The following is a 72,089-nucleotide window of genomic DNA, read 5'->3' on the forward strand; positions in this document are numbered from 1 at the left end:
CAATAAAGTATAGGTCCTTTTTATTTTTTCAAAAACTATATGGATTTCATTCATATATTTTTACGTCAGACATGCTTGAACCCTCGTGCGCATGCGTGAGTTTTTCCACGCCTGTCGGTGACGCCATTCGCTTGTGAGCACTCCTTGTGGGAGGAGTCGTCCAGCCCCTCGTCGGAATTCCTTTGTCTGAGAAGTTGCTGAGAGACTGGCGCTTTGTTTGATCAAAATTTTTTTCTAAACCTGTGAGACACATCGAAGTGGACACGGTTCGAAAAATTAAGCTGGTTTTCAGTGAAAATTTTAACGGCTGATGAGAGATTTTGAGGTGATACTGTCGCTTTAAGGACTTCCCACGGAGCGAGACGTCGTGCAGCGCTCTCAGGCGCTGTCGTCAGCCTGTTTCAAGCTGAAAACCTTCACATTTCAGGCTGTATTGATCCAGGACGTCGTAAGAGAACAGAGAAGTTTCAGAAGAAGTTGGTTTCAGCATTTTATCCGGATATTCCACTGTTAAAGGAGATTTTTTTTTAATGAAAGACATGCGGACGGATTGCAGCATCAGCTCACAGCCGCCGCGACGCTCCGCCACAGGAAAAACACCTCTGTTGGAAGCCTTAAGGACAAGTTGGAACATGTCCAGTTGTTAAACAATTTCTCATATACTCACTCCACTGAAAGCCATCAAAATCCGCCTGGATTTTACAAATGGTTATCAACACGGAGGTGTTTTTCCTGTGCCGCCGCACTGCGCCGGCTGCGTCCCGACGCGCGGACCCGTCCGCACGTCTTTCATTAAAAAAATCTCCTTTAACAGTGGAATATCCGGATAAAATGCTGAAACCAACTTCTTCTGAAACGTCTCTGTTCTCTCACGACGTCCTGGATCAATAGAGCCTGAAATGTGGAGGTTTTCAGCTTGAAACAGGCTGACGACGGCGCCTGAGAGCGCTGCACGACGTCTCGCTCCGTGGGAAGTCCTTAAAGCGACAGTATCACCTCAAAATCTCTCATCAGCCGTTAAAATTTTCACTGAAAACCAGCTTAATGTTTCGAACCGTGTCCACTTCGATGTGTCTCACAGGTTTAGAAAAAATTTTGATCAAACAAAGCGCCAGTCTCTCAGCAACTTCTCAGACAAAGGAATTCCGACGAGGGGCTGGACGACTCCTCCCACAAGGAGTGCTCACAGGCGAATGACGTCACCGACAGGCGTGGAAAAACTCACGCATGCGCACGAGGGTTCAAGCATGTCTGACGTAAAAACATATGAATGAAATCCATATAGTTTTTGAAAAAAATAAAAAGGACCTTTGACAGCCCTCGTATAATGATGGGCTCAAATATGGCCAGATCTCTCTGACTGTAATTCTGTTACTGTAGAATTCCTCAGGTTGTAGTGGTATTTTTAGTAAGACAGGGAGTATACCTGCCTTCATTTTGGATGCTTTTTTTGCTTTCATCACCTCACAGCTCAGTGGTATGAAGGTGTGATTGGACACCAGACATCAGCAAAGTCAAACTCCATGCAGAATCATTACGCAGGCTCAACACATATCAATCAATTCAATCAATTTTTTTTATATAGCGCCAAATCACAACAAACAGTTGCCCCAAGGCGCTTTATATTGTAAGGCAAGGCCATACAATAATTATGTAAAACCCCAACGGTCAAAACGACCCCCTGTGAGCAAGCACTTGGCTACAGTGGGAAGGAAAAACTCCCTTTTAACAGGAAGAAACCTCCAGCAGAACCAGGCTCAGGGAGGGGCAGTCTTCTGCTGGGACTGGTTGGGGCTGAGGGAGAGAACCAGGAAAAAGACATGCTGTGGAGGGGAGCAGAGATCGATCACTAATGATTAAATGCAGAGTGGTGCATACAGAGCAAAAAGAAAAAGAAACAGTGCATCATGGGAACCCCCCAGCAGTCTACGTCTATAGCAGCATAACTAAGGGATGGTTCAGGGTCACCTGATCCAGCCCTAACTATAAGCTTTAGCAAAAAGGAAAGTTTTAAGCCTAATCTTAAAAGTAGAGAGGGTGTCTGTCTCCCTGATCTGAATTGGGAGCTGGTTCCACAGGAGAGGAGCCTGAAAGCTGAAGGCTCTGCCTCCCATTCTACTCTTACAAACCCTAGGAACTACAAGTAAGCCTGCAGTCTGAGAGCGAAGCGCTCTATTGGGGTAATATGGTACTACGAGGTCCCTAAGATAAGATGGGACCTGATTATTCAAAACCTTATAAGTAAGAAGAAGAATTTTAAATTCTATTCTAGAATTAACAGGAAGCCAATGAAGAGAGGCCAATATGGGTGAGATATGCTCTCTCCTTCTAGTCCCCGTCAGTACTCTAGCTGCAGCATTTTGAATTAACTGAAGGCTTTTTAGGGAACTTTTAGGACAACCTGATAATAATGAATTACAATAGTCCAGCCTAGAGGAAATAAATGCATGAATTAGTTTTTCAGCATCACTCTGAGACAGGACCTTTCTGATTTTAGAGATATTGCGTAAATGCAAAAAAGCAGTCCTACATATTTGTTTAATATGCACTTTGAATGACATATCCTGATCAAAAATGACTCCAAGATTTCTCACAGTATTACTAGAGGTCAGGGTAATGCCATCCAGAGTAAGGATCTGGTTAGACACCATGTTTCTAAGATTTGTGGGGCCAAGTACAATAACTTCAGTTTTATCTGAGTTTAAAAGCAGGAAATTAGAGGTCATCCATGTCTTTATGTCTGTAAGACAATCCTGCAGTTTAGCTAATTGGTGTGTGTCCTCTGGCTTCATGGATAGATAAAGCTGGGTATCATCTGCGTAACAATGAAAATTTAAGCAATACCGTCTAATAATACTGCCTAAGGGAAGCATGTATAAAGTGAATAAAATTGGTCCTAGCACAGAACCTTGTGGAACTCCATAATTAACTTTAGTCTGTGAAGAAGATTCCCCATTTACATGAACAAATTGCAATCTATTAGACAAATATGATTCAAACCACCGCAGCGCAGTGCCTTTAATACCTATGGCATGCTCTAATCTCTGTAATAAAATTTTATGGTCAACAGTATCAAAAGCAGCACTGAGATCTAACAGAACAAGCACAGAGATGAGTCCACTGTCCGAGGCCATAAGAAGATCATTTGTAACCTTCACTAATGCTGTTTCTGTACTATGATGAATTCTAAAACCTGACTGAAACTCTTCAAATAGACCATTCCTCTGCAGATGATCAGTTAGCTGTTTTACAACTACCCTTTCAAGAATTTTTGAGAGAAAAGGAAGGTTGGAGATTGGCCTATAATTAGCTAAGATAGCTGGGTCAAGTGATGGCTTTTTAAGTAATGGTTTAATTACTGCCACCTTAAAAGCCTGTGGTACATAGCCAACTAACAAAGATAGATTGATCATATTTAAGATCGAAGCATTAAATAATGGTAGGGCTTCCTTGAGCAGCCTGGTAGGAATGGGGTCTAATAAACATGTTGATGGTTTGGATGAAGTAACTAATGAGAATAACTCAGACAGAACAATCGGAGAGAAAGAGTCTAACCAAATACCGGCATCACTGAAAGCAGCCAAAGATAACGATACGTCTTTGGGATGGTTATGAGTAATTTTTTCTCTAATAGTTAAAATTTTGTTAGCAAAGAAAGTCATGAAGTCATTACTAGTTAAAGTTAATGGAATACTCAGCTCAATAGAGCTCTGACTCTTTGTCAGCCTGGCTACAGTGCTGAAAAGAAACCTGGGGTTGTTCTTATTTTCTTCAATTAGTGATGAGTAGAAAGATGTCCTAGCTTTACGAAGGGCTTTTTTATAGAGCAACAGACTCTTTTTCCAGGCTAAGTGAAGATCTTCTAAAATTAGTGAGACGCCATTTCCTCTCCAACTTACGGGTTATCTGCTTTAAGCTACGAGTTTGTGAGTTATACCACGGAGTCAGACACTTCTGATTTAAAGCTCTCTTTTTCAGAGGAGCTACAGCATCCAAAGTTGTCTTCAATGAGGATGTAAAACTATTGACGAGATACTCTATCTCCCTTACAGAGTTTAGGTAGCTACTCTGCACTGTGTTGGTATATGGCATTAGAGAACATAAAGAAGGAATCATATCCTTAAACCTAGTTACAGCGCTTTCTGAAAGACTTCTAGTGTAATGAAACTTATTCCCCACTGCTGGGTAGTCCATCAGAGTAAATGTAAATGTTATTAAGAAATGATCAGACAGAAGGGAGTTATCAGGGAATACTGTTAAGTCTTCTATTTCCATACCATAAGTCAGAACAAGATCTAAGATATGATTAAAGTGGTGGGTGGACTCATTTACTTTTTGAGCAAAGCCAATAGAGTCTAATAATAGATTAAATGCAGTGTTGAGGCTGTCATTCTCAGCATCTGTGTGGATGTTAAAATCGCCCACTATAATTATCTTATCTGAGCTAAGCACTAAGTCAGACAAAAGGTCTGAAAATTCACAGAGAAACTCACAGTAACGACCAGGTGGACGATAGATAATAACAAATAAAACTGGTTTTTGGGACTTCCAATTTGGATGGACAAGACTAAGAGACAAGCTTTCAAATGAATTAAAGCTCTGTCTGGGTTTTGGATTAATTAATAAGCTGGAATGGAAGATTGCTGCTAATCCTCCACCCCGGCCCGTGCTACGAGCATTCTGACAGTTAGTGTGACTCGGGGGTGTTGACTCATTTAAACTAACATATTCATCCTGCTGTAACCAGGTTTCTGTTAGGCAGAATAAATCAATATGTTGATCAATTATTATATCATTTACCAACAGGGACTTAGAAGAGAGAGACCTAATGTTTAATAGACCACATTTAACTGTTTTAGTCTGTGGTGCAGTTGAAGGTGCTATATTATTTTTTCTTTTGAATTTTATGCTTAAATAGATTTTTGCTGGTTATTGGTAGTCTGGGAGCAGGCACCGTCTCTACGGGGATGGGGTAATGAGGGGATGGCAGGGGGAGAGAAGCTGCAGAGAGGTGTGTAAGACTACAACTCTGCTTCCTGGTCCCAACCCTGGATAGTCACGGTTTGGAGGATTTAAGAAAATTGGCCAGATTTCTAGAAATGAGAGCTGCTCCATCCAAAGTGGGATGGCTAATCTAATACATGATTGCAGTATGAGTTTGTGTTAAGGTGTTGCATGCTGTCCTCACTGCAGTAGAACTGCTTCTCTGCTCTGCAGACATGTCCACTATCCAGCTACTGCAGCAGTGTGTTTAACACTGAAGTTAATTCTGGATTAATCGCCTATAAGGATTTTTCTTCGTGAGATGTTATGTTTCTCCTTGTTGTGTAACAGGCGGAGGAGAGGACTTTGAAGAGGGTGAGGCGGAAGATCCGCAACAAGCAGTCTGCTCAGGAAAGCCGCAAGAAAAAGAAGGTGTATGTTGACGGACTGGAAAACAGGTAAGACAAGTAAACTGGATTGTCGATTTAAAACTGGTTCAATGGTGCCTCTGGCTTCATGTAAATGTGCCACAGCAGCTTTAAATAATATCTGCTTTTAATTTAATCACGCTTGTTGACGTGCACGCTGTCCTCCCTGACACAGGGTCGCCGTCTGCACCGCGCACAACCTGGAACTGCAGAAGAAAGTCCAAATACTTCAGAAACAGAACATGTAAGAACTGGCACACTGCTGCTCTGTTATTGTTTAATGACACACTGCAAATCGTTTGAAAGAGTACCGTATTTTCCGGACTATAAGTCGCACCGGAGTATAAGTCGCACCAGCCACTTTATCCATTATAAAGAAAAATAAACCATAAATAAGTCGCACCGGAGTATAAGTCGCACCAGCCACTTTATCCATTATAAAGAAAAATAAACCATAAATAAGGTCCACTGGACTATAAGTCCCATGGACATACAGGTATGTTAACATGAAAAGTTCAGATGATAATATTGTGACGGCTACCGTTTTCGGATGCATATTTCACCAGTCGCAACTTGTAATCTGCAGAGTATGATTTTCTTTTTGGTGGCATTTTTTCGGGCCTTCTCCGTTGTCTTGTTATGTTATCAGTAACGTTAAAATTTTTATTTTTCTATGGTAGTCAGAAGTCGCAGGAACAGTCACACAAGCCTCGAGTGCCCTCTCGTGAGCTGCATTTTACCTACAGATATGTTTGTATTTTGCGGACCACATTGCGAGCCGAACCATGCAGCGCCTACCTGCGCAGCTCATGACCACCCAGCGGTGTCGATCCAGCTCCTTCCAAGTGCAGACGCTAATCCTCCGCCGTCGCTCAGTGCTCCCATGCAGCTCTCAGCGTCAACTCTGCTCACACTGATATCCAAGGGTTGAAGCTGTCTTGTTAGCCGTCCCGGAATAAACACCATGTTCGTCTGCTTCAAACGCTTTTCACAATCATCGACGCCAGCTCCTTCCAAGTGCACACGCTAATCCTCCGCCGTCGCTCACCCAATGCTCCCACGCAGCTCTCAGCGTCAACTTAAACACTCTGCTCACATTGATATCCAAGGGTTGAAGCTGTTCTGTTCGCCATGCCGGAATAACAGCAAGCACCGTGTTCGTCAGCTTCACACGCTGTGGGTGAGGTGAGGAATACGCGTCCAACGTTCTGTTCTCTGATTGGTTATCGCGACCAGCGTGAACTATAGGATGGCCGTCATACTACAGTGCCCATGATGCCTTGCATTTCCTTTTCTGGTGGCCATTTTAAAACATAGATCGACTCTGTCACGTAAAATTGTTTTGTTACAGTAAATTAATTGAGATCCTACCGGTATATTTTTCATTTATAAGTCGCACCGGAGTATAGGTCGCACCCCCGGCCAAAACATGTAAAAAAGTGCGACTTATAGTCCGGAAAATACGGTAAATGGCTGTTTGTTTGCTTCGTACAGATCCTTGGTAGAACAACTGAGGAAGCTGCAGGCGATGGTGAAAATGTCAACATTGAAGGCAAGCACAACCAGCACCTGTGTCATGGTGAGGGTCACAACACAATGAGTCCTCCAGTTGCCCAGAGTGTTGACTCACTGACATCAATCAATCAATCAATTTTATTTATATAGCGCCAAATCACAACAAACAGTTGCCCCAAGGTGCTTTATATTGTAAGGCAAGGCCATACAATAATTACGTAAAAACCCCAACGGTCAAAACGACCCCCTGTGAGCAAGCACTTGGCGACAGTGGGAAGGAAAAACTCCTTTTTAACAGGAAGAAACCTCCAGCAGAACCAGGCTCAGGGAGGGGCAGTCTTCTGCTGGGACTGGTTGGGGCTGAGGAGAAAACCAGGAAAAAGACATGCTGTGGAGGGGAGCAGAGATCAGTCACTAATGATTAAATGCAGAGTGGTGCATACAGAGCAAAAAGAGAAAGAAACACTCAGTGCATCATGGGAACCCCCCAGCAGTCTAAGTCTATAGCAGCATAACTAAGGGATGGTTCATGGTCACCTGATCCAGCCCTAACTATAAGCTTTAGCAAAAAGGAAAGTTTTAAGCCTAATCTTAAAAGTAGAGAGGGTGTCTGTCTCCCTGATCTGAATTGGGAGCTGGTTCCACAGGAGAGGAGCCTGAAAGCTGAAGGCTCTGCCTCCCATTCTACTCTTACAAACCCTAGGAACTACAAGTAAGCCTGCAGTCTGAGAGCGAAGCACTCTGTTGGGGTGATATGGTACTATGAGGCCCCTAAGATAAGATGGGACCTGATTATTCAAAACCTTATAAGTAAGAAGAAGAATTTTAAATTCTATTCTAGAATTAACAGGAAGCCAATGAAGAGAGGCCAATATGGGTGAGATATGCTCTGTCCTTCTAGTCCCCGTTAGTACTCTAGCTGCAGCATTTTGAATTAACTGAAGGCTTTTCAGGGAACTTTTAGGACAACCTGATAATAATGAATTGCGATAGTCCAGCCTAGAGGAAATAAATGCATGAAACATGTGAAACATGATTAGTTTCACATGATGATTGTTTTAATCCTGTCATTTCACATAATGTCAGCTTTTCTCTCTCGCCTTTGTTTTGCCCTGTAGGTGTTCCTCCTGTCTTTCTGCCTCATCATTTTCCCTTCAGTCAATCCGTTTGGCAACAACACAGAACAAAAAGAGTTCTACACCCCCTCCTCCAGTAAGTTTTTTGGTGATAGATCAGCATATGTTCATGCCAGCCAAGGAGTTCTGCTTGTTAGCGGGATGAGTCACAAATTAAAGAAACTGTGGAATATTAAAAAATAAAATAAAATTGTGGCCTCAGCTTAGTGTGAATTTCTAATTTGTCTAGTTATATCAGTAGTTATTCTCAAAATGTTGTCATGTAATTGTTACAGAGTCTGACTGAGACATTAGTTGTGTGATGTCAGTATATTGAGGATTTAGCTGTTTTTAATCATATGCTATATACAGTAGTGTTCAGAATAATAGTAGTGCTATGTGACTAAAAAGATTATTCCAGGTTTTGAGTATATTTCTTATTGTTACATGGGAAACAAGGTACCAGTAGATTCTCACAAATCCAACAAGACCAAGCATTCATGATTTGCACACTCTTAAGGCTATGAAATTGGGCTATTAGTAAAAAAAAAAAACGTAGAAAAGGGGGTGTTCACAATAATAGTAGTGTGGCATTCAGTCAGTGACTTTGTCAATTTTGTGGAACAAACAGGTGTGAATCAGGTGTCCCCTATTTAAGGATGAAGCCAGCACCTGTTGAACATGCTATTCTCTTTGAAAGCCTGAGGAAAATGGGACGTTAAAGACATTGTTCAGAAGAACAGTGTAGTTTGATTAAAAAGTTGATTGGAGAGGGGAAAACTTATACACAGGTGCAAAAAAATATAGGCTGTTCATCTACAATGATCTCCAGTGCTTTAAAATGGACACAAAAAACAAAACAAAAAAAAACCAGATGCGTTGGAGTTACCTGTAAGTGCTGTGACGGTTAGAAGACGCCTGTGTGAAGCTAATTTATTTGCAAGAATCCTCCACAAAGTCCCTCTGTTAAATAAAAGACATGTGCAGAAGAGGTTACAATTTGCCAAAGAACACATCAACTGGCCTAAAGAGAAATGGAGGAATATTTTGTGGACTGATGAGAGTAAAATTGTTCTTTTTGGGTCCAATGGCCGCAGACAGTTTGTGAGACAACCCCCAAACTCTGAATTCAAGCCACAGTTCACAGTGTAGGCAATGAAGCATGGTGGTGCAAGCACCATGATATGAGCATGTTTCTCCTACTATGGTGTTGGGCCTATATATCGCATACCAGGTATCACGGATCAGTTTGGATATGTCAAAATACTTGGAAGAGGTCATGTTGCCTTATGCTGAAGAGGACATGCCCTTGAAATGGGTGTTTCAACAAGACAATGACCCCAAGCACACTAGTAAACAAGCAAAATCTTGGTTCTAAACCAACAAAATGAATGCCTCGCAGATGTAAAGAAATCATGAAAAACTGTGGTTATACAACTAAATACTAGTTTAGTGATTCACAGGATTGCTAAAAAAAAGCAGTTTGAACATAATAGTTTTGAGTTTGTCGTGTCAACAGCAGATGCTACTATTATTGTGAACACCCCCTTTTCTACTTTTTTTTCCCTAATAGTCCAATTTCATAGCCTTAAGAGTGTGCATATCATGAATGTTTGGTCTTGTTGGATTTGTGAGAATCTACTGAATCTACTGGTACCTTGTTTCCCATGTAACAATAAGAAATATACTCAAAACCTGGATTAATCTTTTTAGTCACATAGCACTATTATTATTCTGAACACTACTGTATGTGTGGTATTAAAAGCACTCATATCTTTTTGTGTCCATCCATCAATCTGTCCTGAGCTACATGTTAGAAAAAGGGAGTTTACTTGTATAATAATATTAGGTCTGATTTTTGTACTGGACCTTGGCCCTTATGTCCGTCGTATCAAACTAAAGAGATGGCAGTCCTCCTGGGTTTTTTTTGTATTTTTTTTTTGGGGGGTGCGGTAGGAATCACTTTGTTCGTCCATCCATCCATCCATGAGTTGTAAGCACAACTCTTCATAAACTGGCTGGTTGAGTTTACTGAAACGTCACACAATGGTAGCACACACATTTTTGTGTGTGTTTTATGCATCATATTTTTTCAATTGCATGTTTAAACAGAGAAGTTTGGTTCCTAAATACATTAGTTAATTTAGGTACTTAATCATATTAAAAAATCGGTCTGCCCTACCTTCACTGTGCACGCTTCATGAGCCGTGGTTCACCAATTATCACTTCGTTTCTGCTTCAAACTGCACTTCAGTCATCATCTATCGCAATCATGTCCACATAAATTCAGCATTATTTCATCATAAAAGACGGAGGAAAAGATCAGAGCGCTGCAGCTACATGAGCTGTTAGCTGATGTGTTCACTGCATGTCGGTCATTTCAAAACGTCACTGAGGGCCCCTTTATATACAGTGCGAAGTTTTGTCGACGTCAGGTTGATTACGGCGAAACGGTTTGAAATTAGCGCACCACGAAACATCGCGCCGACGGGCAGGTGTGCACGAACCCGGTGCAAGAGTTTGTGCATGTGCCTGTGGGTTTTTTTTTTTTTTGAGCAGAAACGGTGCCAGGTGCAGCACATGGTGCCGCTTATGTGCTGTAAATAAAAACCAGCCGGTACGTGTGGAACCACATCGTGCCGCTTATTTGGAATAATTAAACAAATAAAAAACAGCCGGTACCTGTGGGATCAAATCATGCCGTTTATATGGAATAATAATAATAAAATAAACAGCCCGTACCTGTGGAACCACATCGCGCCACTTATGTGGTATAAATAAAAACATTAAAACCAGCTGGTACCTGTGGAACCACATTGTGCCCCTTTTGTGGTACAAATAAAAACCAACCAGTATGTGTGGAACCACATTGTGCCCCTTTTGTGGTACAAATAAAAACCAACCAGTATGTGTGGAACCACATTGTGCCCCTTTTGTGGTACAAATAAAAACCAACCAGTATGTGTGGAACCACATTGTGCGGCTTATTTGGAATAATAAAAAAAAATAAAAACCAGCCGGTACCTGTGGAACCATATCGCGCTGCTTATGTGGAACAACAACAAAAAAACAGCTGATACCTGTGGAACCACGTCGCGCCGCGTAAAAGAGAGAGAAACACCACTCACTGGACGCAAACTCGTGCCTTTCAAAAGCTCTGATTGCCAGTCAGCGACTTTACCACTGAGTTACAGAGCTGTTCTTTGAAAGCTGCGGGAATCTGCCTCATATCAGGAAGGACATGGAAGTATTACCAAAAAAAAAAAAATTAAATCACACACCATATAAAAACACCCCATTTATCAAGCGAGCAATACAAATGTGATCCGTTCTGTTCTTCTTTAAATGACCAAAAATGTTATTTGTGGAGGGCGAATTGGTAACATCCCAACAATTCTTCTTTTGATGCAGTCATTTCCAGGACCTTACGCTCAGTGCCAGCAGAAAATATAGATGCCCTGAGCTACATCGACCCTGAAGAGGTCTTTGGGCCCCAAGTGGAGGTGGACAACGTTAAAGCCATCTTTGCCAGTGGTCAGAAGAACCACACACCGGACTACGAGAGGGTGGAACAGCCTGACTCGGAAACGGGTGTCAACAGCAACTCTTCTGCTGATTTCCCTAGTCCGGCTCCTGAGATGCAACCAGGGCCAGCCGGCGGGATTGGGCCGTTACAGGAAGGACCCGTCGATAAAGTTGTGGCGTATGACATTTCAGGATCTAAAGACAACTGGATTGACCAGAACCCAACAGCGTCAGTGATCTTACAACAGCACCGCTCTGATGAGATGTAAGAGTGGGATGTGAAGGGAAACCAGCAGAGGGAGCCATATTCCTAAAAAAAATTAGGTATCAGGGGTAGCCTATAATTAGAATACAAAAAAGAATGTCTGTCCCTACTCTTCCCTTCTGTCTGCCTCCTGATGTACTACTGTTACTTTGTTTGCACTTTGTTCCAATTTCCTTATTCTAGTGGTCAGACACAACTGAAGAGAGATTTTCATGCATTGGGGGAAATATTCGGACATTGTATTTATGGCGCTCACATGCAGAATCTTCTGATAAAGTACTGAATTTGTTTTTGCCACCATGATTGAACCTCTATTACTACATAGATACATCATTGTTGTTTTTTTACCACATTAAACAGGAGATTTTTCTCAGACAGTCTCCAACAGGTCCTGATGTTAATGCATCTCGGCCAGGAAAGAATGAAAATAAGTCGTCCATTAAGTCTGCACGGCCAGGAACATGCATAGAAAAGTTATGAAGAGAAAAGGAAAAAAGAAAGAAAAAGGGTTGCTTGATCATCATTAGGGTTGACCAAAGTGGTCATGTGACACCACTGAACATGCTTTAGCCATTGCAGGACATTTGGCCATTTAGACTTGTAAAGTTTCCCTTGTAGCAAGGGTAGCCATGCTTATTTTAATTTTGAAATGTTTTTTTGTTTTGTACAGTTTATCAAGCAAAGCAGATATTGTACCTCTGACTCCTCCCTGTTAGGCAGTCTGCCCTTCTGCAGAGCTTTTTCACCTGCATGGGACAGTTCTTATCTTTTGTGTAAAATGTCAGAATCCCCAGGGCACCTTGGTGCTCAGGGTGAGCGGTCTGATTTATATTTCCACAGTAAGTCATCTTGCAGTATAATATGCTCAGAAATGTAAATGATCTGTCAGTGAGGCATTTTTTTTTTTGTTACTGTCATTTGTAGAAGGAATCTAAGTTTTGTTTTATTATTTGTGTCATATCATGAGATTTTTAAGTGTTGATCATGTTTAAGAATGTGCTCTGACAATTGACAGTGTGGGAATGAAATGTAAATACAACAAATCATTGTAGTTCTTCTGTACATTTAAACTTGTAAGACATGTCTGCCCATCTATAATAAACATTTTTATATATGATCAAAGTGACCTGTAGAGTTTACTTTGGTGTGTGTTCAGTTAAAGCAGCATGGTAGCACAGTAGATCTTGAAGCCCACCAGCACCCACTTTCAGTTTCATATGAGTCTGATTCTTTGAAATGCTCCAGTTTCCCCTCACCTTCAAAAACATGCAAACCCACCCTTCTCCCCAGCAAGATTTAGAGTTGTACCAGGCAGAACACTGGCATGTTAACACCAAATCAATGGGCTTCATGCAGCAACCACTTGTACTAACAGATTTCTTTGTAAATGGTATGAAATTTCAAAGAACTTCCCAATTTTCTCATATCTTGAGATATTTTCATAGGTATGAACAAAATCTGAGTGGTCCAGACCTGTAGTAGTGAAACAATTCATCTGCTGTAATGCAAACATGAATGAATATTTCATTACTTAGAAGCATCTTTGGTTTTCAACTGACATAAATTACACGTCATAAGGTTATTTTGGTGGCTTAGTGGTTAGCAGTGTTGCCTCACAGCAAGGTCATGGGATCGATTCCCACCTGTAGCCTTTCTGTGTGGAGTTTGCATGTTCTCCCTGTGTTTGTGTGGGTTCCCTCTGGGTGCGCCAGTTTCCTCCCACATCCAAACACACGCAGGTTATGTGGATTGGACACTTTAAAAATTGTCCATAGGTGTGCGTGCGGGTGTCTATATGTGGCCCAAGATTGTGACCTGATCTTGGACAAGCGGTTGCATGTGAGTGTGTAAAAGTCTGCAATTTGCAATCCATCCATTTTCCATACACGCTTACTCCAATTAAAGGTCACAGTTACCCCCCACCCCCCAGAGCCTTTCCCAGTAGTCATAGAGCATGAGGCAGGGTACACCCTGGACAGGATGCCAGTCTGTCACAGGGCCACATGTAGACAACCATTCACACACACACACACAATTTAAAGTTTCCAGTTCACCTAGCCTGCATGTCTTTGGATGTGGGAGGAAGCCGGAGCATCCGGAAGGAACCCACATAAACCAGGAAGAACAAACTCCACACAGAAAAGGTGGGAAGCAATCCCATGATCTTCTTGCTGTGAGGCATCAGTGCTAACCACTAAGCCACCATGCCACCATTGCAATTTGCAATGTAGTTATAAACTTATTCACATAGCTTAATGGCATTATGAGGTCTGTTAGAAAAGTATCCGACCTTTTTATTTTTTTCAAAAACCTGATGGATTTGAATCGTGTGCTTGCATGAGCCAACCTTGAACCTTCGTGCGCATGCGTGAATTTTTTCACGCCTGTCGGTTGCGTCATTTGCTTGTAAGCAGCCTTTGTGTGAGGATGAGTGGAGTCTCTCGTCATTTTTTCTTTGCGGAACGTCCACACCTCGTCCACAATTTCTTGGATAGTCACATGACTGAAAAGCCACCGTAAGCCGTCTGAATCTTCCGAATGGTGGAAGAGCTGGGCATGTCACAACATGTCCTGTGAGGCTTCAACTTAGTGGCGCTTCGTGCCGATGAATTTCGCTGCAACTCTTCATGGCAAAATCTTCTGTCACAGTGGAATGTGCCGAAAAAGTGCTGATGTCCACCTCTTCCACAATTTCTTGGATAGTCACACGACGGTCCCACATCACCACAGCATTCACTTTGGAAATGATCTGGTCATTTCAGCATGTTGATGGCCGCCCGGAGCGTGGCTCGCTCTCCACCGTTGTGCGGACGTCTTTAAACCAGTTGTACCGCTCCTTAATCTGTGTGATGCCCATAGGATCGTCACCAAAAGCCGTCTGAATAATCCGAATGGTTTCCACCTGGCTGTCGCCCAGTTTCTGGCAAATTTTGATGCAGTCGTGCTGCTCCAGTCGTTCCGCCATTTTCCTTGCAAAGAAAAAACGACAAGACACTACATCCATCCTCACACAAAGGCTGCTTACAAGCAAATGATGCAACCGACAGGCGTGAAAAAAAATCATGCATGCGCACGAAGGTTCAAGGTTGGCTCATGCAAGCACACGTGATTCAAATCCATCAGGTTTTTGAAAAAATAAAAAGGTCGGATACTTTTCTAACAGACCTCGTAAAATACATTAAGATATAAAGGGGAAGTATGCAGTGCTCAAACTGAGTGTCACTGATCAGTGCAGAAACATTAAACCACACTTAAAACTAAGCCACTTACAGTTTTTGCCAACTGCTTACACCCAAAAAGCGAATGCTTAGACTAAAACTTGAATCCAAAACTTCTTGTAATAACAGCTAAATCACAATGTGACAATACCTTAAAAACATTTTCTGCTTTGCATGTTGCTTGCAAGTCCTCAACTCAGTTGTTGCAGATTATTACATGCAGTTTCCTACATTAGCCACTGAACTCAAAGATAAAATATCATATCACTTTTAATAAAAATGCTAAACACATATGGTTATTGAAAATACTTATGCATACATCTGAAAACACTCACACAGAAAACTCACCACCAATCAGTCTGACCTTTGGCACTACAAATAGAGCTCAGGTGAGATATTTTGTTAAATCTGCAATCATGGAGATGATAAGACCCAGAGAAAGAGGACAAGGAAGACAAAGAGAGATACATGGACAAGGACAATGACAAAGAAGAACAAGAAGGAGAAATGTTTCAGATGAAATATTGACCAACTTTGGTGGACCATGTGAAGAACCACAGCCTCACACTGAGGGAAGCTGGACAAAGGGTTCACCCAAACCTCAGCTGCCACACAGTGGATAGACAGTACTGTCAAGTGCAATGTCATTCTGATATTGGTGTGTGTGTGTCTGTGTGAATGGGTGATACTGATGGAAAAGCGCTGTATAAATGCAGTCCATTTATCATTCTGATGTTACCGTGCCATGTAAGTGTAAAGTACAGTACTGTCAACACGTTTTCATTGTTCTGATTTGTGTTTTGAATTTGAACTGTACAGTACTCTATCTTTCTTTAGGTATTTGTAAGAAATGTCTATTTCTTTGTAAAAACAAAACAAAACAAAAAAAAACAGGGAAATAACACTTTTGTTGCTGAATACTGTAACTTTCAGCTCTTGTTTGAGAAAAAGTAAATAACATTTTTTTGACTTCAGTGTTTTGTGTAAAACACATCAGTGTGTTGCTGTTGATTTGAAAGTGTTTCAAAATGGTGCATGTGTGTATCATTTTGTTGCTAAAATGACATTTTAAAAGGGATTGATAGGTTTGATTGTAGGGTTTCATTTTGACAGAGCTGTGAGGGGTTGGACAAGTGTTGTGTCTTATCTTGCTTGTGTGTCAAGTTTTGACACAGTGAGCCAAATTTTGCAAAATGTGTGTAAGCAATTGGCAAAAACTGTAATATTCTGTTCATCTCTGTAGCGGTGAGATACTGACCATTGACCCTCTCCCATGGCAGACAGCGAAAGCCATAATGTAATGAAATGTTCTGAAATCCATTTTTATGTCGAACCATTACTTATTTATCAGTGACAGAGCCCAGCCCTCATGAGGTGAAACTGCAAAAAAGTGTCATGCTTATTTTTTCCCCCCATTTGATGGTTTAGCAGATCCCTTAATTCCACTTTTTATCCTGTTCACAATTCCAGATTTAAAGTTTATTCTGACAGTGGTACATCATTTTACAGTTACTGAAGTAACTCTTCAGAAATAAAGTATCTGTCTGGTGCTGCTGATCCCGGTGCTCAGATTGGTCACCTCTGATAGCAGGTTCAGCAGGTTTACACGTGTAATTTATGAAATTATCTGGATTTCCGAGTGTTTATGTGAACTGGCATACTGTATATGGCACGCTCATATCAGTCCATTGTACTAAAAACATACAAGACATTTGAGAGGTTCAAGAAAATGTTCTTGCACTGAACCCAACGGTGTATCCACATTGAATCCACTACAGCGAAACTGAAGAAAATACTAAAACAATCAGGAAAACAAACTACTATGACAGAGGTCTCAAACCGGTTCCAGAAAGGGCCGAGAGGGTGCAGGCTTTCTGTGCAGCCACCCACTCCAGCAGGTGATTTCACTGATTAACTGATTTCACCTGTTCAAAGTGATGTTAATCAGTGAAATCACCTGCTGGAGTGGGTGGCTGCACAGAAAGCCTGCACCCTCTCGGCCCTTTCTGGAACCGGTTTGAGACCTCTGTACTATGATTTTATATTTCAGCTCAGACATGTTTTTTCAGGGGGTAGTTGAGTTTATTTCTGCCTAACAGACTTACGATTTCCAAATGTAGTGGCTGCACTCTGCGTTGTGTTGTTATGACTTCGCTCCCCTCAGGACGCGAACTCACGAGCTCCGGCGTGGGAGTCGGACTCTCTAACCAGAAGGCTAAAACCCAGGGCACCTTGTGACCAGAGAATCCTTTTGAGCTGTTGGGAATGAGGTTTACTAACTACATCTGCTCAGCGACACCTGCTGGCCTCCGTTACACAAAGACATCTGGTTGCCCATGAGCAAGCAAACTTCAAATGTGACATCCAATGACATTTTGCAGCACAATAAGGTAATGGTCAGCAGATAGCAGCTGATTTTTAAATGATTTTGAGCTCACTTCCTGATTTTTTTTAAGGTTACTAAGGGAGTTTCTCTTCTTTTTTTTTTGTCTTTTCTTCCCCATCCTGATTTCCCCACTCATCTTGGGATTTCCCTGCACTTTAGACCTCACTGCTTTGAGCTATACTTAGACCTGTGAATGGCACAAAATTTCACTTACATTTATAACACGGCATCAAAATAACAGCTTTTTAAGTGATTGCATAAAAACCCCTCTGCAGGTCACACACACCCGTCTCCATCACAACTTCTGAGAAATACATATTTCATTCTAATAGAGAATTTCACATCATCTCACTCCTAAATGTCTGCTGTTTTGTTGTGATCGTGTTCCAGGTCCGGGCTGTCAGACAGTTTTGTCTGGTTGTAAAGTAGCTGCAGCGGAAAAAACATCACAGAGCTGCTTGGTGACTCACAGTGAGATCATGAGTTTATTCCACATGTTTGGGACTTGTGTGGAGGAAAGGTCACCGACTAGACGAACAGCAGATGGCGATGTGTGCTCACATTCTGACACCAAGCAGCCCTGATCTTGTGCAGCACACTTTTTTATTCCAGCTGGTGAATTATAGCCGCTGAGCGCCGCTGCAGGAATTAATCTGTAGAATTATGCGCACAGGGGACAAGATGGAATGAAAACCTGCAGACTGTTGTAGCCCCCCTCAGAGAAGGTGTTTTTTTTTTTTTTATTAATCCCTGCTGTGAATGCTGCTCTCTCCGTGTACGACACGACGCCTTGATCAACAGCTGCTCCGACATGAATCAAAAGGTCATCCAATTACCAAATGCGCAGTCTCATTTGCATTGGAATAAATGTCAGTGTGGTTCATCGTTTGACTCATCACTCAGAGCTAAAGGTTTTAGAGTACTATCCCAACACCCACGCCCTCCACGATATCTTTGATTTATTTTTTATTTTGTGGTTTTTAGCAGTTATAATACATCTTTCAAACTGTAACATCATTTGCAAACCAAAACACGACCAACCTATCCGTGCGTAATTACGCACAGGTCTTAATGTTTGTCTCAGATGAATTATGCTGAATAAAGACACGAGTCACCTTACGTTAAATTGGCCCTAGGGTACTACTGAAAGGTGCATGTGTGCTCTTTATTTTTTAAGGGTGTGAGTGCATATTTGTGAGGCGTCTGAACGCATAGAGTGATGATAATGATAATTATAATAATAACAACATTGTGTGTGTGTTTGTGGTGTGTGTGTGAGGCGCTGCAGCGTGTGCTCGCCCACGGGGTGGTGGGTCACAGAGTCTCCTTTTGTCCTCTGACACGCGTCGGGGACGCACTGAGTCAAACGCGGCGTGTGCCGGTGTCAGCCGGACCACGACTGCTTTCGGGTCACTTGACCTAAAAGTATCGCTGTGCCGGGTCAGGGCAAAAGCCTGCAGACTCCTAACAGGCAGGGCGTTGGATAACAGTCTAACAGTGACACGCGCGCAGGTGCACCCGCAACAAGCTGTTTATCAAGTGCAACAAACCGAGACTAGAGGGAAATTTTCGATTAGCTAAATATAACACACAAGTGTTTCCGTGAACTGGGAAAGTCCAGCAGTCCTTCCTGATGTTTTACATGACAATGAATTCGCTGCTCTTTTTCACTTAAAGTTCGGTGATTTATTTGTCCCGACATGTTCCATTCGTGCGCAACCGACTGATTGGCGCCCGGCGGCACTTGTTTTTTATGCCATCACTTCAATGCGCATCGCCGTTTATGACAACATCAAAGCACTGTGCTAAATTAAGACGTTCCCTACTTTCTCAAGAACTGGCCGAAATGAGCTTTTGTTTTCCTCTCAGAGTTCTGGACTTTGAGCTTTTCCACACTGTGCTCATGTTGGATGTTTGACAAGGACTCGGTGTAGGGGGCGCAGGTGGGGCGGGGAGCGGGGGGGGATTTCTTGAAAATGTTTTAATCTTAACTCACGTGGGGTTGTCAACATGATCACCGGGGACTTTTGCTTTCCTCTCTCCGGTTTACTCTGAGCCAATAACATGAGGCAGCAGCGGAAAACACCGCCCCTTGCCGAGAAACTACGCTGCCTGCCTTATAAAACCACCCACAGCTTATTCCGAGCTCAGAATAACACGAGACAGCGCTTCGGAACACACTGACACAACCCGGTTCTATTCGCTGCAACGTCACGATCGCCTTTTGGATTACAATTATGACTCTTGAAGAGGTCCAACAACAAGAGAGCCCGATGGAAAACGCAGACAGGTAGGGTGTTTTGCGCACGGACGCAGCGCCGAAGCAGACTGTTTGAAACGATTTGTGCAGATTCCTGACGGTGCGTTTTGTTGTGTGAAGGGTGCTCAGTGCAGGCGCTGCCCTGGAGGAGCTGCTGGTGGCTGCCAAGAAGCAAGAATCCCTGACAGTCGGAGTTTACGAGTCCGCCAAAGTGATGAATGTGTAAGTGTTGCAGGATTTTATTCTTTTCTCTTTTTATACTTAAAGCGCAACTTAAAAAATGTTGGAGTTGTGGATCCTAACGCGGTCCTCGTCGGGTTTCTTCTCCACAGTGACCCGGACAGCGTGGCATTCTGCGTCTTGGCCACGGATGAAGAGTACGAGTGGGACATCGCGCTGCAGATCCACTTCACCCTCATCCAGGCCTTCTGCTTCGACAACGACATCAACGTGTGTGCGCGTCAACGACATCGAACGTCTGGCTGACCTGGTGGGCGCCGACGAGACCGGCGAGCCCAAGGACGCGCACTGCATTCTCGTCACGGTACGTTTCCCACGCGCGCGCTCTCACGAGGAGCCGGCAGCGCGTGGCGTGACTCATGCACGTCGTCACTACCCGCGTGTCTGCGCAACATCTAATCATGTGCCTGCTTCTTTTTGTTGGTTGGTTTTTTTTTTCCAGAGCCCCAGCGCCGACCCGTGGAAGCATCCGGCTCTGGAGCAGCTGGCTCTGTTCTGTGACGAGAGCCGCAGCGTGTGTGACTGGGTTCCTGCCATCACGCTGCCCGAGCGCTGACCTGACGACCTCCTGCAAAACGCTTCACGGTGTTGAAGATGATGAAGAGGAAGGAAAAAAAAGGAGCTGGGCTTCAGGTGGGCGTCAAGGCCTCGTCGGACTCATGTCTGGATTAAGAGGCTGCGGCTGCAGACCCTACGGGTGCATTCAGGGTTCTGGATTACCGTCAGGAAAAGGTGAAGTTCAGAGGTCAAGCGTGGACCTGGGTCAGGTGTTTGTGCACTGAATGACACTGAGGAGGTGGTGCAGCGCCTGCAGGAAAAGGTGGTGACCCTGATGATTGCCCTGGACAAAAAGAAGAAAAAAAAGTTTTGGGGGTACAACCAGGAGGAGAAAGAGACTGTGCAAGAAATGGACTTGTGTGAGTTTGGAGGCTCCTGGGGTCGTGGGAAAGAGACAAAGAAGAGAGACAGCAGGCCCCAGGAAGGAATCCAAGATGAATACACAGACTTTAGTTTTCTTTCCCAAAGCAGCTACACCAGGAGGAATAACCAGAGACTTTTGCTTGCAAATCCTGAGCTGCTTCTTGAAAAGTCTGCATTTTCGCAGATGATGACATATATAAATATATTTTTTACTGTAAAATGTGCAAACAATTCAAATCTCACTTTGAAATGTACATTTTTTTTCTATAGTTGTGAATAAATCTTTGAAACCAAACAGTTCTTGTCCGACAAATTATTTCTCTGTGGTATGCAAGTGGGTTTAGTAAATGCTTATCTAGCCATGGGAAGCAGCAGCAGCAGACTGTAAAGAGACAGAAATACCAGGAAATGCTGCTTCACAGTAATCAGTTGCATATTTTAAAAGCTGCAAGATAAGAAGGAGGTGGCTTACAGAAAGCAAGATAGAGTGACTTGGTGCCTGAGAGCAAGAGAGAGAGAGAGAGAGAGAGCAGAGCAGTTACAGCATAAAAAAGATTACGGCATGCACTCTTTCCGTGCACTGACCTGTTACTGCTCACAGAGCAGCTGATTTACCCCACAGCTTTGCACAATAGCTGCAGACCGAAATCAGGCCTGCAGCAGAGTGCTTACTTTAGATTTCTGTGCAATGGGCTGGTATAGTGTGCACCAATAACCTGTTACATCCCATCTTGCTGCAAGTTGCATGAATGGAGGGTGCACTTTAATAAATTTGGCAATTTGTTTTTTGCAGATAAATACACAATTCCAGGAAAAAACCCTGTGCACATACACACACACATACAAAATAAATAAATAAAAGACTATATGCATGTGTGGATTTGAAGTCCTGTATCTATGTGCATACACAGGTTTAATTTTAATTTGACCACGTTAGTCCCATTGAGATCAAAACCTCTTTTGCAAGGGAGATCTGGACAATTACAAAGTTTTCAGTTCACCAAACTGCATGTCTTTAAATGTGGGACGACGCAAACACACCGAGAACATGCAAGCTCCACACAGAAAGGTCACAAGTGGGAATCAAACCTGTGACCTTCTTGCTGTGAGGCAACAGTGCGAACCAGTAATCCACTGTGCTGCCAAGTTGCCAGGTTGAGCTCATCAAAATCAGATAGGATAGGAAGGATATCAGAGATGAGGTGGAGTTCAAGGAAGGCCTTGTGATTAATGTTGAGTACAACTGACAGTAAGACCAGCCCACATCAAAGGAAGGAGAGTTCAGAGGAACTCGCTTGTTTTTACAGACACCACCGCACTCTCCAGCCAACCGCTGGTCATACTCTGCACTCACCTTTTAGCACACAAGTGCAGGCACGCGCACATAGCACACATGCACGTCACGCATCCCTCTCGGTGAGAAGTAATTCTTCAACTTTCTAAGAACAGAGGAAGCTCTCGTAGACTCATACGACGAGAACGCTTCTGGAAAGGGGATTTCTGTGGAAACCGAGACCTGCTTTGGAAGGTACATGGCAGATTCACAGTTCACTTAAAAAGACATGAAACTCAAACAAACACTCAAAGCTATAGTTGGACTCGCATCAGAAAGTTATGCGAGAAAGTAATACTGTAAAAACTCACTGATACATTAGTGCAGCTCATTAAGTTTCATGTTGTCCTGACAAGGACGTTGACATACAGGAGTAATCTGGTCTTTCCATTTTCTGGATAATATTCTGCACCATTGTCCCCAAGCGTACAACTACTTTGCACAAATGCTTACCCCTTGGTTACATTAGCTACAAGCAACAGAGGCAACGCAAGGAGCTGCCGTTGTCGCGATGCCGCCAGCTAGGTGGGGCCAAACTAGACGACAGATGCATTTTATGCAAATGATGAGTGATGTGAGACAGCGACTGCCAATCCAAGTTAAAGTAGCCTGACCAGCCTCATGTTGGTCACTCACTCAAACAAAATAATCCAAGATGGCAAAATATGAGCCAAAACAGCAGTATTTCTGTATAAACCTGTTAAAGTTAAGATGAAATAAACATTTATACGAGGTCTGTTAGAAAAGTATCGGACCTTTTTATTTTTTTCAAAAACCATATGGATTTGAATCACGTGTGATTGCATCAGCCAAGCTTGAACCTTTGTGCGCATGCGTGAGTTTTTTCACGCCTGTCGTTGCGTCATTCGCCTGTGAGCAGGCTTTGTGTGAGCAGTGGTCCACCCCTCTCGTCGTTTTTTTTTATTGCGAATAATGTCTGAACGATTTGGAGCTTTGCTGCATCAATTTTTTCCAGAAACTGTGAAAGACTTCCAGGTGGACACCGTTCGGAAAATTAATATGGCTTTCAGGGACGATTTTGTGGGGATTACACAGATTAAGGAGTGTTACTGCTGCTTTAAGGACGGCCCACAACTGCTGAGAGCGCGCTCCGAGCGCCGATCGACAGGCTGACACCCCGCTGAAACAACCAGATCATTTCCAACGTGAAGGCTTTGTTGATCCAGGATGTCGTCTGACTTTCACAAAAAGGCAGAGGAGACATGGACATCAGCACTTTTTCGGCACATTCCAATGTTACAGGAGTTTTTTTTCATGGAAAGAAAAGCGGAGGATTGCGCCACCGTGCCGTTCATGGCGCGGGACAAAACCACCTCCGTGTTGGTCTCACAGGACGCTTTCAGATGGCTTCTGGTTGCTTTTCAGTCATGTGATTATCCGAGAAATTGAGCATGAGCTGGACATGCCCCAACATGTCCTGTGAGGCTTCATCATGGCGTTGCTTTACACCATGCGGCTCCACCCTACCCTAACCCTAACCCTAACCCTAACCTCTTATGCAGCTGAATAAACCTAACCATTTTAAAAATGTTAAAAAGCAGCTGGTCCTAAAAAAGCCTGATCCTCTCAGATCTCATCAACTAGCAGAGTGGGTCCTGGTTAGTACTTGGATGGGGGGACCTCTTAGGAAGACCAGGGCTGTGTTTGGGTTCTCCGGTAAAACTGGAGTGGATCAGGAAGGGGATCTGGTTGTAAAACTTGTGCCAAATCCCAGTGCGGTCTGTGTGGGATCTGCACTTTTGTAACACACTAAAAAAAATAAATGAAACATTAACATGCACAAACACAAACATTTCAGTGGAAACTACATTTTGTCAGTTTTCTGAAATTTGAAAGGCTGTCCAGCTTTAACAATTCCTCAATATGTCCATTCTAAATGGATTTGACATTTCAAGGTTGGCGCAAGGTCATAGGTCATGCTAGCAATAGAAATGGGTTTACAATTCAGTATTATAAACCACAGGTGTATCTTTAACCGGTTTCACTGACATAGCTATCCTAGATAGCCACTAAGCATTGGGCTAAAAGCTTGACCTTGTCTTGTAACTTTGACTTCAAATTATTTGATTAAAAATCATAACACTTTATCCTTGGCTGGTCCTCAATTATTGCACCACGTTTGGTCAAAATTGGATCAAAATTCCAGGATTTTTTTTTTATTCATAGGCAGATGGAAGGTTGGACAAACAGGACAACAACCAATATCACCTCGAGCAATAATTCTGTCTGCAAGTGTAATACACATGGAGACAAACAATTCTCAGACGTGGTGTGCAAGGAAAAAAACAAAACAAAAAACAGATAGCATTGGGCAAATTGAGCAATTGGGGTTGCTCAGTTTGTATTTTTGTTCTGTAGAAAAGTACCAAATCTCAGAACTAAGAATATGAGCAGCAAGGTCTGAAGGTGCATCTGTAATCACTTTACCATATGCAGATCTATGATTTTGGACTGGCACTGGTGCAATGGAGCACGGGCAGCTAGTTTTTCAGGAACACAGGAGTACAGACAATACAAGTCACACATTCTGAGTTACTACAGTCTGAATTTACATCCAATTAGAATTCACTGACTGTTTCAGTTTCCATCGTGTTCAAGTAAACATCATCCAAAACATCAATGACTTGCTGAAAAATATGTGAGTATGGGGCAAAATCACAAGACCATACTGAGCTTGACAGCTAATCACTCACACTTCAGACTCACAACAGACCCCCAACAGGAGAGAAGATCTCCCATAGACGCTATTAAATTCTGATGTTCAAACACAAGTAATCTGAATGTCAAATTCTAGTCAACAAATGTATCAGCAATATCACCAGTCAGTGGGTGAATGACTGATGACACAAAACCTGCACGCCAAAGTTCAACTTTGTCGGAAGCCGGTATTGCACATGCAATAACGAAAATACAATCCGGCACGGGGAAATTTCAGTCAGCGACACCACAATCCAATAGGTTACTGGGTCAGTGCCTGACTACAGCTGTGTGTTAAAGTGCAAAATGCTTTTATCAGGACATTTTATTATTAGGGGCATTTAAGTTCACTGTAACTCTAATTAACCAAGTTTGTTTATTGGTCTGCACATTGGCAAAGCTTGTCATAGCAGGATTATTGTTTTCACTGATCTCTCTCTCTCTCTCTCTCTCTCTCCTCTCTCTCTCTCTCATCCTTCTCTCTCTCTCTCTCTCTCTGTGGACCTGGACAAGGTAATTCAAAAGTGGCTGGGATGGATTTCCTTCAAGCTTGGTGGGAATATTACTTGGATAGATAACTAAAAAATGATTTGATTTTGAAGTAGTTTGGTCAAACATAGTCCACTCCCCCTCGCCTGCTTCCTTTTTTATATATCTCAACAACCAACGAGCCAAGATGGATCAACTTGGTGGAAATATTACTTGGGTAGATATTTAGTGGCGAGTAAACTTTGGAGTAGTTTGGTCAAAGATTAATGAAATCATGGTCCAAAAAAGATCTTTTTGTTTTTGTATAGTTCAACAACCGAGAAGCCTATATGGATGATCTAAAACATATATTGACCAGCAATATATTTGTGATTGATTGGTATGAATGACCCCACAGTAAAGTCAGACAGAAGTCATGACAAAGTCATAAACGTTCAGGTCTTCTTTAGAAAATCCTCCTCAATACCACTTCATCATGAAGCTGTATATCTGGTGATGTAATATGCAAACAGTACTACAATACATAATAATAGGATGATAGATGTGTGTGTGTGTGTGAATTCAAGTTTATGTCTTAGACCATGACATCATAATACATACTGTATTTTGCTGTCAAGGCAGCAGAAGGCCTTTCACCGAGAAGTATAGCCAATTTGTTGTTGTCTGCAGTGTCTCCAAACTTTTTTTTTTTTTAATTTAAGGAAGAAAGAACCGTCTCTGCCTGACACTGACCACATATTGTTTGCTCCTTGGCAGCTAGGGTGGTCCACTGGCAGGTTGTGGTCACTGAGCTTGTACTTGGTCAGGATTTGCCCTCTGTGTTGTCTGACAAAGACACAATACTCTGCCAGTTCAGCTTCTCTTTTCAGGTTCGGATAGGTATTCATTCTGCTTTGGTTGGGAAATTGGTTTGTCCAGTGTTTCCAAATAGTCTTCTTTTGCTTGATTGATGGTTTAGTTCGCTCTAATTGGTGTTTGAGAAGCAGAGCTGGACTGAGCTTGGACGTTTTATGACGATTTGTTATTGAGTTAGTGTGCTTGAGTACCAGCTGGCTCAGAGCTTTCAATTTTACAATTTATTTTTCAATTTATTTTCATTTATATAGCGCCAAATCCAACAGAGTTGCCTCAAGGCGCTTCACACAAGTAAGGTCTAACCTTACTAACCCCCAGAGCAACAGTGGTAAGGAAAAACTCCCTCTGAGGAAGAAACCCTCAAGCAGACCAGACTCAAAGGGGTGACCCTCTGCTTGGGCATACTACTGACAAAAACTGCAAAACAATTCACAAAATGAATATACAGAAAGCTGTTGGTGCACAGGACAGAGGATCTCCAGCACAGATACCACACCCATCTCTGGATGGAGCTGCACCTTAAACAGAGAGAAAAAACAGAATCAAGCATCAGAAAGACAACAAATACAGTATAATTTGGCAGCATTAAACAAGAAAACAGGAAATACTAAGGTGATCTCCAGCCACTAGCCCTGAGCTTCATTAAAAGACCCAGAATTTAGGTAAAGTTGAGGCCGCAGCATGTTTTCCAATAAAATGAATTAAAAGAGTGAAAAGCGTAGAACTATACTATGCCAGTATGCTAGCCATATGAAAGGGAAAATAAGTGCATCTTAAGTCTGGACTTGAAAGCCTCCACAGAATCTGACTGTTTTATTGACACAGGGAGATCATTCCACAGAACAGGGGCATGGTAAGAGAAAGCTCTGTGACCCGCAGACTTCTTATTCACCCTAGTAGCAGAACCTTAAAATCTGATCTCACTGGGACAGGAAGCCAGTGAATGGATGCCAAAATGGGTGTAATGTGATCGAACTTTCTGCTTCATGTCAGAAGTCTGGCTGCAGCATTTTGAACCAATTGGAGAGCCCTAATGCTAGACTGAGGTAAACCAGAAAATAAAACATTGCAGTAGTCCAATCTAGAAGAGATAAACGCATGGATCAGGGTCTCAGCATCAGCCATAGACAGGATGGGACGAATCCTCACTATGTTTCGCAAGTGGAAGAAAGCAGTCCTCATAATATTTCTAATGTGGAGGCCAAAGGACAACATAAGATCAAAAATTACCCCAAGGTTTCTCACTTTGTCCGTGTGATGTATGACACAGAAGCCTAGGCTAAGCGTTAACTGGTCAAATTGATGCCGATGTCTCACTGGACCAAGAACCATTTTCAGTCTTGTAAGGTTTTATGTGGATGAGATGACCACAGTTATCGGCATGTATAACTGAGTATCATCAGCATAGCAGTGAAAGGTAATCCCAAAATACCATAATATGTGCCCAAGGGGTACTATATAAAGGGAGAAAAGCAGGGGGCCTAAGACGGACCCCTGTGGAACCTCAAATTTCATGTCACTAAGGTTAGAGGTAGTGTTACTCTACAGAACACAGTGAGAACGACTTAGTGTTACTCTACAGAACACAGTGAGAACGACTGGTCAAGTATGACGTCAACCATGCAAGGGCACTCCCAGTAATCCCAAAATGATTTCCCAGCATATCGAGTAGAATATGATGAACCACAGTATCAAATGCAGCACAAGAACCATAGTGGTGTCCAAATCCATTGCAAGCAGAAGATCATTCACCACTTTAGTGAGAGCCATCTCTGTGGAATGATATTTTCTGAAAGCAGACTGCAGTGACTCAAAGAGATTATTCTCAGTAAGGATAGTCCAAGAGCTGCTGTGAAACCACTTTTTAAAGCAACATTTTAAAGCAAAATGATAGATTTTATATCGGCTGATAGTTTTTCAGTACACTAGGGTCAAGATTAGGTTTCTTAAGTAATGATTTAATCACTGCAGATTTGAAACATTTACGAACAGATCCAGAAGTTAAAGAAAGATTAATAGTTTCCAGCACAGTTGGCCCAAGAGTGGGCCACAGGTCCTTAAACAGTTTTGTTGGTATAGGATCAAATAGACAGGTTGTGCTTTTTGTTGACGTTACGAGTTTCGTCAGCATGCCTAGAGAGATACTCTCAAATTCTATAAATCTATGTAATACCTCAGTAGTGGAGCCCACCTCAATAGTAGGGTGTAGTGGCTGGGTTAAGCCATGCTGGGATATGTTTAACCTAATGTCTTCTATTTTCTTCTCAAAGTAATCCAGGAAATCTTGTGCTGTAAAATGAGAGCGAACTACAGGTGGTTGTCCATGAATAAGTCAAATCAAATCAAATCAAATCAATTTTATTTATATAGCGCCAAATCACAACAAACAGTTGCCCCAAGGCGCTTTATATTGTAAGGCAAGGCCATACAATAATTACGGAAAAACCCCAACGGTCAAAACGACCCCCTGTGAGCAGGCACTTGGCAACAGTGGGAAGGAAAAACTCCTTTTAACAGGAAGAAACCTCCAGCAGAACCAGGCTCAGGGAGGGGCAGTCTTCTGCTGGGACTGGTTGGGGCTGAGGAGAGAACCAGGAAAAGACATGCTGTGGAGGGGAGCAGAGATCAATCACTAATGATTAAATGCAGAGTGGTGCATACAGAGCAAAAAGAGAAAGAAACACTCAGTGCATCATGGGAACCCCCCCCAGCAGTCTAAGTCTATAGCAGCATAACTAAGGGATGGTTCAGGGTCACCTGATCCAGCCCTAACTATAAGCTTTAGCAAAAAGGAAAGTTTTAAGCCTAATCTTAAAAGTAGAGAGGGTGTCTGTCTCCCTGATCTGAATTGGGAGCTGGTTCCACAGGAGAGGAGCCTGAAAGCTGAAGGCTCTGCCTCCCATTCTACTCTTACAAACCCTAGGAACTACAAGTAAGCCTGCAGTCTGAGAGCGAAGCGCTCTATTGGGGTGATATGGTACTATGAGGTCCTTAAGATAAGATGGGACCTGATTATTCAAAACCTTATAAGTAAGAAGAATTTTAAATTCTATTCTAGAATTAACAGGAAGCCATTGAAGAGAGGCCAATATGGGTGAGATATGCCTCTCCTTCTAGTCCCTGTCAGTACTCTAGCTGCAGCATTTTGAATTAACTGAAGGCTTTTCAGGGAACTTTTAGGACAACCTGATAATAATGAATTACAATAGTCCAGCCTAGAGGAAATAAATGCATGAATTAGTTTTTCAGCATCACTCTGAGACAAACCTTTCTAATTTTAGAGATAATGCGCAAATGCAAAAAGCAGTCCTACATATTTGTTTAATATGCACATTGAATGACATATCCTGATCAAAATGACTCCAAGATTTATCACAGTATTACTAGAGGTCAGGGTAATGCCATCCAGAGTAAGGATCTGGTTAGACACCATGTTTATAAGATTTGTGGGGCCAAGTACAATAACTTCAGTTTTATCTGAGTTTAAAAGCAGGAAATTAGAGGTCATCCATGTCTTTATGTCTGACGAGATACTCTATCTCACTTATAGAGTTTAGGTAGCTACTCTGCACTGTGTTGGTATATGGCATTAGAGAACATAAAGAAGGAATCATATCCTTAAACCTAGTTACAGCGCTTTCTGAAAGACTTCTAGTGTAATGAAACTTATTCTCCACTGCTGGTAGTCCATCAAGTAGTAAATGTTATTAAGAAATGATCAGACAGAAGGGAGTTTTCAGGAAATACTGTTAAGTCTTCAATTTCCATACCATAATTCAGAACAAGATCTAAGATATGATTAAAGTGGTGGGGACTCATTTACATTTTGAGCAAAGCCAATTGAGTCTAATATAGATTAAATGCAGTGTTGAGGCTGTCATTCTCAGCATCTGTGTGGATGTTAAAATCGCCCACTATAATTATCTTATCTGAGCTAAGCACTAAGTCAGACAAAAGGTCTGAAAATTCACAGAGAAACTCACAGTAACGACCAGGTGGACGATAGATAATAACAAATAAAACTGGTTTTTGGGACTTCCAATTTGGATGGACAAGACTAAGAGTCAAGCTTTCAAATGAATTAAAGCTCTGTCTGGGTTTTTTATTAATTAATAAGCTGGAATGGAAGATTGCTGCTAATCCTCCACCTCGGCCCGTGCTACGAGCATTCTGGCAGTTAGTGTGACTCGGGGTGTTGAGTCATTTAAACTAACATATTCATCCTGCTGTAACCAGGTTTCTGTAAGGCAGAATACATCAATATGTTGATCAATTATTATATCATTTACTAACAGGGACTTAGAAGAGAGAGACCTAATGTTTAATAGACCACATTTAACTGTTTTAGTCTGTGGTGCAGTTGAAGGTGCTATATTATTTTTTCTTTTTGAATTTTTATGCTTAAATAGATTTTTACTGGTTATTGGTGGTCTGGGAGCAGGCACCGTCTCTACGGGATGGGGTAATGAGGGGATGGCAGGGGAGAGAAGCTGCAGAGAGGTGTGTAAGACTACAACTCTGCTTCCTGGTCCCAACCCTGGATAGTCACGGTTTGGAGGATTTAAGAAAATTGGCCAGATTTCTAGAAATGAAGCTGCTCCATCCACTGGACTATAAGTCCCATGGACATACAGGTATGTTAACATGAAAAGTTCAGATGATAATATTGTGACGGCTACCGTTTTCGGATGCATATTTCACCAGTCGCAACTTGTAATCTGCAGAGTATGATTTTCTTTTTGGTGGCATTTTTTCGGGCCTTCTCCGTTGTCTTGTTATGTTATCAGTAACGTTAAAATTTTTATTTTTATGGTAGTCAGAAGTCGCAGGAACAGTCACACAAGCCTCGAGTGCCCTCTCGTGAGCTGCATTTTACCTACAGATATGTTTGTATTTTGCGGACCACATTGCGAGCCGAACCATGCAGCGCCTACCTGCGCAGCTCATGACCACCCAGCGGTGTCGATCCAGCTCCTTCCAAGTGCAGACGCTAATCCTCCGCCGTCGCTCAGTGCTCCCATGCAGCTCTCAGCGTCAACTCTGCTCACACTGATATCCAAGGGTTGAAGCTGTCTTGTTAGCCGTCCCGGAATAACACCATGTTCGTCTGCTTCAAACGCTTTTCACAATCATCGACGCCGCCAGCTCCTTCCAAGTGCACACGCTAATCCTCCGCCGTCGCTCACCCAATGCTCCCACGCAGCTCTCAGCGTCAACTTAAACACTCTGCTCACATTGATATCCAAGGGTTGAAGCTGTTCTGTTCGCCATGCCGGAATAACAGCAAGCCCGTGTTCGTCAGCTTCACACGCTGTGGGTGAGGTGAGGAATACGCGTCCAACGTTCTGTTCTCTGATTGGTTATCGCGACCAGCGTGAACTATAGGATGGCCGTCATACTACAGTGCCCATGATGCCTTGCATTTCCTTTTCTGGTGGCCATTTTAAAACATAGATCGACTCTGTCACGTAAAATTGTTTTGTTACAGTAAATTAATTGAGATCCTACCGGTATATTTTTCATTTATAAGTCGCACCGGAGTATAGGTCGCACCCCCGGCCAAAACATGTAAAAAGTGCGACTTATAGTCCGGAAAATACGGTAAATGGCTGTTTGTTTGCTTCGTACAGATCCTTGGTAGAACAACTGAGGAAGCTGCAGGCGATGGTGAAAATGTCAACATTGAAGGCAAGCACAACCAGCACCTGTGTCATGGTGAGGGTCACAACACAATGATCCTCCAGTTGCCCAGAGTGTTGACTCACTGACATCAATCAATCAATCAATTTTATTATATAGCGCCAAATCACAACAAACAGTTGCCCCAAGGTGCTTTATATTGTAAGGCAAGGCCATACAATAATTACGTAAAAACCCCAACGGTCAAAACGACCCCCTGTGAGCAAGCACTTGGCGACAGTGGGAAGGAAAAACTCCTTTTTAACAGGAAGAAACCTCCAGCAGAACCAGGCTCAGGGAGGGGCAGTCTTCTGCTGGGACTGGTTGGGGCTGAGGAGAAAACCAGGAAAAAGACATGCTGTGGAGGGGAGCAGAGATCAGTCACTAATGATTAAATGCAGAGTGGTGCATACAGAGCAAAAGAGAAAGAAACACTCAGTGCATCATGGGAACCCCCCAGCATCTAAGTCTATAGCAGCATAACTAAGGGATGGTTCATGGTCACCTGATCCAGCCCTAACTATAAGCTTTAGCAAAAAGGAAAGTTTTAAGCCTAATCTTAAAAGTAGAGAGGGTGTCTGTCTCCCTGATCTGAATTGGGAGCTGGTTCCACAGGAGAGGAGCCTGAAAGCTGAAGGCTCTGCCTCCCATTCTACTCTTACAAACCCTAGGAACTACAAGTAAGCCTGCAGTCTGAGAGCGAAGCACTCTGTTGGGGTGATATGGTACTATGAGGCCCCTAAGATAAGAGGGACCTGATTATTCAAAACCTTATAAGTAGAAGAAGAATTTTAAATTCTATTCTAGAATTAACAGGAAGCCAATGAAGAGGGCCAATATGGGTGAGATATGCTCTGTCCTTCTAGTCCCCGTTAGTACTCTAGCTGCAGCATTTTGAATTAACTGAAGGCTTTTCAGGGAACTTTTAGGACAACCTGATATAATGAATTGCGATAGTCCAGCCTAGAGGAAATAAATGCATGAAATGTGAAACATGATTAGTTTCACATGATGATTGTTTTAATCCTGTCATTTCACATAATGTCAGCTTTTCTCTCTCGCCTTTGTTTTGCCCTGTAGGTGTTCCTCCTGTCTTTCTGCCTCATTTTCCCTTCAGTCAATCCGTTTGGCAACACACAGAACAAAAAGAGTTCTACACCCCCTCCTCCAGTAAGTTTTTTGGTGATAGATCAGCATATGTTCATGCCAGCCAAGGAGTTCTGCTTGTTAGCGGGATGAGTCACAAATTAAAGAACTGTGGAATATTAAAAAAAAATAAAATTGTGGCCTCAGCTTAGTGTGAATTTCTAATTTGTCTAGTTATATCAGTAGTTATTCTCAAAATGTTGTCATGTAATTGTTACAGAGTCTGACTGAGACATTAGTTGTGTGATGTCAGTATATTGAGGATTTAGCTGTTTTTAATCATATGCTATATACAGTAGTGTTCAGAATAATAGTAGTGCTATGTGACTAAAAAATTATTCCAGGTTTTGAGTATATTTCTTATTGTTACATGGGAAACAAGGTACCAGTAGATTCTCACAAATCCAACAAGACCAAGCATTCATGATTTGCACACTCTTAAGGCTATGAAATTGGGCTATTAGTAAAAAAAAAAACGTAGAAAAGGGGTGTTCACAATATAGTAGTGTGGCATTCAGTCAGTGACTTTGTCAATTTTGTGGAACAAACAGGTGTGAATCAGGTGTCCCCTATTTAAGGATGAAGCCAGCACCTGTTGAACATGCTATTCTCTTTGAAAGCCTGAGGAAAATGGGACGTTAAAGACATTGTTCAGAAGAACAGTGTAGTTTGATTAAAAAGTTGATTGGAGAGGGGAAAACTTATACACAGGTGCAAAAAAATATAGGCTGTTCATCTACAATGATCTCCAGTGCTTTAAAATGGACACAAAAAACAAAACAAAAAAAAAACCAGATGCGTTGGAGTTACCTGTAAGTGCTGTGACGGTTAGAAGACGCCTGTGTGAAGCTAATTTATTTGCAAGAATCCTCCACAAAGTCCCTCTGTTAAATAAAAGACATGTGCAGAAGAGGTTACAATTTGCCAAAGAACACATCAACTGGCCTAAAGAGAAATGGAGGAATATTTTGTGGACTGATGAGAGTAAAATTGTTCTTTTTGGGTCCAATGGCCGCAGACAGTTTGTGAGACAACCCCCAAACTCTGAATTCAAGCCACAGTTCACAGTGTAGGCAATGAAGCATGGTGGTGCAAGCACCATGATATGAGCATGTTTCTCCTACTATGGTGTTGGGCCTATATATCGCATACCAGGTATCACGGATCAGTTTGGATATGTCAAAATACTTGGAAGAGGTCATGTTGCCTTATGCTGAAGAGGACATGCCCTTGAAATGGGTGTTTCAACAAGACAATGACCCCAAGCACACTAGTAAACAAGCAAAATCTTGGTTCTAAACCAACAAAATGAATGCCTCGCAGATGTAAAGAAATCATGAAAAACTGTGGTTATACAACTAAATACTAGTTTAGTGATTCACAGGATTGCTAAAAAAAAGCAGTTTGAACATAATAGTTTTGAGTTTGTCGTGTCAACAGCAGATGCTACTATTATTGTGAACACCCCCTTTTCTACTTTTTTTTCCTAATAGTCCAATTTCATAGCCTTAAGAGTGTGCATATCATGAATGTTTGGTCTTGTTGGATTTGTGAGAATCTACTGAATCTACTGGTACCTTGTTTCCCATGTAACAATAAGAAATATACTCAAAACCTGGATTAATCTTTTTAGTCACATAGCACTATTATTATTCTGAACACTACTGTATGTGTGGTATTAAAAGCACTCATATCTTTTTGTGTCCATCCATCAATCTGTCCTGAGCTACATGTTAGAAAAAGGGAGTTTACTTGTATAATAATATTAGGTCTGATTTTTGTACTGGACCTTGCCCTTATGTCCGTCGTATCAAACTAAAGAGATGGCAGTCCTCCTGGGTTTTTTTTGTATTTTTTTTTGGGGGGGTGCGGTAGGAATCACTTTGTTCGTCCATCCATCCATCCATGAGTTGTAAGCACAACTCTTCATAAACTGGCTGGTTGAGTTTACATGAAACGTCACACAATGGTAGCACACACATTTTTGTGTGTGTTTTATGCATCATATTTTTTCAATTGCATGTTTAAACAGAGAAGTTTGGTTCCTAAATACATTAGTTAATTTAGGTACTTAATCATATTAAAAAATCGGTCTGCCCTACCTTCACTGTGCACGCTTCATGAGCCGCGGGTCACCAATTATCACTTCGTTTTCTGCTTCAAACTGCACTTCAGTCATCATCTATCGCAATCATGTCCACATAAATTCAGCATTATTTCATCATAAAAGACGAGGAAAAGATCAGAGCGCTGCAGCTACATGAGCTGTTAGCTGATGTGTTCACTGCATGTCGGTCATTTCCAAAACGTCACTGAGGGCCCCTTTATATACAGTGCGAAGTTTTGTCGACGTCAGGGTTGATTACGGCGAAACGGTTTGAAATTAGCGCACCACGAACCATCGCGCCGACGGGCAGGTGTGCACGAACCCGGTGCAAGAGTTTGTGCATGTGCCCTGTGGGTTTTTTTTTTTTTTTTGAGCAGAAACGGTGCCAGTGCAGCACATGGTGCCGCCTTATGTGCTGTAAATACAAACCAGCCGGTACGTGTGGAACCACATCGTGCCGCTTATTTTGGAATAATTAAACAAATAACAAACAGCCGGTACCTGTGGGATCAAATCATGCCGGTTATATGGAATAATAATAATAAAATAAACAGCCCGTACCTGTGGAACCACATCGCGCCACTTATGTGGTATAAATAAAAACATTAAAACCAGCTGGTACCTGTGGAACCACATTGTGCCCCTTTTGTGGTACAAATAAAAACCAACCAGTATGTGTGGAACCACATTGTGCCCCTTTTGTGGTACAAATAAAAACCAACCAGTATGTGTGGAACCACATTGTGCCCCTTTTGTGGGTACAAATAAAAACCAACCAGTATGTGTGGAACCACATTGTTGCGGCTTATTTGGAATAATAAAAAAAAATAAAAACCAGCCGGTACCTGTGGAACCATATCGCGCTGCTTATGTGGAACAACACAAAAAAACAGCTGATACCTGTGGAACACGTCGCGCCGCGTAAAGAGAGAGAAACACCACTCACTGGACGCAAACTCGTGCCTTTCAAAAGCTCTGATTGCCAGTCAGCGACTTTACCACTGAGTTACAGAGCTGTTCTTTGAAAGCTGCGGGAATCTGCCTCATATCAGGAAGGACATGGAAGTATTACCAAAAAAAAAAAAATTAAATCACACACCATATAAAAACACCCCATTATCAAGCGAGCAATACAAATGTGATCCGTTCTGTTCTTCTTTAAATGACCAAAATGTTATTTGTGGAGGGCGAATTGGTAACATCCCAACAATTCTTCTTTGATGCAGTCATTTCCAGGACCTTACGCTCAGTGCCAGCAGAAAATATAGATGCCCTGAGCTACATCGACCCTGAAGAGGTCTTTGGGCCCAAGTGAGGTGGACAACGTTAAAGCCATCTTTGCCAGTGGTCAGAAGAACCACACACCGGACTACGAGAGGGTGGAACAGCCTGACTCGGAAACGGGTGTCAACAGCAACTCTTCTGCTGATTTCCCTAGTCCGGCTCCTGAGATGCAACCAGGGCCAGCCGGCGGGATTGGGCCGGTACAGGAAGGACCCGTCGATCAAAGTTGTGCGGTATGACATTTCAGGATCTAAAGACAACTGGATTGACCAGAAACCCAACAGCGTCAGTGATCTTACAACAGCACCGCTCTGATGAGATGTAAGAGTGGGATGTGAAGGGAAACCAGCAGAGGGAGCCATATTCCTAAAAAAAATTAGGTATCAGGGGTAGCCTATAATTAGAATACAAAAAAGAATGTCTGTCCCTACTCTTCCCTTCTGTCTGCCTCCTGATGTACTACTGTTACTTTGTTTGCACTTTGTTCCAATTTCCTTATTCTAGTGGTCAGACACAACTGAAGAGAGATTTTCATGCATTGGGGGAAATATTCGGACATTGTATTTATGGCGCTCACATGCAGAATCTTCTGATAAAGTACTGAATTTTGTTTTGCCACATGATTGAACCTCTATTACTACATAGATACATCATTGTTGTTTTTTACCACATTAAACAGGAGATTTTTCTCAGACAGTCTCCAACAGGTCCTGATGTTAATGCATCTCGGCCAGGAAAGAATGAAAATAAGTCGTCCATTAAGTCTGCACGGCCTAGGACATGCATAGAAAAGTTAATGAAGAGAAAAGGAAAAAAGAAAGAAAAAGGGTTGCTTGATCATCATTAGGGTGACCAAAGTGGTCATGTGACACCACTGAACATGCTTTAGCCATTGCAGGACATTTGGCCATTTAGACTTGTAAAGTTTCCCTTGTAGCAAGGGTAGCCATGCTTATTTTAATTTGAAATGTTTTTTTTGTTTTGTACAGTTTATCAAGCAAAGCAGATATTGTACCTCTGACTCCTCCCTGTTAGGCAGTCTGCCCTTCTGCAGAGCTTTTTCACCTGCATGGGACAGTTCTTATCTTTTTGTGTAAAATGTCAGAATCCCCAGGGCACCTTGGTGCTCAGGGTGAGCGGTCTGATTTATATTTCCACAGTAAGTCATCTTGCAGTATAATATGCTCAGAAATGTAAATGATCTGTCAGTGAGGCATTTTTTTTTTGTTACTGTCATTTGTAGAAGGAATCTAAGTTTTGTTTTATTATTTGTGTCATATCATGAGATTTTTAAGTGTTGATCATGTTTAAGAATGTGCTCTGACAATTGACAGTGTGGGAATGAAATGTAAATACAACAAATCATTGTAGTTCTTCTGTACATTTAAACTTGTAAGACATGTCTGCCCATCTATAATAAACATTTTTATATATGATCAAAGTGACCTGTAGAGTTTACTTTGGTGTGTGTTCAGTTAAAGCAGCATTGGTAGCACAGTAGATCTTGAAGCCCACCAGCACCCACTTTCAGTTTCATATGAGTCTGATTCTTTGAAATGCTCCAGTTTCCCTCACCTTCAAAACATGCAAACCCACCCTTCTCCCCAGCAAGATTTAGAGTTGTACCAGGCAGAACACTGGCATGTTAACACCAAATCAATGGGCTTCATGCAGCAACCACTTGTACTAACAGATTTCTTTGTAAATGGTATGAAATTTCAAAGAACTTCCCAATTTTCTCATATCTTGAGATATTTTCATAGGTATGAACAAAATCTGAGTGGTCCAGACCTGTAGTAGTGAAACAATTCATCTGCTGTAATGCAAACATGAATGAATATTTCATTACTTAGAAGCATCTTTGGTTTTCAACTGACATAAATTACACGTATAAGGTTATTTTGGTGGCTTAGTGGTTAGCAGTGTTGCCTCACAGCAAGGTCATGGGATCGATTCCCACCTGTAGCCTTTCTGTGTGGAGTTTGCATGTTCTCCCTGTGTTTGTGTGGGTTCCCTCTGGGTGCGCCAGTTTCCTCCCACATCCAAACACACGCAGGTTATGTGGATTGGACACTTTAAAAATTGTCCATAGGTGTGCGTGCGGGTGTCTATATGTGGCCCAAGATTGTGACCTGATCTTGGACAAGCGGTTGCATGTGAGTGTGTAAAAGTCTGCAATTTGCAATCCATCCATTTTCCATACACGCTTACTCCAATTAAAGGTCACAGTTACCCCCCACCCCCCAGAGCCTTTCCCAGTAGTCATAGAGCATGAGGCAGGGTACACCCTGGACAGGATGCCAGTCTGTCACAGGGCCACATGTAGACAACCATTCACACACACACACACAATTTAAAGTTTCCAGTTCACCTAGCCTGCATGTCTTTGGATGTGGGAGGAAGCCGGAGCATCCGGAAGGAACCCACATAAACCAGGAAGAACAAACTCCACACAGAAAAGGTGGGAAGCAATCCATGATCTTCTTGCTGTGAGGCATCAGTGCTAACCACTAAGCCACCATGCCACCATTGCAATTTGCAATGTAGTTATAAACTTATTCACATAGCTTAATGGCATTATGAGGTCTGTTAGAAAAGTATCCGACCTTTTTATTTTTTTTCAAAAACCTGATGGATTTGAATCGTGTGCTTGCATGAGCCAACCTTGAACCTTCGTGCGCATGCGTGAATTTTTCACGCCTGTCGGTTGCGTCATTTGCTTGTAAGCAGCCTTTGTGTGAGGATGAGTGGAGTCTCTCGTCATTTTTTCTTTGCGGAACGTCCACACCTCGTCCACAATTTCTTGGATAGTCACATGACTGAAAAGCCACCGTAAGCCGTCTGAATCTTCCGAATGGTGGAAGAGCTGGGCATGTCACAACATGTCCTGTGAGGCTTCAACTTAGTGGCGCTTCGTGCCGATGAATTTCGCTGCAACTCTTCATGGCAAATCTTCTGTCACAGTGGAATGTGCCGAAAAAGTGCTGATGTCCACCTCTTCCACAATTTCTTGGATAGTCACACGACGGTCCCACATCACCACAGCATTCACTTTGGAAATGATCTGGTCATTTCAGCATGTTGATGGCCGCCCGGAGCGTGGCTCGCTCTCCACCGTTGTGCGGACGTCTTTTAAACCAGTTGTACCGCTCCTTAATCTGTGTGATGCCCATAGGATCGTCACCAAAAGCCGTCTGAATAATCCGAATGGTTTCCACCTGGCTGTCGCCCAGTTTCTGGCAAATTTTGATGCAGTCGTGCTGCTCCAGTCGTTCCGCCATTTTCCTTGCAAAGAAAAAACGACAAGACACTACATCCATCCTCACACAAAGGCTGCTTACAAGCAAATGATGCAACCGACAGGCGTGAAAAAAAATCATGCATGCGCACGAAGGTTCAAGGTTGGCTCATGCAAGCACACGTGATTCAAATCCATCAGGTTTTTGAAAAAATAAAAAGGTCGGATACTTTTCTAACAGACCTCGTAAAATACATTAAGATATAAAGGGGAAGTATGCAGTGCTCAAACTGAGTGTCACTGATCAGTGCAGAAACATTAAACCACACTTAAAACTAAGCCACTTACAGTTTTTGCCAACTGCTTACACCCAAAAAGCGAATGCTTAGACTAAAACTTGAAATCCAAAACTTCTTGTAATAACAGCTAAATCACAATGTGACAATACCTTAAAAACATTTTCTGCTTTGCATGTTGCTTGCAAGTCCTCAACTCAGTTGTTGCAGATTATTACATGCAGTTTCCTACATTAGCCACTGAACTCAAAGATAAAATATCATATCACTTTTAATAAAAATGCTAAACACATATGGTTATTGAAAATACTTATGCATACATCTGAAAACACTCACACAGAAAACTCACCACCAATCAGTCTGACCTTTGGCACTACAAATAGAGCTCAGGTGAGATATTTTGTTAAATCTGCAATCATGGAGATGATAAGACCCAGAGAAAGAGGACAAGGAAGACAAAGAGAGATACATGGACAAGGACAATGACAAAGAAGAACAAGAAGGAGAAATGTTTCAGATGAAATATTGACCAACTTTGGTGGACCATGTGAAGAACCACAGCCTCACACTGAGGGAAGCTGGACAAAGGGTTCACCCAAACCTCAGCTGCCACACAGTGGATAGACAGTACTGTCAAGTGCAATGTCATTCTGATATTGGTGTGTGTGTGTCTGTGTGAATGGGTGATACTGATGGAAAAGCGCTGTATAAATGCAGTCCATTTATCATTCTGATGTTACCGTGCCATGTAAGTGTAAAGTACAGTACTGTCAACACGTTTTCATTGTTCTGATTTGTGTTTTGAATTTGAACTGTACAGTACTCTATCTTTCTTTAGGTATTTGTAAGAAATGTCTATTTCTTTGTAAAAACAAAACAAAACAAAAAAAACAGGGAAATAACACTTTTGTTGCTGAATACTGTAACTTTCAGCTCTTGTTTGAGAAAAAGTAAATAACATTTTTTTGACTTCAGTGTTTTGTGTAAAACACATCAGTGTGTTGCTGTTGATTTGAAAGTGTTTCAAATGGTGCATGTGTGTATCATTTTGTTGCTAAAATGACATTTTAAAAGGGATTGATAGGTTTGATTGTAGGGTTTCATTTTGACAGAGCTGTGAGGGGTTGGACAAGTGTTGTGTCTTATCTTGCTTGTGTGTCAAGTTTTGACACAGTGAGCCAAATTTTGCAAAATGTGTGTAAGCAATTGGCAAAAACTGTAATATTCTGTTCATCTCTGTAGCGGTGAGATACTGACCATTGACCCTCTCCCATGGCAGACAGCGAAAGCCATAATGTAATGAAATGTTCTGAAATCCATTTTTATGTCGAACCATTACTTATTTATCAGTGACAGAGCCCAGCCCTCATGAGGTGAAACTGCAAAAAAGTGTCATCCTTATTTTTTCCCCCCATTTGATGGTTTAGCAGATCCCTTAATTCCACTTTTTATCCTGTTCACAATTCCAGATTTAAAGTTTATTCTGACAGTGGTACATCATTTTACAGTTACTGAAGTAACTCTTCAGAAATAAAGTATCTGTCTGGTGCTGCTGATCCCGGTGCTCAGATTGGTCACCTCTGATAGCAGGTTCAGCAGGTTTACACGTGTAATTTATGAAATTATCTGGATTTCCGAGTGTTTATGTGAACTGGCATACTGTATATGGCACGCTCATATCAGTCCATTGTACTAAAAACATACAAGACATTTGAGAGGTTCAAGAAAATGTTCTTGCACTGAACCCAACGGTGTATCCACATTGAATCCACTACAGCGAAACTGAAGAAAATACTAAAACAATCAGGAAAACAAACTACTATGACAGAGGTCTCAAACCGGTTCCAGAAAGGGCCGAGAGGGTGCAGGCTTTCTGTGCAGCCACCCACTCCAGCAGGTGATTTCACTGATTAACTGATTTCACCTGTTCAAAGTGATGTTAATCAGTGAAATCACCTGCTGGAGTGGGTGGCTGCACAGAAAGCCTGCACCCTCTCGGCCCTTTCTGGAACCGGTTTGAGACCTCTGTACTATGATTTTATATTTCAGCTCAGACATGTTTTTTCAGGGGGTAGTTGAGTTTATTTCTGCCTAACAGACTTACGATTTCCAAATGTAGTGGCTGCACTCTGCGTTGTGTTGTTATGACTTCGCTCCCCTCAGGACGCGAACTCACGAGCTCCGGCGTGGGAGTCGGACTCTCTAACCAGAAGGCTAAAACCCAGGGCACCTTGTGACCAGAGAATCCTTTTGAGCTGTTGGGAATGAGGTTTACTAACTACATCTGCTCAGCGACACCTGCTGGCCTCCGTTACACAAAGACATCTGGTTGCCCATGAGCAAGCAAACTTCAAATGTGACATCCAATGACATTTTGCAGCACAATAAGGTAATGGTCAGCAGATAGCAGCTGATTTTTAAATGATTTTGAGCTCACTTCCTGATTTTTTTTAAGGTTACTAAGGGAGTTTCTCTTCTTTTTTTTTTGTCTTTTCTTCCCCATCCTGATTTCCCCACTCATCTTGGGATTTCCCTGCACTTTAGGCCTCACTGCTTTGAGCTATACTTAGACCTGTGAATGGCACAAAATTTCACTTACATTTATAACACGGCATCAAAATAACAGCTTTTTAAGTGATTGCATAAAAACCCCTCTGCAGGTCACACACACCCGTCTCCATCACAACTTCTGAGAAATACATATTTCATTCTAATAGAGAATTTCACATCATCTCACTCCTAAATGTCTGCTGTTTTGTTGTGATCGTGTTCCAGGTCCGGGGCTGTCAGACAGTTTTTGTCTGGTTGTAAAAGTAGCTGCAGCGGAAAAACATCACAGAGCCTGCTTGGTGACTCACAGTGAGATCATGAGTTTATTCCACATGTTTGGGACTTGTGTGGAGGAAAGGTCACCGACTAGACGAACAGCAGATGGCGATGTGTGCTCACATTCTGACACCAAGCAGCCCTGATCTTGTGCAGCACACTTTTTTATTCCAGCTGGTGAATTATAGCCGCTGAGCGCCGCTGCAGGAATTAATCTGTAGAATTATGCGCACAGGGGACAAGATGGAATGAAAACCTGCAGACTGTTGTAGCCCCCCTCAGAGAAGGTGTTTTTTTTTTTTTTTTATTAATCCCTGCTGTGAATGCTGCTCTCTCCGTGTACGACACGACGCCTTGATCAACAGCTGCTCCGACATGAATCAAAAGGTCATCCAATTACCAAATGCGCAGTCTCATTTGCATTGGAATAAATGTCAGTGTGGTTCATCGTTTGACTCATCACTCAGAGCTAAAGGTTTTAGAGTACTATCCCAACACCCACGCCCTCCACGATATCTTTGATTTATTTTTTATTTTGTGGTTTTTAGCAGTTATAATACATCTTTCAAACTGTAACATCATTTGCAAACCAAAACACGACCAACCTATCCGTGCGTAATTACGCACAGGTCTTAATGTTTGTCTCAGATGAATTATGCTGAATAAAGACACGAGTCACCTTACGTTAAATTGGCCCTAGGGTACTACTGAAAGGTGCATGTGTGCTCTTTATTTTTTAAGGGTGTGAGTGCATATTTGTGAGGCGTCTGAACGCATAGAGTGATGATAATGATAATTATAATAATAACAACATTTGTGTGTGTGTTTGTGTGTGTGTGTGAGGCGCTGCAGCGTGTGCTCGCCCACGGGGTGGGTGGGTCACAGAGTCTCCTTTTGTCCTCTGACACGCGTCGGGGACGCACTGAGTCAAACGCGGCGTGTGCCGGTGTCAGCCGGACCACGAACTGCTTTCGGTCACTTGACCTAAAAGTATCGCTGTGCCGGGGTCAGGGCAAAAGCCTGCAGACTCCTAAACAGGCAGGGCGTTGGATAACAGTCTAACAGTGACACGCGCGCAGGTGCACCCGCAACAAGCTGTTTATCAAGTGCAACAAACCGAGACTAGAGGGAAATTTTCGATTAGCTAAATATAACACACAAGTGTTTCCGTGAACTGGGAAAGTCCAGCAGTCCTTCCTGATGTTTTACATGACAATGAATTCGCTGCTCTTTTTCACTTAAAGTTCGGTGATTTATTTGTCCCGACATGTTCCATTCGTGCGCAACCGACTGATTGGCGCACGGCGGCACTTGTTTTTTATGCCATCACTTCAATGCGCATCGCCGTTTATGACAAACATCAAAGCACTGTGCTAAATTAAGACGTTCCCTACTTTCTCAAAGAACTGGCCGAAATGAGCTTTTGTTTTCCTCTCAGAGTTCTGGACTTTGAGCTTTTCCACACTGTGCTCATGTTGGATGTTGACAAGGACTCGGTGTAGGGGGCGCAGGTTGGGGCGGGGAGCGGGGGGGGATTTCTTGAAAATGTTTTAATCTTAACTCACGTGGGGTTGTCAACATGATCACCGGGGACTTTTGCTTTCCTCTCTCCGGTTTACTCTGAGCCAATAACATGAGGCAGCAGCGGAAAACACCGCCCCTTGCCGAGAAACTACGCTGCCTGCCTTATAAAACCACCCACAGCTTATTCCGAGCTCAGAATAACACGAGACAGCGCTTCGGAACACACTGACACAACCCGGTTCTATTCGCTGCAACGTCACGATCGCCTTTTGGATTACAATTATGACTCTTGAAGAGGTCCAACAACAAGAGAGCCCGATGGAAAACGCAGACAGGTAGGGTGTTTTGCGCACGGACGCAGCGCCGAAGCAGACTGTTTGAAACGATTTGTGCAGATTCCTGACGGTGCGTTTTGTTGTGTGAAGGGTGCTCAGTGCAGGCGCTGCCCTGGAGGAGCTGCTGGTGGCTGCCAAGAAGCAAGAATCCCTGACAGTCGGAGTTTACGAGTCCGCCAAAGTGATGAATGTGTAAGTGTTGCAGGATTTTATTCTTTTCTCTTTTTTATACTTAAAGCGCAACTTAAAAAAATGTTGGAGTTGTGGATCCTAACGCGTCCTCGTCGTGTTTCTTCTCCACAGTGACCCGGACAGCGTGGCATTCTGCGTCTTGGCCACGGATGAAGAGTACGAGTGGGACATCGCGCTGCAGATCCACTTCACCCTCATCCAGGCCTTCTGCTTCGACAACGACATCAACGTGGTGCGCGTCAACGACATCGAACGTCTGGCTGACCTGGTGGGCGCCGACGAGACCGGCGAGCCCAAGGACGCGCACTGCATTCTCGTCACGGTACGTTTCCCACGCGCGCGCTCTCACGAGGAGCCGGCAGCGCGTGGCGTGACTCATGCACTCGTCACTCCCGCGTGTCTGCGCAACATCTAATCATGTGCCTGCTTCTTTTTGTTGGTTGTTTTTTTTTCCAGAGCCCCAGCGCCGACCCGTGGAAGCATCCGGCTCTGGAGCAGCTGGCTCTGTTCTGTGACGAGAGCCGCAGCGTGTGTGACTGGGTTCCTGCCATCACGCTGCCCGAGCGCTGACCTGACGACCTCCTGCAAAACGCTTCACGTGTTGAAGATGATGAAGAGGAAGGAAAAAAGGAGCTGGGCTTCAGGTGGGGCGTCAAGCCTCGTCGGACTCATGTCTGGATTAAGAGGCTGCGGCTGCAGACCCTACGGGTGCATTCAGGGTTCTGGATTACCGTCAGGAAAAGGTGAAGTTCAGAGGTCAAGCGTGGACTGGGTCAGGTGTTTGTGCACTGAATGACACTGAGGAGGTGGTGCAGCGCCTGCAGGAAAAGGTGGTGACCCTGATGATTGCCCTGGACAAAAGAAGAAAAAAAAGTTTTGGGGGTACAACCAGGAGGAGAAAGAGACTGTGCAAGAAATGGACTTGTGTGAGTTTGGAGGCTCCTGGGGTCGTGGGAAAGAGACAAAGAAGAGAGACAGCAGGCCCCAGGAAGGAATCCGAGATGAATACACAGACTTTAGTTTTCTTTCCCAAAGCAGCTACACCAGGAGGAATAACCAGAGACTTTTGCTTGCAAATCCTGAGCTGCTTCTTGAAAAGTCTGCATTTTCGCAGATGATGACATATATAAATATATTTTTTACTGTAAAATGTGCAAACAATTCAAATCTCACTTTGAAATGTACATTTTTTTTCTATAGTTGTGAATAAATCTTTGAAACCAAACAGTTCTTGTCCGACAAATTATTTCTCTGTGGTATGCAAGTGGGTTTAGTAAATGCTTATCTAGCCATGGGAAGCAGCAGCAGCAGACTGTAAAGAGACAGAAATACCAGGAAATGCTGCTTCACAGTAATCAGTTGCATATTTTAAAAGCTGCAAGATAAGAAGGAGGTGGCTTACAGAAAGCAAGATAGAGTGACTTGGTGCCTGAGAGCAAGAGAGAGAGAGAGAGAGAGAGCAGAGCAGTTACAGCATAAAAAAGATTACGGCATGCACTCTTTCCGTGCACTGACCTGTTACTGCTCACAGAGCAGCTGATTTACCCCACAGCTTTGCACAATAGCTGCAGACCGAAATCAGGCCTGCAGCAGAGTGCTTACTTTAGATTTCTGTGCAATGGGCTGGTATAGTGTGCACCAATAACCTGTTACATCCCATCTTGCTGCAAGTTGCATGAATGGAGGGTGCACTTTAATAAATTTGGCAATTTGTTTTTGCAGATAAATACACAATTCCAGGAAAAAACCCTGTGCACATACACACACACATACAAAATAAATAAATAAAAGACTATATGCATGTGTGGATTTGAAGTCCTGTATCTATGTGCATACACAGGTTTAATTTTAATTTGACCACGTTAGTCCCATTGAGATCAAAACCTCTTTTGCAAGGGAGATCTGGACAATTACAAAGTTTTCAGTTCACCAAACTGCATGTCTTTAAATGTGGGACGACGCAAACACACCGAGAACATGCAAGCTCCACACAGAAAGGTCACAAGTGGGAATCAAACCTGTGACCTTCTTGCTGTGAGGCAACAGTGCGAACCAGTAATCCACTGTGCTGCCAAGTTGCCAGGTTGAGCTCATCAAAATCAGATAGGATAGGAAGGATATCAGAGATGAGGTGGAGTTCAAGGAAGGCCTTGTGATTAATGTTGAGTACAAACTGACAGTAAGACCAGCCCACATCAAAGGAAGGAGAGTTCAGAGGAACTCGCTTGTTTTTACAGACACCACCGCACTCTCCAGCCAACCGCTGGTCATACTCTGCACTCACCTTTTAGCACACAAGTGCAGGCACGCGCACATAGCACACATGCACGTCACGCATCCCTCTCGGTGAGAAGTAATTCTTCAACTTTCTAAGAACAGAGGAAGCTCTCGTAGACTCATACGACGAGAACGCTTCTGGAAAGGGGATTTCTGTGGAAACCGAGACCTGCTTTGGAAGGTACATGGCAGATTCACAGTTCACTTAAAAAGACATGAAACTCAAACAAACACTCAAAGCTATAGTTGGACTCGCATCAGAAAGTTATGCGAGAAAGTAATACTGTAAAAACTCACTGATACATTAGTGCAGCTCATTAAGTTTCATGTTGTCCTGACAAGGACGTTGACATACAGGAGTAATCTGGTCTTTCCATTTTCTGGATAATATTCTGCACCATTGTCCCCAAGCGTACAACTACTTTGCACAAATGCTTACCCCTTGGTTACATTAGCTACAAGCAACAGAGGCAACGCAAGGAGCTGCCGTTGTCGCGATGCCGCCAGCTAGGTGGGGCCAAACTAGACGACAGATGCATTTTATGCAAATGATGAGTGATGTGAGACAGCGACTGCCAATCCAAGTTAAAGTAGCCTGACCAGCCTCATGTTGGTCACTCACTCAAACAAAATAATCCAAGATGGCAAAATATGAGCCAAAACAGCAGTATTTCTGTATAAACCTGTTAAAGTTAAGATGAAATAAACATTTATACGAGGTCTGTTAGAAAAGTATCGGACCTTTTTATTTTTTTCAAAAACCATATGGATTTGAATCACGTGTGATTGCATCAGCCAAGCTTGAACCTTTGTGCGCATGCGTGAGTTTTTTCACGCCTGTCGGTTGCGTCATTCGCCTGTGAGCAGGCTTTGTGTGAGCAGTGGTCCACCCCTCTCGTCGTTTTTTTTATTGCGAATAAATGTCTGAACGATTTGGAGCTTTGCTGCATCAATTTTTTTCCAGAAACTGTGAAAGACTTCCAGGTGGACACCGTTCGGAAAATTAATATGGCTTTCAGGGACGATTTTGTGGGGATTACACAGATTAAGGAGTGTTACTGCTGCTTTAAGGACGGCCCACAACTGCTGAGAGCGCGCTCCGAGCGCCGATCGACAGGCTGACACCCCGCTGAAACAACCAGATCATTTCCAACGTGAAGGCTTTGTTGATCCAGGATGTCGTCTGACTTTCACAAAAAGGCAGGAGACATGGACATCAGCACTTTTTCGGCACATTCCAATGTTACAGGAGTTTTTTTCATGGAAAGAAAAGCGGAGGATTGCGCCACCGTGCCGTTCATGGCGCGGGACAAAACCACCTCCGTGTTGGTCTCACAGGACGGCTTTCAGATGGCTTCTGGTTGCTTTTCAGTCATGTGATTATCCGAGAAATTGAGCATGAGCTGGACATGCCCCAACATGTCCTGTGAGGCTTCATCATGGCGTTGCTTTACACCATGCGGCTCCACCCTAACCCTAACCCTAACCCTAACCCTAACCTCTTATGCAGCTGAATAAACCTAACCATTTTAAAAATGTTAAAAAAGCAGCTGGTCCTAAAAAAGCCTGATCCTCTCAGATCTCATCAACTAAGCAGAGTGGGTCCTGGTTAGTACTTGGATGGGGGACCTCTTAGGAAGACCAGGGCTGTGTTTGGTTCTCCGGTAAAACTGGAGTTGGATCAGGAAGGGGATCTGGTGTAAAACTTGTGCCAAATCCCAGTGCGGTCTGTGTGGGATCTGCACTTTTGTAACACACTAAAAAAAATAAATGAACATTAACATGCACAAACACAAACATTTCAGTGGAAACTACATTTTGTCAGTTTTCTGAAATTTGAAAGGCTGTCCAGCTTTAACAATTCCTCAATATGTCCATTCTAAATGGATTTGACATTTCAAGGTTGCGCAAGGTCATAGGTCATGCTAGCAATAGAAATGGGTTTACAATTCAGTATTATAACCACAGGTGTATCTTTAACCGGTTCACTGACATAGCTATCCTAGATAGCCACTAAGCATTGGGCTAAAAGCTTGACCTTGTCTTGTAACTTTGACTTCAAATTATTTGATTAAAAATCATAACACTTTATCCTTGGCTGGTCCTCAATTATTGCACCACGTTTGGTCAAAATTGGATCAAAATTCCAGGATTTTTTTTTTATTCATAGGCAGATGGAAGGTTGGACAAACAGGACAACAACCAATATCACCTCGAGCAATAATTCTGTCTGCAAGTGTAATACACATGGAGACAAACAATTCTCAGACGTGGTGTGCAAGGAAAAAACAAAACAAAAAACAGATAGCATTGGGCAAATTGAGCAATTGGGGTTGCTCAGTTTGTATTTTTGTTCTGTAGAAAGTACCAAATCTCAGAACTAAGAATATGAGCAGCAAGGTCTGAAGGTGCATCTGTAATCACTTTACCATATGCAGATCTATGATTTTTGGACTGGCACTGGTGCAATGGAGCACGGGCAGCTAGTTTTCAGGAACAACAGGAGTACAGACAATAACAAGTCACACATTCTGAGTTTACTACAGTCTGAATTTACATCCAATTAGAATTCACTGACTGTTTCAGTTTCCATCGTGTTCAAGTAAACATCATCCAAAACATCAATGACTTGCTGAAAAATATGTGAGTATGGGCAAAATCACAAGACCATACTGAGCTTGACAGCTAATCACTCACACTTCAGACTCACAACAGACCCCAACAGGAGAGAAGATCTCCCATAGACGCTATTAAATTCTGATGTTCAACACAAGTAATCTGAATGTCAAATTCTAGTCAACAAATGTATCAGCAATATCACCAGTCAGTGGTGAATGACTGATGACACAAAACCTGCACGCCAAAGTTCAACTTTGTCGGAAGCCGGTATTGCACATGCAATAACGAAAATACAATCCGGCACGGGGAAATTTCAGTCAGCGACACCACAATCCAATAGGTTACTGGGTCAGTGCCTGACTACAGCTGTGTGTTAAAGTGCAAAATGCTTTTATCAGGACATTTTATTATTATGGGCATTTAAGTTCACTGAACTCTAATTAACCAAGTTTGTTTATTGGTCTGCACATTGGCAAAGCTTGTCATAGCAGGATATTGTTTTCACTGATCTCTCTCTCTCTCTCTCTCTCTCTCTCTCTCTCTCTCTCTCTCTCTCTCTCTCTCTGTGGACCTGGACAAGGTAATTCAAAAGTGGCTGGATGGATTTCCTTCAAGCTTGGTGGGAATATTACTTGGATAGATAACTAAAAATGATTTGATTTTGAAGTAGTTTGGTCAAAACATAGTCCACTCCCCCTCGCCTGCTTCCTTTTTTATATATCTCAACAACCAACGAGCCAAGATGGATCAAACTTGGTGGAAATATTACTTGGGTAGATATTTAGTGGCGAGTAAACTTTGGAGTAGTTTGGTCAAAGATTAATGAAATCATGGTCCAAAAAAGATCTTTTTGTTTTTGTATAGTTCAACAACCGAGAAGCCTATATGGATGATCTAAAACATATATTGACCAGCAATATATTTGTGATTGATTGGTATGAATGACCCCACAGTAAAGTCAGACAGAAGTCATGACAAAGTCATAAACGTTCAGGTCTTCTTTAGAAAATCCTCCTCAATACCACTTCATCATGAAGCTGTATATCTGGTGATGTAATATGCAAACAGTACTACAATACATAATAATAGGATGATAGATGTGTGTGTGTGTGTGAATTCAAGTTTATGTCTTAGACCATGACATCATAAGACATACTGTATTTTGCTGTCAAGGCAGCAGAAGGCCTTTCACCGAGAAGTATAGCCAATTTGTTGTTGTCTGCAGTGTCTCCAAACTTTTTTTTTTTTTAATTTAAGGAAGAAAGAACCTTCTCTGCCTGACACTGACCACATATTGTTTGCTCCATTGGCAGCTAGGGTGGTCCACTGGCAGGTTGTGGTCACTGAGCTTGTACTTGGTCAGGATTTGCCTCTGTGTTGTCTGACAAAGACACAATACTCTGCCAGTTCAGCTTCTCTTTTCAGGTTCGGATAGGTATTCATTCTGCTTTGGTTGGGAAATTGGTTTGTCCAGTGTTCCAAATAGTCTTCTTTTGCTTGATTGATGGTTTAGTTCGCTCTAATTGGTGTTTGAGAAGCAGAGCTGGACTGAGCTTGGACGTTTATGACGATTTGTTATTGAGTTAGTGTGCTTGAGTACCAGCTGGCTCAGAGCTTTCAATTTTACAATTTATTTTTCAATTTATTTTCATTTATATAGCGCCAAATCACAACAGAGTTGCCTCAAGGCGCTTCACACAAGTAAGGTCTAACCTTACTAACCCCCAGAGCAACAGTGGTAAGGAAAAACTCCCTCTGAGGAAGAAACCTCAAGCAGACCAGACTCAAAGGGGTGACCCTCTGCTTGGGCCATACTACTGACAAAAACTGCAAAACAATTCACAAAATGAATATACAGGAAAAGCTGTTGGTGCACAGGACAGGAGGATCTCCAGCACAGATACCACACCCATCTCTGGATGGAGCTGCACCTTAAACAGAGAGAAAAAACAGAATCAAGCATCAGAAAGACAACAAATACAGTATAATTTGGCAGCATTAAACAAGAAAAACAGGAAATACTAAGGTGATCTCCAGCCACTAGCCCTGAGCTTCATTAAAAGACCCAGAATTTAGGTAAAGTTGAGGCCGCAGCATGTTTTCCAATAAAATGAATTAAAAGAGTGAAAAGCGTAGAACTATACTATGCCAGTATGCTAGCCATATGAAAGGGAAAATAAGTGCATCTTAAGTCTGGACTTGAAAGCCTCCACAGAATCTGACTGTTTTATTGACACAGGGAGATCATTCCACAGAACAGGGGCATGGTAAGAGAAAGCTCTGTGACCCGCAGACTTCTTATTCACCCTAGTAGCAGAACCTTAAAATCTGATCTCACTGGGACAGGAAGCCAGTGAATGGATGCCAAAATGGGTGTAATGTGATCGAACTTTCTGCTTCATGTCAGAAGTCTGGCTGCAGCATTTTGAACCAATTGGAGAGCCCTAATGCTAGACTGAGGTAAACCAGAAAATAAAACATTGCAGTAGTCCAATCTAGAAGAGATAAACGCATGGATCAGGGTCTCAGCATCAGCCATAGACAGGATGGGACGAATCCTCACTATGTTTCGCAAGTGGAAGAAAGCAGTCCTCATAATATTTCTAATGTGGAGGCCAAAGGACAACATAAGATCAAAAATTACCCCAAGGTTTCTCACTTTGTCCGTGTGATGTATGACACAGAAGCCTAGGCTAAGCGTTAACTGGTCAAATTGATGCCGATGTCTCACTGGACCAAGAACCATTTTCAGTCTTGTAAGGTTTTTATGTGGATGAGATGACCACAGTTATCGGCATGTATAACTGAGTATCATCAGCATAGCAGTGAAAGGTAATCCCAAAATACCATAATATGTGCCCAAGGGGTACTATATAAAGGGAGAAAAGCAGGGGGCCTAAGACGGACCCCTGTGGAACCTCAAATTTCATGTCACTAAGGTTAGAGGTAGTGTTACTCTACAGAACACAGTGAGAACGACTTAGTGTTACTCTACAGAACACAGTGAGAACGACTGGTCAAGTATGACGTCAACCATGCAAGGGCACTCCCAGTAATCCCAAAATGATTTCCCAGCATATCGAGTAGAATATGATGAACCACAGTATCAAATGCAGCACAAGAACCATAGTGGTGTCCAAATCCATTGCAAGCAGAAGATCATTCACCACTTTAGTGAGAGCCATCTCTGTGGAATGATATTTTCTGAAAGCAGACTGCAGTGACTCAAAGAGATTATTCTCAGTAAGGATAGTCCAAGAGCTGCTGTGAAACCACTTTTTAAAGCAACATTTTAAAGCAAAATGATAGATTTTATATCGGCTGATAGTTTTTCAGTACACTAGGGTCAAGATTAGGTTTCTTAAGTAATGATTTAATCACTGCAGATTTGAAACATTTACGAACAGATCCAGAAGTTAAAGAAAGATTAATAGTTTCCAGCACAGTTGGCCCAAGAGTGGGCCACAGGTCCTTAAACAGTTTTGTTGGTATAGGATCAAATAGACAGGTTGTGCTTTTTGTTGACGTTACGAGTTTCGTCAGCATGCCTAGAGAGATACTCTCAAATTCTATAAATCTATGTAATACCTCAGTAGTGGAGCCCACCTCAATAGTAGGGTGTAGTGGCTGGGTTAAGCCATGCTGGGATATGTTTAACCTAATGTCTTCTATTTTCTTCTCAAAGTAATCCAGGAAATCTTGTGCTGTAAAATGAGAGCGAACTACAGGTGGTTGTCCATGAATAAGTCAAATCAAATCAAATCAAATCAATTTTATTTATATAGCGCCAAATCACAACAAACAGTTGCCCCAAGGCGCTTTATATTGTAAGGCAAGGCCATACAATAATTACGGAAAAACCCCAACGGTCAAAACGACCCCCTGTGAGCAAGCACTTGGCAACAGTGGGAAGGAAAAACTCCCTTTTAACAGGAAGAAACCTCCAGCAGAACCAGGCTCAGGGAGGGGCAGTCTTCTGCTGGGACTGGTTGGGGCTGAGGGAGAGAACCAGGAAAAAGACATGCTGTGGAGGGGAGCAGAGATCAATCACTAATGATTAAATGCAGAGTGGTGCATACAGAGCAAAAAGAGAAAGAAACACTCAGTGCATCATGGGAACCCCCCCCCAGCAGTCTAAGTCTATAGCAGCATAACTAAGGGATGGTTCAGGGTCACCTGATCCAGCCCTAACTATAAGCTTTAGCAAAAAGGAAAGTTTTAAGCCTAATCTTAAAAGTAGAGAGGGTGTCTGTCTCCCTGATCTGAATTGGGAGCTGGTTCCACAGGAGAGGAGCCTGAAAGCTGAAGGCTCTGCCTCCCATTCTACTCTTACAAACCCTAGGAACTACAAGTAAGCCTGCAGTCTGAGAGCGAAGCGCTCTATTGGGGTGATATGGTACTATGAGGTCCTTAAGATAAGATGGGACCTGATTATTCAAAACCTTATAAGTAAGAAGAAGAATTTTAAATTCTATTCTAGAATTAACAGGAAGCCATTGAAGAGAGGCCAATATGGGTGAGATATGCTCTCTCCTTCTAGTCCCTGTCAGTACTCTAGCTGCAGCATTTTGAATTAACTGAAGGCTTTTCAGGGAACTTTTAGGACAACCTGATAATAATGAATTACAATAGTCCAGCCTAGAGGAAATAAATGCATGAATTAGTTTTTCAGCATCACTCTGAGACAAGACCTTTCTAATTTTAGAGATAATGCGCAAATGCAAAAAGCAGTCCTACATATTTGTTTAATATGCACATTGAATGACATATCCTGATCAAAAATGACTCCAAGATTTATCACAGTATTACTAGAGGTCAGGGTAATGCCATCCAGAGTAAGGATCTGGTTAGACACCATGTTTATAAGATTTGTGGGGCCAAGTACAATAACTTCAGTTTTATCTGAGTTTAAAAGCAGGAAATTAGAGGTCATCCATGTCTTTATGTCTGACGAGATACTCTATCTCACTTATAGAGTTTAGGTAGCTACTCTGCACTGTGTTGGTATATGGCATTAGAGAACATAAAGAAGGAATCATATCCTTAAACCTAGTTACAGCGCTTTCTGAAAGACTTCTAGTGTAATGAAACTTATTCTCCACTGCTGGGTAGTCCATCAAAGTAAATGTAAATGTTATTAAGAAATGATCAGACAGAAGGGAGTTTTCAGGAAATACTGTTAAGTCTTCAATTTCCATACCATAATTCAGAACAAGATCTAAGATATGATTAAAGTGGTGGGTGGACTCATTTACATTTTGAGCAAAGCCAATTGAGTCTAATAATAGATTAAATGCAGTGTTGAGGCTGTCATTCTCAGCATCTGTGTGGATGTTAAAATCGCCCACTATAATTATCTTATCTGAGCTAAGCACTAAGTCAGACAAAAGGTCTGAAAATTCACAGAGAAACTCACAGTAACGACCAGGTGGACGATAGATAATAACAAATAAAACTGGTTTTTGGGACTTCCAATTTGGATGGACAAGACTAAGAGTCAAGCTTTCAAATGAATTAAAGCTCTGTCTGGGTTTTTTATTAATTAATAAGCTGGAATGGAAGATTGCTGCTAATCCTCCACCTCGGCCCGTGCTACGAGCATTCTGGCAGTTAGTGTGACTCGGGGGTGTTGAGTCATTTAAACTAACATATTCATCCTGCTGTAACCAGGTTTCTGTAAGGCAGAATACATCAATATGTTGATCAATTATTATATCATTTACTAACAGGGACTTAGAAGAGAGAGACCTAATGTTTAATAGACCACATTTAACTGTTTTAGTCTGTGGTGCAGTTGAAGGTGCTATATTATTTTTTCTTTTTGAATTTTTATGCTTAAATAGATTTTTACTGGTTATTGGTGGTCTGGGAGCAGGCACCGTCTCTACGGGGATGGGGTAATGAGGGGATGGCAGGGGGAGAGAAGCTGCAGAGAGGTGTGTAAGACTACAACTCTGCTTCCTGGTCCCAACCCTGGATAGTCACGGTTTGGAGGATTTAAGAAAATTGGCCAGATTTCTAGAAATGAGAGCTGCTCCATCCAAAGTGGGATGGATGCTATAAGTGTTGCCAAGAACTCTGAGTTATGCTTGTTTTTGTTGATTAAATCAGAGTAATAGGTCCACTTTGTAGCCAGTAATACATGCTTATAGTCTAAGATAGCCTCACGCCATGCAAGGTGGAATACTTCTAATTTTGAACTATGCCATTTCCGTTCTAGACCTCTAGCCTTATGCTTGAGGTCACACAGGTAATCATTGAACCAAGGTGACTTGTGTTTTGTGCGGCGCGATTTTAACAAAGGTGGCGCAATCATGTCGATTGTAATTTTGCACACTGAGTTTAAACTATCCACAAGTCTGTCTACTGACTGGGTATTTGCCAAATGGGAAGCTAAGACATCAGGCAGTCTAGCTTTGAGTTCAGTCGTAGTTGAGGAGTTGATGCATCTCCGTTGTGATAAATAAGGTTGTTGTTCCACAAAACACGGCAGCGAAACTGTAAACTTAATAAGTGAGTGATCAGAGACCACTGATGTAAGAGGCATGATGTCAATATTCGTGACAGCAATACCACGTGTGAGAACCAAATCCAGGGTATTTCCACTAATGTGCGTCGAGTCTTGAATGCATTGCCAAAATCCTAATGCATCCACAATTTCCATCAATGATTTGCAGAAGGGATCAGAAGGCTAATTTATATGAACGTTAAAGTCACCAATGATTAGAACGTTATCTGCAATCATTGACAGGTTAGAGATGAACACAGCAAATTCATCTAAGAATTCAGAATATGGGCCAGGAGGCCTATATACAGTGACAAAGTAATACGGCTGATTTTTATTCTTCTGACCTTGGCAATGCATAATATCCTGAGCAAAGTGGAGAATCAGATGCTCAAAGTTATATTTGTGACCCCCAACAGTTAAGCTAAACCTAGATTTATAAATAAGAACAGCACCCCCGCCTTGCTTTGTATCATGAGGGATGTGACTAAATGTATATGCTGGTGGGCAGGCCTCATTTAAAGGGAGGACAGCTGTAGGTTTCAGCCAGGTTTCACATAACCCAATCATATGTAAGTGATGATCAATAATTAGATCATTAACCAACAATGATTTTGAGGATAGTGATCTTATGTTAATGAGACCCAGACTAAGGACCTCAGTGGGGTTGACAGTTGAACTGTTTGGGTTTAGGGGTGGTTCCAGAGTAGCATATATAAGATGCCTAGAAGTAGGTTTAGGTCTGAGACATTCCACGCACTTTGTAGGTAGCAGACACAAAATCTTTGCTGGAACAACCATTGGACCATCCTCAATTTCAGCATCATCCAATGTAGTAACAGGTATTAAGTTAGCAAACCATATCCCTCTATGATTTTTATAGACACATCTGCAGAAGCAGGCCACAGTCTCAACTTGTTGAATTTCCCTCCCTGGCAGATAAACTGCACTATCACCATAGTGGATTTTCTGCACTAATTTCCCCACTAAGATAATGGATTCCACAACCACATTTGTCGTAAGCCTTGCGGGGTCTCTAATCACCTGCTCCGTGGCCTGCTGTAAATTCCTAATGTTACCCTCCCTGTAGAGCTCTATCTATGTTTGCAGACAAGATGGCGGCACCTTCCCCAGTAGGGTGGAGGCCATCCGGGATCAGCAAGCCACGGCGGCCCCAGAACGAAGTCCAGTTATCAACAAAGCTAAAGCCTTGCTGTCTACAAAATTGTGCCAGCCACCTATTTAATGATGTCAGCCTGTTAAATGCCTCATCATTACCCCAGGAGGGGAGGGGACCAGAGACTATTAATCAATGCCAACACATCTTTCTGGCAAGGTCACAGTCCTCTCTATCTCCATTTTGTGACCTCTGAGTGCTTCATCCTGACATCATTGGTGCTGATGTGAATAATTATGTGACTATATCTCATGTCATGTTCCTTAGTCTGTCTTCCCTTCTGCAGCGCCAACACCCTAAGATGGGAGGCAATGTCGGGAGCTCTGGCCCCAGGAATACATTTAATGTCAGCCGGCATCTGTAACCTGACCATGCGGGTGATAGAATCCTCTATCACTAAAGTCTGGCGTTTCGGCCTGGAGACAGGAGTGGAAGTCACTCGTGGGCTCAGAGAATTCACATCAGGCAAATCCAAGGGGGAGAACTGATTCACAGCTTGCAGTGGCGAGTGTGATCGGGGTACCACAACCGGCACCAAGCACTACGGGGCTTCCTCTGCCTGGCCACAGTCTGAAAGCTGTCCTCCACAGCCGACATTTCTAGACTGATGCTAATGGGCTCGCTAGCCAGCCCAGCACTAACCTCATCTGGAGTGCCCGTAACATCTAACTCCACTGCACTAAGAAGCTGCTCTAAGTTACGGACACGGTTCTCTAAGAGAGCCACCCTATCTTCCAACATCATGCAGGATTTACAGAGGGTGTAAAGTAGTGTACTTTGTGCACTAGGAAATTCAAGAGTACAGCCAAGCAAGCACGAGCAAACCAATAATGAATAAGCTAACCACTCCTAATGCTCACACAGGATTCACACAGAAGTGAAGTGTGTCTCTCCTGTCAGACTTATCGTCATCACAAAGCAAATAACGTGCTTGTTATTATTGTCCTGCTTGGTTTGGCTGTGTGCCTGTACAAAAGTGGAATGTGTTCACCACTGCTGCTGTTTGTGTGGAGCTAATAAACATCTTCTCCGTCTGTTGCATTTTGAGCCAAAGCCCTTAGCAACGGCCCAGACTGTCGAGACAGGCTGGCTGTCTGCACGAGGTCTCAGCCAGAGATCTCAGCCCATGATAGAACAGGAGGGAGTGGGGTTAGGTACATGCAGTCCCCTCCATAACTAAAAGAATGACGAGAACATTTAATTTGTTTTTGCTATATGAATTTGAGATCACGTGATGAATATGAGATGGCCCTGCTTCCTGACATTTATTAAATAACACGAGGTAATAGTACCCTTGGGCTTGAACACAGTAAGGGCTTTGGAAAGCTAACATTTCACCTCAGTGGCCTCAACCATCACCCAAATGGTTGACCTCTGGCTGATTTTGCCAGGCTAATTCTGGAATCCACCAAAATGTGTGCCACATTTGGTTAAAATAAGGTTAAAATCATGTTCATGATCTTAACCTTTTCCAAAATTGATTCTTTAAGGGTGAGTTTTGGGGTCAACTTTCGTAAACATACCAAATTTGGTAAAAATCAGTAAAGTGACCTGGGAGGAGTTAGCCAAGAAAAACATTGGTAGACATAACCTTTGTCATGATTGGGGTCTGTGAGGAGCATCTTTTGTTTTCTTTGTTTTGTTTCTGCTTGTTCTCTGTGACTGTTATGTATGCTTGGGGTTTTGGTGGAGGGACTTTTCTTGTCTGCTGTCTTCTGCTTGGTGATGGGTGTTTCTTCTCTCTCCTGCTTGCCACACCCCTTCCCAGATCTTTCCACACACACCTGTCCTGCATTTCCTGCTAATCACTCTCATCACACACACTCTGTCTGGTTCTGAGATTGTTGAGCCACTTTTGAGCATATTTCTTCTGAGTATTTTGTCTTTGTTAAGCCTGCCCATGTCTTTTGACCTGTCTGCCTGTTTTTTGATTACGTCTCTGCCTAGTGCTTCACTTTTATTAAACCATGTTTTATCATCATCTGAATCATGCATTTGTGTCCAGCCACGCTGTACCAGAAAGCCTGACAATCTTGGCCCCAGCAACTGACATCTGGCAATTTCTATCTTGAAATTGCAAAACCTACATCCATATCTGTATATTTGGTGAAAATCAGAGTGAAAAACTAAAATTTTTACCATTGACCCCAAATGACCTTTCCCCTAATGACTGACCTTTAGTAAATTTGATGTTGATGTTTCCTGGGCAATTCCAGAACCCACTTCCAAATCAAAATTTTGACCCCAGTGACACTGATATTTACCAAAACAAACCTTTCAAGTAAAATTCCATAGATTGTATATATGTACTGGACAAACCTTGTGTGACATCTCACTGAGGTTTTCTATAGAGACCCAGAAGATAATGATGTGAAGCCTGTACCTGGGTATTGCCATACTGAAAGCTTTGGCAGCACTTATTCTGTCCATGTCACAGTGAACTCATGAATGTATAAAGACCTGGAGTGTGGGTGACTCACTTGTCTGAGCATGCCCCTATCTTTGAGTCAGAACTAGCTAAGCTAACAGGCTAACTAGCTAAGCTAACAGGCTAACCTTGGTTCAGGTGTTTATTAAATCATATTTTGGAGACTATGTGGTTCTCATAACGGTTTGCTTTGGACTGGGCATGAAAAGTTATGAGCCACTTATTTTCTCAGTAATAGTGCAATTAACGAGACTTAATGGATCAAGCTACCGCTACCTGCTAAAAGTGGTAATTGTGTGAGCATACAACATTAAATAAAATGAGAATTTTAGTGTGAACATTGCATCAAGGACATCTGAGATGATCTTTTTAGGGCATTCCAGCACAACAAGCCATATTATTCAAAGTATTTGTGATAAAATGCATTAAACATTTTAGTTCTTAAAATTCTTTATTATCAATATTATTATTCTAAGTAGTAGTATCAAAATGGACTTTTAATCAAGGGGGGTTGTGGAGGCACCCCCTGCCCCAACACAACACCCTCCTTCCATTTGGATTCGCCCCTGGTTTGTTGTCTGTGGGCAGGAACAATCAAGAATTTGTGTATTTATGTGAAAAGTGTGACCTCATTGAGAGGTAACAAAGTTTTATGACTGTATTTTATGTCATACTGTCCTCAGGAAGATATTTTAGGCGTATTTTGGGGGAAAAGCGTTAGAGTTTGTAAATCTCTGCTCGCTGTGTCGTTTCTGAGCTTTGAGACACACTGCCCCCCCTCCCTCTGGCAGAGTGCACACCGGACACAGATGAGGGAACTCGCTGCAAGAAGAAAAACCCACAAAACAAACAAACTGAGACATTATTCTAAAATTGATTTTTGAACGTTTTGAACTGGACGTGCATGTGTCCCGGGGATGCGGTAAATGTTTTTTATATTGCGTCCAGCCTTGCGAACCCTGCCTTTTGGCATCCCAGTTGACAAAAATCCATCATAACCAATCCAATCCAGCTTTATTTATAAAGCCCTTTAAAATCACCCACAGGGTCCAAATAAGACAATAAAATACATAAAAAAATAACTCAATTAATACAAAATACATTTAAAATGCACACAGCTCAACAGGTACAGGATTTCACTTAGTGTTAAAAGCCAATGAAAAGAGATGAGTTTTAAAAATGATTTAAAATACACAAGTGATGACACTTGTCTAATATGCAGTGGCAGATCATTCCAAAGTTTTGGTGCTGCCACGGCAAAAGCCCGGTCCCCTCTGAGCTTACACCTATGTTTAGGCACCACCAGAAGCAGCTGGTCCGCCGACCTGAGTGACTGGATGGGAGTATAAAAGTGTAACAACCCAGAGAGATAAGATGGGGCAAGTCTGTTTAGAGATTTAAAAGCAAATAAAAGAATATTAAAATGGATCCTAAAATGAATGGGTAGCCAATGAAGTGAGGCCAAGACAGGTGAAATGTGCTCATATCTACAGGCACCAGTAAAAGCCGGCCAGCTGCATTCTGCACCAGTTGAAGGCAAGCACTAAGCATATAAAGTGTTTTACAGTAATCCAGCCGAGCGGTAACAAAGGTGTGAGTACTGTTTCAAAGTCCTGCCTCTGGAGAATTGGCTTTATTTTGGCCAGTTGCCTCAGATGAAAAAAGCTTGACTTAACTACCACCTTAATGTGGCTATCAAGCTTCATGTCAGAGTCTATTCTAATTCCCAAGTTTGTGATGGTTGGCTTGAGATACTGTGCCAGAGAGCCCAGGTTTACCAAAGGGGTCACAGAGTTGTTACCAAAAACCATCACTTCTTTTTTTCCTCATGGAAACTTAGGAAATTTAGAGCCAGCTATGCCTTAACAGTAACAGATAAAGAGAAAAAAGAAGTGGGCCCAGAACCAAGCCCCGTGGCACCCCACACACAAGTGGAGCAGTGGAGGACACAAATTCACCAATACCAACACAAAAGCTCCTACTTGTCAAGTAAGACTGAAATCAACTCAGAGCTGTGCCCCTGATTCCTGCCCACTGCTCCAGACGAGAGATTAAAATTGTATGATCCACTTTATCAAAAGCAGCAGTTAAGTCAAAAAGAACCAAAACAACACAATCACCTGAGTCAGTAGCTAAAAAGATGTCATTAAAAACTCTTAAAAGTGCTGAATCAGTGCTGTGCAGGGGTTTAAAACCCTATTGGAAAACTTCAAAAATATTGTGCTCCTTTTAAAAAGGACATTAGCTGAGTGTAAACTATCTTCTCTAGGATTTTTGATAAAAAAAAAAAAGGCAGGCTAGAAAGAGGTCTAAAGTTAGCCAAAACTGTGGGATCCAGACCTGGCTTTTTTTATCAGAGGCCATGCAACATTGTGTTTAAAATTTACAAGGACCACACTTGAGCACAGGCTGCTGTTTATGGTATTGAGCACAGCTGGCCCAACAGTGGGAAAGATTTCTTTTATAAGACAAGGAGGGACAGCGTCACTTGGAGAACCTGCAGGCTTCAAGTGACCAACAACCTCCTGCAGGCTCAAAAGTATCAAAAACAGCTGAACAGGAGAAAGAACGATGGAGAACTTTAATCCCTGTGAAGACAACATGAAATCAAGACACTATGGGTTGTATCGTATACCTGACTCAAAGCATCGTACAGCACAAATGTCAATACTAGTTTCCAACTGACGTAGCTGTCGCTTTACCAGCCCTCTTCTGTGCATATGTGTGTTGGTTTCACAAATAAAGATTGTACATCTATTCAAATTACAGATCTTGTATAAATGTTTGCCGTTAAACATGCATTAATAAACATGTTGTTCCGAAAGAGGCAAGACCAGAGAAAAGCTGAGCTGTCTGTGCTGAATTTTGAACTGTGACACACACAGTAATCATGTGACCAAACACACCTGAAGGAGGGGTCAGAAATAAAAAAAATAGAATTTATTTATTTATTTTTGTCATATAAAGTATGTCTTTTGTAATGAAAGTTGTGTTTCTTTTAAGGTGAGTTGGAGCCTTGCTATAGATTGTGAGATGTATCAAATAAAGGCAAATCTCAAAGAACTGATCTTTTGTATTAAAAAAAGCAAAAAGGAGTGAGATGTTGTGACCTCTGTTTACTGAAGATGTGTTTGGACCGACGCACTAAATCAGAGGAACCTTTCCACTCCTTGTTCAGTCACCATTGCTGTGAGTTATGGCACCTTCTTGAGGAAATAGGAGACAACAGTGAACTCAGTGGCTACCATAACTCAGAGCAGTTTGTCAGCTAACCGAAAGGTTGGAGGGTTTGGTTTCGAACTGAAGCTGAGTGTCAACGTGTCCAAGACAATGAACTTATAAACTGTTTAACCTTGGGGCACATTGTCAGTTTGATGCTACATAAGTAAATAAGTCCGATATAAGCCTTGAGGCCCAGTGGTGCTGGTGCTTAGCACCAGATTCTGTAGCAAGGAAGCCAATGAGGCTCTACAACTTCCCCTGGATGGGGTGCCAGTTCAACACAGGTTACTTCCCCAGCCAAGGCTGGTACTTATTTACAGCTGGGTGGACTGGGACAATACAAATGAAGTACCTTGTCCAAAGACACAGACAGGTAACCTGATGGGGAATCAAACCCAAGTCTCCATATTGATAGCCCAACTCCTATCCCATGTGAGATTATAGATATTATTCTTCCTACATAGGCCTTGAGGCCCACTGGTACTTTTTTTTTTTACCATAAACTGAAGTGGATGGGAGGTTATGACTCCCCTGGATGGGACACATGTCTGATATTGGTTACTTCCCCAGCCAAGGCCAGTACGTATTTACAACTGGCAATGACAATGCAGATGAACTGTCTTGTACAAAGACACAGACAGGTAGCATGACCGAATCTAGGTCTACATATTTGTAGCCCAACTCCTACCCCATCTTATATCTTAGACATGATGCTTCTTACATAGGACCTGAGGCCCATGGTGTCAGTGCTTATCCCTGGATACCACAGTGTGAAGTGGATGAGAGTCTAAAACTCCCCATTATGGGACACCAGTCAATCACAGGTTACATCCCCAGTCATGACTGGTACCCATTTACACCTGGGTGGACTGGGAGACAGACAGGTCAGTTGATTAGGCGCTGAGCCCAAGTCTACATATTGTAGCCCAACTTCTACCTCATTTTAGATCTTAGGTATTATACTTCCTAGATAGGCCCTGAGGCCTACTGGTGCCCGTGGTTATCTCCAGATAATGAAGCCTGAAGCAGGTGAGAGTCTGTGACTTTCCCTGGATGAGAACCAGTTCAGCACAGGTGAGCTCCCTGGCCAAGGCTGGTAGCAGTATACAGTGCAGCTGAGTGAACTGGGCTGATGCACATGAAGTATCATGTCAGACAGGCAACATGACCAGGATTTGAACCCAGGTGTAAATATTGGTAGACCAACTTCCGTCCTATCAATGTGGATAAAAATGATGAGAAAGTAGAAGCTGCGATCAATAAATTGAAGCAAGAGTGGAAACTTCCAAACTAACGGCTTAGAGAAGAAGAAAGAGTATAAAATGCACCGACAGTGAGACAAATGAGACAAAACAAAATCTGACCAAACAAAGATCGAAATGAAAGAACTCTGTTAAGTGAACAGATCTGAAAAATGACTTTTGTCATCTGTGCAGCATGTGCAACCATACAGGGATCTCCAGGGATACATGCAGTCACAGCCATAGTTCAGATGGAAATGCTAAAAGCTTCACAGGGTCTTTGGTCGAGTGATACTCCACCCTTCCCAGAAACATTAGTTTCACAAGGAACTGTGGTTCCTTCTTCCCATTCCTTTCTTTATCTCACTTACAGTAACCGCAGCGAGATGAGATTACACGATGAGCTGGCAGGCAGCAACCCCACCCACCCCGTACACCTCTTCACACTCTCTGTTTCATGATCCGATCGGTACCATGAGCTCACGGCCCAGCTGGCTCAGGCACGCTGCAGAACGCTGGCTGGACGGCTGGTGTCTGATGCCTCGAGTTTAACTGTGTCGCTTTAAAAAAAAAGGGTGTTATCCTCGGCGTTCCTGCTGCTGTTGCTTGGCTTAAGAGTGAGCTCACTCCTCCGAGACGTTGGGGAGTGAGCCAGCAAATTTGACTTTCAGGAATTCTCAGCTTGACTGTGCAGGGAATTTCTCATCAGCATCAGCAGGTGATTTTTAGTGCAACAACATACAGTCAGTGTGTTTGGATGTTTTGTTTTTAGTTTTGAGGTTGTGCTGAGATCAGTGTAAAAGATGAGAAGTGCATGTGTAACACACACCTGTGATGACCACATCGCATTACATCACATGATCCTGAACAGTCAGTTTGAAGGTAATGACCAACGGTGAGCCTATAATCGAGTGGAGTAAAACACCTGTGTGTGTGTGAGAGCTGCAGGGATGAAAAGCGGACTGCAAACACACACCGTGTTCCCCATGAGGGCTCGCTGACAGGTCATCACTGATGAGGTCATGATGCTCACTTTAACTGCTGCTATTGTGAAATCCTACGCTGGTGCAGACCAATGAGACGGAGCTGTCTCTCACATATACTGCTCTGCTGTATGTGTGCAGGATGGAGTCATTTGTTTTGCTGCAGTTGTATGTCTTTACAAATTGCCTTGGGATTGCATCACATTGTTTTTCTCTATATTGCGCAGATAAAATATGATGTCTGAATGGAGTGTGGATTGTATTAACACAACCAATATTACAATATGTGTGTAAGTGCAATAATAACATAAAATATAATAATATGTGAGTATTTCTAGGCTTTGGAAAAGCCTAGAAATACTCTAGAAATACTTACACTGTAAAATGCAATCAGTAAATATCTCCAGCTTCTTTACTTAAAAACAATAAATGTTATCATTTTGTAACTTGCCCGTTTAAAATGGCACATAATGAGGACAAACTGATTAGGTGTCGGCAAATTTGGATGCACTGACTAGATCAGTCTAAAAGGCAAGTTTTTTTTTTTTTGTGTGTGTGTGTGTGTACCATAGACCTGCGCTGCTACCTGCCGAGCGTGTCTGAGCTTGTTGCAGGGAATATCACCGCATGCATGGAGGATATTAGGAGCAGGTGCGATTGAAGTTACATGTAGCTGCATGGAAATGAGTTAATTCAAAGGCAAACAAAATAAAAGGGCATATAATGAGGACAAACCCATGACAAACTAGAGCACCACACTCGTAGAAAACTGCGCAAACTGCTGTTAATGTAAAGGAACGCCAACACTAGTTTCCAATTCCACAAATTTTTACTTTGGGAATAATTTTCAAGGTCTAAGTCCTGTTAAAAGTGGCTTTTCATAAGCTAAAATATACTACAAAATATAGATCAAAAGGGCTTTTCAATGTTCAATGGCACATCAAATATTCGTTAAATCAGCAGTACGGATCAGATGCAGATCACACTTATTCTGTTCAGTGAGAGTGCCAGTTTGCACCTCATTGTCACAAATGACAGTGATTGAGGCACTTTTGATTTGAGATATAATGCAACATGTGCACCAGATGGGCTTTTTAATATTAAATTCAAATGTCTACAAAATCCACAATCCGGATCAGATCCAACTCAAACCTTGTCAGGTGATAGTGAGTGCCAGTCTGCACCTCACTTTGAAATACGAGTGTAATTGGGGCATGGTTGATTAAGATATAATGTAAAATATACATTAAATGGGGTTTTCAATGTTAAATTTAAATGGACACAAAATCTGTAATCTGGATCAGATCCAGATCAAACCTTGTCAGTCAGTAAAGGACACCAGCCTACATAACACTGTCAAATATGAAATAAATTAGATTTTTTTTTGACAGAGTTAATTTTCAGTAAAAATGTCATAATAATATAGGAAAAAATTCTGGGCTCCATGTTCAAAAACTAAATGGCCACAAAATCTGTAATCCCGAGGAGGCCGTCCTACCTAATGCTTTCAAATGTAAAAGAAATTTGATCTTTTTTAACAGTTATGAATTTTTGAAAATTCGTTCAGTGTTAAAGATAGGTATATTTTCCAAGATTTTTCCTGACTTTGCCCTTTGACTTTGATAACTGAATCAGTTCTTGCCTATCAGGAAATATTTCATAAACAGGCAAACAGCGCGAAAACATAACCTCCTCCATCTTCTGCTCACCTTCATTGGTGGAGTTAACCAGATGATTGTTGATGCACATGCACAAGATCAATCCATGAAGCAACTTTGTTTTGCTTATGTGGTATCCCATACACGTCTGCCACCTGCTGGGTAGTTAGTGGATACTGGATTGATGATGGATTAGGTGTTGGGAAAGTGTAGTGACACAGACCCACAACAGGGGGCGCAAATGAACGGTCAATAGATGAGCCAAAATATAACAATTTAATGTTGTGAATGTGCACAACGAACATACAATCACAGAATATCATAACAGTCAATACACAGAGGTGACGTGTGGGCAGGCTCGAGGATAGAAGACGTCTGTCCTGAGAAGAGCCGGAACCACACGATTTCCGCCGCCCCAGAACCTGGTGAATACTGGAGCCGCCAAGTCCCGAATTCCCAGGTGATCACCGTCCCCGACTGTCGGATCTGGTACTGCTGGCGAAGAACAAAGACAGTCAAGTGTGGGTGTGTGTACACCCAGTAACAACAACGGTGGGAATGCCACCTCCACCTCTCACTCAACACGTTGCAGTGGTCTCAGAGGAAAAGGAGCGCTGTCATGCACAGCCTCCACCAAAATGACCGGTTCTCCTGCAAACACTCACAATCACAGATTTATAAATCTCAAAAAAAGGCTGAGAGTAGTACCTCCTATGAAGTATGATATCTCGGCAACGAGGTGGAGATGACGTCTGGTCTTTATGGAGTGAGATGATGTTGAGTAGATGGGTGACAGCTGTCAAGAGGTAATGAGCGACAGCTGTCACCCCTGGCTGTGTCCATGGCGGCAGCGCCCTCTCGTGCCTGAAGCCCGCACTTCAGGCAGGGCGCCCTCTGGTGGTGGGCCAGCAGTACCTCCTCTTCTGGTGGCCCACACAACAGGACCCCCCCCTCAACGGGCGCCTCCTGGCGCCCGACCAGGTTTGTCGGGGTGTCGGCGGTAGAAGTCGGCCAGGAGGGCTGGATCCAGGATGAAGCTCCTCTTCACCCAGGAGCGTTCTTCGGGTCCATACCCCTCCCAGTCTACCAAGTACTGGAACCCCCGACCCATCCGACGGACGTCCAGGAGCCGGCGCACCATCCAAGCCGGCTCCCCGTCGATGATCCGAGCAGGAGGCGGCGCCGGTCCGGGAGCACAGAGGGGTGAGGTGTGGTGAGGTTTGATGCGGGACACGTGGAAAACCGGATGGATCCGCAGTGAAGCCGGGAGTTGGAGCTTCACTGCGGCAGGACTGAGGACTTTGAGGATCCTGAAGGGGCCAATGTACCTGTCCTGAAGTTTTGGGGAGTCCACCTGGAGGGGGATGTCCTTCATGGAAAGCCACACCTCCTGCCCGGGCTGGTAAGCAGGGGCCGGGGATCGCCGGCGGTCTGCATGGGTCTTCGCCCTCGTCCGGGCCTTCAACAAGGCAGAACGGGCGGAGCGCCACACCCGACGGCACATCCGCAGGTGGGCCTGGACCGAGGGCACACCGACCTCTCCCTCCACCACGGGAAACAACGGGGGCTGATACCCCAAACACACCTCAAATGGGGAGAGGCCGGTGGCAGAAGACACCTGGCTGTTATGCGCATACTCGATCCAGGCCAGATGGTTACTCCAGGCCGTTGGGTGCGCGGATGTGACGCAGCGGAGGGTCTGTTCCAAGTCCTGGTTGGCCCGCTCTGCCTGTCCGTTCGTCTGTGGATGGTACCCGGACGAGAGGCTCACGGTGGCCCCCAGTTCCCTGCAGAAGCTCCTCCAGACGTGTGAGGAGAACTGGGGACCACGATCAGAGACGATGTCGGAGGGTATCCCATGCAGACGGACGACGTGGTGGACCAGGAGGTCCGCTGTCTCCTGGGCTGTTGGGAGCTTCGGGAGGGCCACGAAGTGGGCCGCCTTGGAGAATCGGTCCACTATCGTGAAGATGGTGGTGTTGCCCTGGGACGGCGGGAGGCCCGTGACGAAATCCAGGCCGATGTGGGACCAGGGGCGATGAGGCACCGGCAGCGGCTGGAGGAGCCCTTGGGCCTTCTTATGTACTGCCTTGCCCCTGGCACAGGTGGTGCAGGCCTGGATATATTCCCGGACGTCGGCCTCCATAGACGCCCACCAGAAGTGCTGCCGGACAACTGCCACGGTCCTTCGCACCCCTGGATGACAGGAGAGCTTGGAACCGTGACAGAAGTCCAAGACTGCAGCTCTGGCCTCTGGTGGGACGTACTGACGGTTCTTCGGACCGGTTCCAGGGTCCGGGCTCCGTGCCAGGGCCTCCCGGACGGTCTTCTCCACGTCCCAGGTGAGGATGGCCACGATAGTGGACTCCGGAATGATGGGCTCCGGTGGATCCGACAGCACTGTTTTGACTTCGTCTTCGTGTACCCGGGACAAGGCATCCGATCTCTGGTTCTTGGTCCCGGGGCGATAGGTGATCCAGAAGTCGAAACGCCCGAAGAACAGTGACCAGCGGGCTTGCCTGGGGTTCAGCCGCTTGGCGGTCCTGATATACTCCAGGTTCCGATGGTCAGTGAAAACCGTGAATGGCACAGACGCTCCCTCCAACAGGTGTCTCCACTCCTCAAGAGCCTCTTTCACCGCAAGGAGTTCTCGATTGCCGACGTCATAGTTCCGTTCAGCCGGGGTCAACCTGCGGGAAAAGTAGGCACACGGGTGAAGAACCTTATCGGTCTCTCCGCTCTGGGACAGCACAGCTCCTATCCCTGAGTCAGAGGCGTCCACTTCAACCATGAACTGGCGGCTAGGGTCGGGCTGCACCAAAACTGGCACAGTAGAGAACCGTCGTTTCAACTCCTTGAACGCGGCTTCGCACTGATCCGACCAGGTGAAGGGGACTTTTGGAGAGGTCAGGGCTGTCAGGGGGCTAACTACCTGACTGTAGCCCTTAATGAACCTCCTATAGAAATTAGCAAAGCCGAGGAACTGTTGCAGCTTCCTACGGCTTGTTGGTTGGGGCCAATCTCTCACCGCCGCAACCTTGGCCGGATCAGGGGCGACGGAGTTGGAGGAGATTATAAACCCCAGGAAGGACAAAGACGCGCGGTGAAACTCGCACTTCTCGCCCTTCACAAACAGTCGGTTCTCTAACAACCGCTGCAGGACCTGACGTACATGCTGGACATGGGTCTCAGGATCCGGAGAAAAGATGAGAATATCGTCCAGATATACGAAGACGAATCGGTGCAGGAAGTCCCGCAAGACGTCGTTAACCAAGGCTTGGAACGTCGCGGGGGCGTTGGTGAGGCCGAACGGCATGACCAGGTACTCAAAGTGACCTAACGGGGTGTTAAATGCCGTCTTCCATTCGTCTCCCTTCCGGATCCGAACCAGGTGATACGCATTCCTAAGATCCAGCTTAGTAAAGATTTTGGCTCCATGCAGGGGGGTGAACACGGAATCTAACAATGGCAATGGGTATCGGTTGCGAACCGTAATCTCATTCAGCCCCCTGTAATCAATACATGGACGAAGTCCGCCATCTTTCTTGCCCACAAAAAAGAAACCTGCCCCCATCGGGGAGGTGGAGTTCCAGATCAGCCCGGCAGCTAATGAGTCCCGGATGTAGGTCTCCATTGATTCGCGCTCAGGTCGTGAGAGGTTGTACAGCCTGCTGGACGGGAACTCAGCGCCTGGAACCAAATCAATGGCACAATCGTACGGACGGTGCAGGGGAAGGGTGAGTGCCAGATCCTTGCTGAAGACGTCAGCAAGATCGTGGTACTCAACCGGCACTGCCGTCAGATTGGGAGGGACTTTGACCTCCTCCTTAGCCTGTGAACCGGGAGGAACCGAGGATCCTAAACACCCCCGATGGCAGGTTTCGCTCCACTGAACCACCACCCCAGACGGCCAATCAATCCGGGGATTGTGCTTCAACATCCATGGGATGCCCAAAATCACGCGGGAGGTAGAAAGAGTCACAAAAAACTCAATCTCCTCCCGATGGTTTCCAGACACTACCAGAGTTACTGGTTGTGTCTTGTGTGTGAGTAAAGGGAGGAGGGTGCCATCTAGTGCCCGCACCTGCAATGGCGAAGGAAGCGCCACCAGAGGGAGCCCTACCTCCCTTGCCCATCTGCTGTCTAGCAGATTCCCTTCTGACCCCGTGTCCACCAGTGCTCGGGCTTGAAGGGTTAAATCCCCGCTCAGGATTGTGACTGGGAGTCGTGTGGCAATTTGTGTGTGTCTCACTTGAATGGTTTGACCCCTCCTTAGCCCAGTCTCTAAGGGCGGTTGTTGTCGTTTTGGCCGTTTGGGGCAGTTTCTCTGTGTGTGCTCAGTTGAGCTGCAGAGAAAACACTCTCCACGGATCAGCCTCCCCATTTTGGCCCTGTGCGTTTCCCTAACAACATCAGCAGGGGAGCTGTTGCCCCACAAAGCGCTGCGGCTGTGGAGCGTGGGGAGGGCGGCGCCTTATCGAACCCGGAAGGGAGAGGGGCGGCGCGTATCCGGTCACGTCCTTCGCCTCGCTCCCGACGGCGTTCCTCCAACCGATTGTCTAACCGTACAACGAGATCGATAAGCCCATCTAAATCCCGCGGTTCCTCCTTAGCTACCAGCTGCTCCTTCAGAACCAACGACAGTCCGTTTACGAAGGCGGCGCGGAGCGCAACGTTATTCCAGCCGGACCTCGCAGCCGCGATGCGGAAGTTGACTGCATAAGCGGCTGCGCTCTCGCGTCCCTGTCTCATTGACAGCAGCACAGTTGAAGCGGTCTCTCCTCTGTTAGGGTGATCAAACACTGTTCTGAACTCCCCCACAAACCCAGTGTATGCTGATAACAACTGTGAGTTCTGTTCCCAGAGCGCCGTAGCCCAGGCGCGTGCTTTACCCCGAAGCAGAGCAATCACATAAGCTATTTTACTAGCATCTGACGCGTACATGACGGGACGTTGTGCGAAGACGAGCGAACACTGCATAAGAAAGTCCGTGCACGTCTCCACACAACCTCCGTACGGCTCAGGAGGGCTTATGTATGCTTCAGGGGATGGTGGGAGGGGTTGTTGAACCACCACTGGAACGTTTATATCCTGCACAGGG

At 43.4% G+C, this 72,089-nt stretch overlaps 3 protein-coding genes and 1 long non-coding RNA gene across 4 annotated transcripts in view; all 4 read left to right on the top strand.

The window, feature by feature from the left end:
• creb3l3l (cAMP responsive element binding protein 3-like 3 like) overlaps positions 1-12,711 on the top strand; it is a 22,477-nt gene extending 9,766 nt beyond the window's left edge. Inside the window, exons 6-10 of the mRNA XM_034170554.1 lie at positions 5,335-5,441; positions 5,587-5,655; positions 6,906-6,990; positions 8,045-8,138; positions 11,453-12,711. Of these exons, the coding sequence (XP_034026445.1) occupies positions 5,335-5,441; positions 5,587-5,655; positions 6,906-6,990; positions 8,045-8,138; positions 11,453-11,835 (738 nt within the window). The 3' untranslated portion in view covers positions 11,836-12,711. The remainder of the gene's footprint in view (positions 1-5,334; positions 5,442-5,586; positions 5,656-6,905; positions 6,991-8,044; positions 8,139-11,452) is intronic.
• A 6,793-nt stretch (positions 12,712-19,504) lies between these two features.
• gadd45ga (growth arrest and DNA-damage-inducible, gamma a) lies at positions 19,505-20,506 on the top strand. Its single transcript, XM_034170556.1, is given in 5 exon segments — positions 19,505-19,725; positions 19,816-19,917; positions 20,028-20,148; positions 20,150-20,239; positions 20,378-20,506. Coding segments are annotated over 5 exon segments (480 nt in total). The 5' UTR covers positions 19,505-19,672; the 3' UTR covers positions 20,492-20,506.
• Positions 20,507-31,828: 11,322 nt separating this feature from the next.
• Positions 31,829-36,694, top strand: LOC117510731. The gene is made up of 3 exons (XR_004560804.1): positions 31,829-31,966; positions 33,011-33,100; positions 36,410-36,694. It is a non-coding gene; the product is annotated as an uncharacterized LOC117510731 (long non-coding RNA).
• Positions 36,695-44,529: 7,835 nt separating this feature from the next.
• LOC117510729 (growth arrest and DNA damage-inducible protein GADD45 gamma-like) lies at positions 44,530-46,103 on the top strand. The gene is made up of 4 exons (XM_034170555.1): positions 44,530-44,686; positions 44,777-44,878; positions 44,990-45,200; positions 45,335-46,103. The coding sequence occupies exons 1-4, from the start codon at positions 44,634-44,636 to the stop codon at positions 45,446-45,448; spliced, it is 480 nt and encodes a 159-aa protein (XP_034026446.1). The 5' UTR covers positions 44,530-44,633; the 3' UTR covers positions 45,449-46,103.
• Positions 46,104-72,089: the final 25,986 nt, after the last annotated feature.

This window comes from Thalassophryne amazonica, chromosome 5, assembly GCF_902500255.1.
Source record: "Thalassophryne amazonica chromosome 5, fThaAma1.1, whole genome shotgun sequence".
NCBI lineage: Eukaryota > Metazoa > Chordata > Actinopteri > Batrachoidiformes > Batrachoididae > Thalassophryne > Thalassophryne amazonica.

Coding starts and splice junctions, on each gene's coding strand:
- LOC117510729 (XM_034170555.1), top strand. CDS start 44,634: ATGACTCTTGAAGAGGTCCAACAACAAGAGAGCCCGATGGAAAACGCA. Junction 44,687..44,776: donor CCGATGGAAAACGCAGACAG/GTAGGGTGTTTT, acceptor TGTTGTGTGAAG/GGTGCTCAGTGCAGGCGCTG. Junction 44,879..44,989: donor TCCGCCAAAGTGATGAATGT/GTAAGTGTTGCA, acceptor TCTTCTCCACAG/TGACCCGGACAGCGTGGCAT.